At 40.5% G+C, this 72089-nt stretch overlaps 2 protein-coding genes across 2 annotated transcripts; one reads left to right on the forward strand and one right to left on the reverse strand.

Annotated features, from left to right (window-relative positions):
- Positions 1-9751: 9751 nt before the first annotated feature.
- On the forward strand, positions 9752-43342 carry LOC148018018 (fanconi anemia group E protein FANCE protein). The gene is made up of 3 exons (XM_087662245.1): positions 9752-10151; positions 41546-41748; positions 41856-43342. The coding sequence occupies exons 1-3, from the start codon at positions 9856-9858 to the stop codon at positions 43082-43084; spliced, it is 1728 nt and encodes a 575-aa protein (XP_087518371.1). The 5' UTR covers positions 9752-9855; the 3' UTR covers positions 43085-43342.
- Positions 43343-44727: 1385 nt separating this feature from the next.
- On the reverse strand, positions 44728-46450 carry LOC148018019 (uncharacterized). The gene is made up of 3 exons (XM_087661538.1): positions 45907-46450; positions 45103-45140; positions 44728-45015 (listed from the first exon to the last, which is right to left on the reverse strand). The coding sequence occupies exons 1-3, from the start codon at positions 46448-46450 to the stop codon at positions 44728-44730; spliced, it is 870 nt and encodes a 289-aa protein (XP_087517664.1).
- Positions 46451-72089: the final 25639 nt, after the last annotated feature.

Raw genomic sequence — 72089 nt, forward strand, 5'->3', positions numbered from 1 at the left:
ATATAGGTGACATTTTTGAACATATCCAAAAATATTGGTGGCCACGTGCTGGATCTTCAAACGATCAAGAAGAGAAGTTGAAAGATTTTCTTAATAGTGTAGGTCATATAGAGGATGGAGTATGTGAGTTGATTGCTTACAAGAATGAGAGCTTGGTTGCACCGGAGAACATTGCTCTTGATGTACAACTTACTTCTTTGAAAGTTTATCTTAATAGATTTTCATCAATGTTAACGTAGATGAATCGCCATGCAGGCTCATCTTCTAGCACTAGAGAACATTGCCCTTGATATGAACTAGAGAACATTGCTTCTTTGAAGAGTGGTTCACAATAGGTTTTTAGCTATGTTAACCAATGCTTCTTTGCCGTGGTTTGCTTGGTATATGTAATCCCTACAAGACTTCTTAAATGAATTGTTTAATGAAAATCTCTATTTTGAAACACATTGTCAATGTCTTACAAATTATAAAACTACATTGAAACCATTTTAATAGTTTCTCTTTCTCTCTATTTCTCTCTCGATTACTATACGATTTTGCTAATGTGCTTTTGTAACTTAGATTGGACTAGATACATAGAATGATTGAAGCTTTCATATGTTGGGACATTTTGTATAGTTTGGTTTTGCAATTAGGATATATGTATACATATACATATATATATATATATATATATATATATGTATATGTATATACATGTATATACATATACATATATATATATATACATATACATATATATATGTATATATACATATACATATATATATGTATATATACATATACATATATATATATATACATATACATATATATATGTATATGTATATATATATATATATATATACATATATATATATATATATATATATATACATATGTATATATATATATATATATATATATACATGTATATATATATATATGTATATGTATATACATGTATATATATACATATATATACATGTATATATATATACATATATATACATATACATATATATATGTATATGTATATATATATATATACATATGTATATACATATATATATGTATATGTATATACATATGTATATACATATATATATATGTATATGTATATATATATATATATATATATATATATATATATATATATATATATATATATATATATGTATATACATATATATATATATATGTATATATATATATATATATATATAGGTAGCTTATGTGTGGCTTCCTCATTGTTTCTCACTCTCTCTCTCATTCTTCTCTCACACACATACATATACACTCTCTCCTCTCATTATTCTTCGTGTTTTTCGTCCTCCTCTTCTTTGTCATGTTGGGACGCTTTGTATAGTTTGGTTTCAGCAGTCAGGGTACATATGCCTCTCTCTCTCTCTTCGTTATTGTGAATTGGTAAGTTATTGTAAGCCATCTCAAAATATATTCCTATGGGATTGGCACCAATAAGTATTTCGAGACTTGGGACACCTTCCTCTGTGTCAAACATGTTGTTTTCTCTCAAGATTGTGTAGATGTACATGAATGAACATCCATTGGCAGGACCTTTAGGCAATGCGTGGCTAGTGCTTTGTGAGTGCCATGTGTGCATGATGGCACTCATATGTAGCGTACATATATTATTTCATGCATTTAGGGTTTGTGGTTGTGAATGTGCCTATTGCTTATGTTTTGAATAGCTTTGAGATTTATTTGTTGTGTGACTCTTATGTTCTCTTTAAAGTTTGGTGTAGCCATGGAACAAAGCGAAGCCATGGGAGATATTCCCAATGTAGTGCTTTCGACTCCATTGAATGTAGTGGATTCAGTTGAATTAAACAAAACGGCAACAACATCAACTCTTTGATGCTTGCCAGCTTGGAGCCATTCGCATGGGTATGGAAGATAATTGCTTTAATTGTGCTTGCATCAAAGTACTACTATATATATTTTTGGAGATGATTGTTTATATATTTCATTGCAACCAACATATTGGCTCTAATAGAATGAATGTGCGAAAAATGAAAGAGGTGGCAAGGGGACAAGAGATTCATGTTGCTAAATGTACAAGAGCTACAAAGATTCAGAGAAACACGAGGGCTACTTCAAGTGCTTCATACTTTAAAAAACTTGAGGCCAGGATGAACGAGTTGATGGAAATGCAGATGAGTTTATGTGCGGGTGTTGTTCGTACACTTGCCATGTACTCAATGGAGTTATATGAACAAGGTAAAGGTTTGTATGGTGTTGTGTGTGAGACAAAGCACACGCAGGGTGTTCTCCAGCAGTTGTCGACTGATCTGGGTGGTGAAGTAAGGGCACTTTCAACAATTATTTCTAAGACAAGTAGATTAATGAATCTAATGGTGAATGATATGTGGGCTTCAGTCTGCGGGCTTGGCAATGACCACGAACTTGTGATTTACCAGAGGGGTTGTCGATTGCCATTCTTGCAGTTTCAAATGAATGTTAATAGGTTTAATGCTTTGCTGCAACAGTCGAACCATCAGATGAATGGTTACATCTACGGAGAAAGAAATGCTTGGGATGGGACTTATAGGTTCGGATTGTCTTGCATATTTTAAAGTGCTTGGGCTAGTACTTTTTATGATAATATATGCTTCATTTTTGTAAAGCCTACGTGGAATGTGCTAAGATGTGTAACACTTTTAATATAACAAAGCGTAGTTAAGTAAAATGTATTGAGTGTGTATAACGTGATGCCTCTTTCTTGAGGTTTACCTGGAGCAGTTTTGGTAGTCCATTGATGGTTAGTTTAGATTTACATTCGATGTATTGCATACATCAAATGTACACAATACATTTAGTTTTGAAATCAAATCATGCCTTTGATAAAGTGTGTTGATAACCGTTTCTGTGGTTGCATGTTTACTTTATTTTATTAGTTAATTGAAATAGATCAATTATACATGTGTTTATATCTAAATTCTCTATCTTAGCAACAAGGCTCTCTCTCTCTCTCTCTCTCTCTCTCTCTCTCTCTCTCTCTCTCTCTCTCTCTCTCTCTCTCATGGGCGGGTGCAACGTCTTTGTAGACAGATACATTGATAGGGTTGCTGGCATTGACTCAAATAAATTGACTTGGTATCGTGTCTTGATATTTAACCTTAATATTTAAACATTTAAATAATAAATGCATATGTACGTATATACTAATCCACGTTTTCGATGGAATTAGTTGATAACAGATTTTGTGGCCATCCAATCAATATGGGGTGTTTGCATCGAGCAACTGGTAGAGACTATGTGTTTCGTGTTCGTAGGGATGTGCTTACATCCACAAGGCATGAGTGATGACAAATTGCTATGATTAAGGCTCGGAAAGGGATTTTAGATCATGCTGATGGCAAACCATTAGGGGACTTCAAGTCCAATTTGGTGTGGATTTGATAAATGCTTTGCCATCGGTGGGTGGTTGCAATGGTCTTAATCATGTGATTATTGAGTCACACGTTAATGATGTTTCAATGTCTAAGTGCCAGAATGGGAGAGATCTTAATGGAGTGGTTTGTGAGAGTGTGCCTCACCATGTTGAAATTGTAAATGGGGATAATGACCCAATTGAACAGCATGTTGGTATAGATTTGGCAATGATGCATGTTGATTGAGCAGTGCCTGATATTGTTACGTCAACAAATGGTTGTGATTTTGGGAATCACCACAATGTAGAAAATTCCGTGGTTAATGAGTCACATGTTCATAATATTGTTGTTTTTTATCCCCATAGTGGTGGATTATGCTCCATTTTACATGCTTTTCATGCAATGGATGTTCACCCAGCAACAACAGTACTGCTATTTCAAGAGCCGGATGTGCATTCCATGGGAGGTCTTTCTGAAATGTGTGAGAGGTGTTTAGCCAAGTTGTGGAGATGCGAGACTCGAGTGCAAGGGTCAATTTTGTTTGGAAGGCACTACTGTCGAAATGGAAAAGTAATGTTGTACCATTGCAACGTCCACCATAGCCATTGCATGATTTGTTGCATGGTATACACCCTCAGAGTGGGATATTTAAGAATAACATATGAGCATACAACAATGCTCTTGCATTTGTATCACTCGGAGCTAATGTTGACGAGCTACCTGTTATCGAGAATGGTTACACCTTTAGAGTGCATGGCTCTGTTTATCACTGTATAGGCACTTTGCTTTCTAATGTGCAACGTTAAGAAAGGTCAAGATTTGCACAACTCTATGTTTATGATACCGAGCATGAGTTGCTTAATAGGCTGGGGGTTATGCATGATTTATTACCAAATTTGCTAGGGGAGCTTTAATGTATGATGCATCGACACAACATATATGCACAGGCTTTTAGGTCTGTGGGCTTGCAACTGTAAAATAATCTCGTGCAAGAACTAAAGATGAGTATTTTTTGCATTCAAAGAACCAGTAAACAATACTCTACTCTTGTAGCAACTGAGGTTGTAGTTATCATGCCAGGGCAGGGTGATAAGGATACTCATGATCGTCGTGATATTTATGTTTACACTCCGGGTGGTCGATGTGTTGCTATTTCAAACTTGCATAGAGCATATATACCAATGCTATATGTCCTCCTTTTTTCTATGGGAGATTATGGTTGGTATGTAAAGATTCCTTATAGTAATATTAGTGTTCTTGTTAACATACATGAATTGTCCAATAAAAATTGTGTTACCCAGATGCAATTTTATACATTCCATCTTCAAGTGCGTGAAGATATTGAGGTGTGCATGTTGAGTGGTGGTCAACTATTGCAATAATTTATTGTTGATGCTTATTGTAGTATAGAGCAGTTTAGTTAACTTGGTGTCATCAGAATCAATCAGTGTTGCGATTGGAGGCCTACAAAGGCCTGGTAGATATGGTGAGGGCAAATGATAATGGACCAATGCAGATTGTTGGTGCCTCTGTTGGCAAGAGGATAGATTTATCGTCATCATTTACAGGTGGGCCAAGGCACATGTATCAATTATATCAGGATGCCATGGCTATAGTGCAATGCAAGGAAAAAGCTTACCTTTTTATAACAATGGCATGCAATCCAAAGTGGTTGGAGATAACTAATGCATTATTGCTTGGGCAAAGTGCTTATGACCGTCCAGATTTGACTGCTCACGTGTTTCATAAAAATCATGCTGATTTAATGTACACATTGTTGCGAAAGGATCTCTTTGGAAAGGTTGTAGGCTATGATACTATGATTGAATTCCAAAAGAGGGGGCCACCACATTCTCATACTTTTCTAATTTTAGAGTCGTCTTTCAAACCTTCTGAAGCATGTCACTACAATAGACTAGTTTGTGCTAAGTTTCCCAATAGAGTTAAGTTTCCAGCCTTATTTGAGATAATTTCAAAGTGCAACATTCATGGCCCTTGTAGAGGATTGAACCCCAAGAGTCCCTATATGGATAAGGGTAGATGTACTAAAGACTATCCACAAAAATTAGTGGGTATGACAATGGTTGATAGTTTTGGCTATTCCATTTATCGAAGACGAGAAGATGGAAACTCTGTGATCATAAATGGTAATGTTATTGATAATCAATGGGTTGTTTCCTATAATCCTTTCTTGAGTAAGAAATGCAATGCACACATAAATGTGGAGGTGTGCTCGACAGTTGCAGCTATTAAGTATTTGTATAAGTATGTGTACAAGGAGCATGACCGTGCAATCGTCAAATTTTCTATCGAGGTTGATTCAACACAAAATGGTGGCGATGTTCACGAGGTGGACGAGATACAAAGTTATTTGGATGCACGATATGTTTTTGCCTCTGAGGCATGTTGGCGGATCTATGATTATGCATTACATGATGAAAAACCTAATATACAATGTTTGTAGGTTCACTTACCTAGTGAGAACTATGTGGTGTTTTGAGATACAGATAGTATACCAAATGTTGTGCAGAATGAAGACCCCCAGAAAACTACTCTTACTGAATGGTTTGTGTGCAACCGCATTCATCTAGAGGCTAGGACTATTTGCTATCAGGACTTTCCAGTGTATTGGGTGTGGAATGCATGATATAAGTTGTGGACTAGGAGGAAGCATGGGAATACATGTGGTCGGATGTATTTTGTAGCGTTTACCTATGGTGAGCTCTACTATTTGCAGATGCTTTTAACAGAGTATCGGGGATGTACCTCTTTTGAAGATTTGCGTGCTGTTGATAATGTAATCTATGATACTTTTAGGGATGCTTGCATTGCAAGGGGCATGTTAGAGAGTGATGATGAATATGTTGTGTGCTTAGAAGAAGCTGCCTCTGTGCAAACTGGTGCTCAACTCCGTACTTTGTTTGTTGCAATTTTGGTCTTTTGTGAGCCAGCTCGGCCTAGCCATCTATGGGAAAGATTTTTAGTGCCAATGGTAGAGGATATCATGTATAGATTGCAGCTACAGCACATGCATGCCTCTCTTGATGTTCTGCATCATGAGGCATCTAACATGGCTTTGTTACATCTACAAGACCTTTTGCGCCATGTAGGACAAAGGCTCTATAATTTTGATGGGTTGCCTGAACCTCATCAACCAAACTCACAACTACATGCTAACCCTCTCTTGCAAGATGAATATGCATACAACACATCAAAACAACGCATGGTTTTTGAATCCATGGAGAGAATGTTGAATGAGGGACAAAGAATTGTATTTAGTGCAATTATGGATGTTGTTGACACAGATACTGGGGATGTATTCTTTTTGGATGGTCCTGGTGGGTATGGGAAGACTTTCATGTATAAATATTTACTTGCGAAGGTGCGCAATGGCAGCCGTATAGCACTGGCAACAGCATCATGTGGCATTGCTACCTTGCTTTTACTAGGTGGTCGTATGACTCACTCACATTTTAAAATCCCAGTAGAATTAAATAATCGATCCACTTGCAATATTCCTATTCAAAGTGACCTTGCTCGGTTATTGAGACAGTCGAGCCTTATTTTGTGGAATGAGACTCCTATGACCCATCGATATGCCTTTGAAGCGGTTGATAGAACTCTAAGAGATGTTATGAGTTGTGATAAGCCATTTGGTGGAAAAGTTGTTTTGTTTGGAGGGGATTTTAGGCAGGTCTTACTGGTTGTGGTAAAGGGAATGCGTGAGGATATTGTTAATGTTGCATTGTGTTATTCTGATTTGTGGGGTTATCTAGGAATATGTGAGTGTCAACAATTGGTAGTGTAGTGGATAATGGGTTCATCTGTTGGATTCAAGGAATAGGGGATGGAGCGGGTATTACCAAAAGTTGTGATAAGCTTTGTGTTCCACCTAGCATGGTATTAAAAGGGCAGTCTATCGAAACGTTGATTGATAGTGTGTACAGTGATGTGTCCAATGTGGGTGACTACACATTATATTTTAGTGAGCAAGCTATACTTGCCTCGCAAAATACAGAGGTGGCTACTTTGAATGATCATGCATTGCAACTGATGTTAGGGGAGGTCAAACAGTATTATAGTGCAGATTCGATTGCAGAGACGAACAACTCATTTTTGTACTCTGTTGAGTATTTAAATACATTGGACCTTGGAGGTGGATTTTCTCCTCATTTATTGTTGCATCTATTATTCTTCTTAGAAACCTAAATCCAGGAAGGGGCATGTGTAATGGTACATGGTTTGGAGCTCCCTCTCTGACGTCATCAAGGATATCTCTTTGTCTCGTTGAATAGAATCTCCTCCTTCTCGATTAATATCTTGTCCTTATTAAGATTGCTCTTGTTCCTCCTTCCTAGTCATCCCCAAGCACTCAATTTATAGTTTTGCAGGGGGGTAAAAGAGAGGACGCTTGCTTTTTAGTGTTTTTCGATGACATCATTGATGACAAAGAGAGAACACTTTCTTTTAGCGCTTTTGATGACATCATTGATGACGTTAGAGAGGGAGCTCCATTTTTGTAAGACGAAGATAAAAATTTACGAATATATGGGTGAGTTCCACATACTTATATTGTGATTTTTATTCCAATGCAGATGGTAAAGAGAGAGGTAGAACTATTGCATCGCCCATGCGATTACCAATGGAAACTGTGGGATCATTCCCTACTTCACCTTCGCATGTTTTACTCAAGGAGAAAGATTTTTGTTCATGATTCCTCAAAGAAGAGGAAGCTTTCTTTCTATTAGGCATCTTGGAGACATTGTCTCTTTTTGTTGGCATCGGCCATTTGCCTATGGTGCTTGAAAACACTTGGGTGCCTTATACTTGGCGTTTGTGGCTTCATTTTGACTAGGTCTCTTATAGAAATTCTTTTTGTGGTGCATGGTCTTTTTCTCGATTATGACCCGTTTTAGTATAACGTTATTGTTTCATGTACTTATATTGTGATTTTTGTTCTAATGCAGGTGGTAAAGAGAGAGGTAGGACTATTGCATCATCCATGAGATAACCAATGGAAACTATGGGATCATTCCCTGCTTTGCCTTCGCATGTTTTGCTCAAGGAAGGAGATTTTGTTAATGATTACTCAAAGAAGAGGAAGCCTTGTGGGTTTATTGCACAGCCCATAAAACGGCTATAGGCCACACGCCTTTTAGGTCCTATGGAACTGAAGCAATTCTACCTATAGAGTTTTTCATTCCTAGCTTGAGAATTACACTTCACGAACAATGGGAAGGGAAGGAGGTATGGACAAAATGTCTAGTTGAACTCGAACGTCTCTCGAAAACTCGACTTCTAGCTACCCATGCACTCATATGTGAGAAAGCACGATGCAAAAGCTGGTTTGATAAACATGTCAAGCAGCATGACTTTGAACAGGGAGACCTAGTGCTCTTGTACTCTATTAGGGGGCATAAACTAAAAATGAAGTTTAAAGGTCTAGGGCCTTTCAAGGTTTGTGCAATCAGTTGAATTGGTAATGTTAAACTTGAGACTCTAGAAGGTGAGGGTATAGGCGTCTTCAATGGTAGTCATATCAAGAAGTACTATCCTCCCATGCATCCTTTGCATGAACCACCAATGTTAGAACCCCCTGTCAAGGTATGAGTAGCCACAATCACGGAGATTGACGATGAAAATGAGGAAGCCGTAGAACCTGCTTACCTCTGCATCATGGTCACTACCAAGTAGACATGCACTTTCAATGCCTTGATCGATGAGGGAGCAAACTTCAATGTCTTAACCCACGATCATTGGATCTATTAGGCATCTTGGAGACATTGTCTTTTTTTGTTGGCATCGGCCATTTGCCTATGATGGTTGGAAACACTCGTGTGCCTTATACTTGGCCTTTATGGCTTCATTTTGACTAGGTCTCTAATAGAAATTCTTTTCGTGGTACTTGGTCTTTGTGTCGATTATGACCCATTTTGGTATAACGTTATTGTTTCCTTTTTTTCACACAAAGCAATCATGTGATTCCTTACATTGATGTCGAGAGAAGAAAGTTTGTAAGTATGGTACATGGAAGAGATTGTTTCTATATTTGGCATTCTATGTTACAAATTTTATAAACTACTTTTAGTTTTAAGTTTAGTGTATGTGTGTGTGTGAGACACAAAGAGAGAGGGTGCTTAGAGAGAATTGGAGAGAGAGAGAGAGAGAGAGAGAGAGAGGAAGAAAGAGGAGAAATGGATTATTGAACGAAGTTGTCGTGCGATTCGCATGCCTCCACGAAACGGCCTAGCGTTCTGTGCGCGCACTGAATGCTAATATTAACTATCTTGATTTGTTGTATTCAACATCTAATATTTGTTGTGTTAATTATAACTTGACGAATGAATGGGTGTGTTAGTTGATTAATTTGTATCTTAATTTAGAAGCAGTTGGAAGTATCTTAATTATAACTGTATCTGGGCAGTTTGTAGACAACAGTCGACATACATACACCTGAGGCTGAGTTTTGAATGAAACGGCTATGGACTCTCGAGCGCAAATTGGGAGTGGTGCTGCATTCAGTGGTGCATTGAGTGAATGGCAGCCTCTTCTTCAGGCCCTTGCCAGCGATCCTTCCCCGGTCGGAGCTGCAATTTACTGGGTGCGCTCGCAGGGCTTCTCTGCTCCCCTCGGTCGAAGGAACGACAAACACCTGGGTAGCCTGCCTAGTCGACTGTGGAGGTTCGTGCCGGACCTCCTCGCTTTTAAGGTTCCTGTACTCCGTGACGCTTCTGATGCTCAACATCAGGAGAAACGCCAAAGATCAGTTATCAGCAGGTATACTCTCTCTCTCTCTCTCTCTCTCTCTCTCTATGTGTGTGTGTGTGCGTGCGCGCGCGCTCCGTTTTCTGTGAATTTAAATAATAATCCTTTTGTGCTCATGATGTAATATCCATTTGAGAGAGAGAGAGAGAGAGAGGTTATATAGAACATAAGCAACCCATTTCTGATGAAACAAGTCAAGCAAATGCACGGAAGTCATGCAAATCATAATGCAACCGTGTGCCGTTGTATGATTGTTGTCTACTGCTTGAGCTAATCTGTACAGCAAAAACACAGCATGCCGAGTCCTCACAATGCTTCCATGATGCCAGACAATGTTGTCTTGCCGCTTTTAGAGACAAGTTTCTATGCTGGTTGTTGATGTCTGTTTAACCTAAGCATGTGGACGAACGTCTCAGTGCTGCCAACATGAAACTTGTGCAGCTTATCCTCGCTTGATCTTCTGCATGTTATCTGGTCTCACAAGTCTTTTGGTCCTTTTGTAGATGTTGCTATCACCTAGGCCCATTGTATTTCGTTTTTCATTTTGGCACTGCATGACGATGTCTAATGAATGAGTTATCAGTTGTATGGATGTTCTCAAGCAAGGATAGAGAAGACTTGATAGGAAAGGCAAAGAGAAGATGGGTGCTTCAAGGATGGTTGTAGTTCACAATCCTAATGAGCTATTATCTATCTTTGAAGAAATCACTTTAATGTGAGAACTTGGGCAACTGAAGGGCACTGGTCGATAATAGGGCATGAAAGTATCTCCTTTTCTCTAGCCAAGTGTGAAAATAGTTTGGTAAATTTTAGGGTGAATTCCAGATGTAGGTGTTAAGCTAATAGAGATTTAGCTTAAGCTTGGAAATTTTAGGAAGATACAATGCAGGGGCTAAATGAATGCATTTGATAGGGATTTTTGTTTTGGGCTGCAATTTGCTGCTGGTTTATGACTGTCTATTCTTAGGATTTGCTGGCTGATCATCAAGTTTGACCATTTGTACTTAGTCAAGTCCAATCTCTTCAATAATTTAAAGAAATACCACAAGGGGTGACATGTTTGGAAGTTGGGTAGTTAGGTGTCATTGTGCACGAGTAGTAGCAGTCTAGCTTCCATTTGTGAGTTATTTTGATTGCTGATTTGTTATCATCATTAAGTGTGTTCAAATTCATGGTTTCTAGTGGCCTTTGGGATTACCAAATGTCATTTCATTGCCCCTGCCACATTATTGGTTACATCTTCCACTCTTTGACATATGAGAATTTCTGCGTTTTGCAGTTCACATTGCTCTCCTTAGTCTCTTGCCACTGTTTTGTGCTGTCATTGCAGCTATTGGGCCCCATACATCAGCTATCGCCATTGAGTTTGGTGGTTGGTTGTGTTTGGGACCCATTAGAGTAGGACATCCTTCAGTTCGCTCCCTTAAGCAGCAATGGCTGTTGGACAGTCCTTTGCTTCTTGAGCATTCTTTGTATCACATACCTTTGCATACTCAGTTTGTTCATTGAGTGTTCATTCACTCTCTTCTTCTTCACTTGTGTTTTTTGAGTTCATTTGTTATGCTTGCTTGTAGACCCTATGTTTTCTCTGCAAACATTAATACATTCTCACAATCTATTTGGTTTATTTTGTGGAAGAAACAAGGTAATAGATGTTGTTAAGGGTGGGCTTCTTGGGATTGTATCACGATATCACCGCTCCCAAGCATCTAGGTGGGGTTGTTTGGCTAGATGTCTGATTGCTTAGGATAGCTTTGTGCTGCACGATGCTTCAACTTTAAGGATCTATAAACTATTCGTAATCCATGGGTATTGATAACCAAGGAGCTGAATTATCAAGCTAGATTATCTAATAGAAACTCTAGGTTGCTAGCATCATGGTGGGATATGGTTAATGGCAATTGGAGAGTTTTTATTTTCTCACTAGCTTAATTTAGTTATTTGAACACTTTGGAGTACTTGACTCAAAAAGAGTATCCAATTGTAATATTTCCGCAACGAAATATTAAAGGACCTAGATCTCCCGCAAAAGCGATTCAAAGTAATCTCCTACAACAAAAAAACTTTGGGCTAAGTGCTCCACCCGCGGGCATTAACAAACACCAGCCCCGCGTCGTGTATAGGAAGCTGTGGCTCAAAATCCGTAGTTCACCGCGGAAACACCCCTCCAAGGGAAAAAGGATAAAGGATTATTTGCAATTTTTTTTAAAACTCCCTCTCCTTCAGCCGTTGCATGGCAGGGAGAGGGAGTATGAGTTGGAGTTGTGGAGGGGCATGGGGAGGAGGGCATGCACCCTACCACTTGTGTGGCTACCCCCCCCTTCAACCCATATAAACCCCCCCTCCCAAGCTTGGGAGGGGCATCATCATCGTGGAGCTGCTCTTCGACGTCCTGCTGCTGCCGCCCCACTGAAATGCATCGCAAAATTTACGTACTCGTTCGATTTACAAAGCTTAGTTGCATGATGAGTACTTGCATTTGCTTGCACTTTCATGGTCAAGGGTAGTTGCATTTTTAAACGTGGGATGCATAACTTAAAAGATGATATCTTGGTAAGACTGCGTCCTTGTCGCATCGCATAGGGCATATAATACATAATGCACTTATGTAATAAATTCCTGGTTGTGACTCGTGTATAAGATAATCGTGGGCAGCCATTAAATGATATCCGAATAGTTGCAATGCATGGAAAGGATTTATGAACTTTGCAAATCGTATGCGATGATAGTTACATTTTAGGTTGGGTTAAGTGATAAAGGAAGGATTAAATCAATGATGGACTCATGGCATTCGCTCACGCATAGAGTTTTTTTATTAAAGTTCGAAATTGGGAAAATGATGCATCTTCATTAAAAATACTAAAGCTTTGAACTCGATGCATAAAACGTAGGGATTATAAGAATAACTTTGAATGTCAATCAATATCGCATAGGGCAAGGAAAAGAAAAATCACTATAGATCCTATAGTTGCATAAAGGCAAAAGGTCTATGGTCTTGAAATTGCATATTCGCAGGGAAGGATATATCTCATACATCTTGCAGTTATTCACATCTTTTAGGAAAAATACTTGCATTTTTAAGAGGAAGATCATCTTTAGTCGTGGGTTGGTTAGATTAACTAAGTAATTCGCGTATATTTGAGTAGCTTACATGAAAATCATAAAGGTACGATTAGTTAGCATGGACGATCACCTCAATGTGCTAGGTAGGGTTAAGCTATGTTAAAATTCTGCCTAGTATCGCACTTAGGATGCCGATCTAATATTTCCGACCTCAAATGTCCTACCCACATTCTCGAAATGTTACGATCTAGGGTTATCACCCTAAGAATCAGTTGACCAAATGCTAGACGTTCGCAAGGAATTTAGAACCCTAGGGCCAAAACGTTTTGGATTGGGTCAATAGGACTCCCAAATCCTACATCTTGATCAAAGGTATTCTTGACCAAGGAATACCGTGTGATGAGAAAAATAATCCCACAAGTTAGGTGCAGACAGCTATCTCGTGCAACAAGCTGCAACGTCGTATGGTCTTGTGTCTAAATCACAAAATAGTATTGCCACTCCTTAAACTAAGTTTGGTGAGTTCTAAGTACAAGTCTAATTTTCTAGAGGATGAATAGTCATCCTGCCACATCACTTTTCCTTAGGACTGATTTGCCAAGCTAGGGGAGTTACGAATTGCCAAGAAAGCAATTGACCAACCAAGTTAGGGCGACGAGGTTGCCTAGGATTTAGTATCTATAATTTAAGAAAACCTAAGGTAGAAACAATTTGGGTCAATAGGGTAAAAACCCTAACCTAAGGAGAAAAGGGTAAACAAGCAACTTAGCTTATGAAACCGTTGGGATCTTGCCAAGTCGCGATTGATTCAAGATTGAATGCTGGAAGTTTTCGAGGAGAAGGAATCATACCTTAGCAGTTGGCCGTACAAACGACCACTGGAATGTTCGTGATTGTACACTTAGGTGCACTGTTTGTACTTCTTTGCTCAAGGAACTAATTCGGGAAAAACAACTAATACTTCAGGGTAAAAGCCTGGAGGGAGAGGCAGTACTGGTTACCTCCGACTATCTGCCTGACCCTATCCAAGGGGGTTGTTAGCCGCGTCGGGTACGTGGACCGAACCCGCCACGAGAGGTCTCTCCGTGGATGCTACTTGAAGTAGGAGGATGCTTGAGTGCTAGGGGAGGCTCTGGCCGTAAATTCCTTGCCTCCGGATCCTGCATAAGAGGCCAATGTGACTCGAGATGGAATCTCGAGGCCCGCATACTAGTCAACGGGATAGCCTTCGGGCAGGTTTATTTGATGTATTCCAAAGACTGATAAATAAAGATCAAATGTTAAAAAAGGAACTTGCTTGACATTGTTTTTCTGTGTCAGTGCTTAAGTTATGTGAAGGAACCAGTGATTAATTTGGTTAATTAAGGAAGCTATTTTTGCTTGTCAAACTAAATGTGGTAGGTATTTAGATAACTAAAGCAACCCGAGGAAAGTGCGGTGGATGTGACTTTGGGTCCGTCCTACGGAAGGGTGGTCCCGGTTGGCTGGGAACTTTTCTCAAAGGAATTGACAACGAGGTAACAACGTCCTAGAATCTATTGAGCTAGAGTCTCGATTTATGTTGTTTTAGGGGAACGGAATGGGACTATGCCTTATGGGCAGAGAGGTCGAGCTTCGCATCTTTCTCGTTTTCCATTCTCCTTGAACCAAGTGCAGTATAAATCTGCTTCAACCTTGATGTTTCTGCGCAAAGTAGTTTGTCTGGGGCTCGACGCTAGCTACCTCCTAGGAACTTGACCATAAGGAAAATCCTGATTCAGGTCGGTCCTAAGTGGGAACGGTTGGAATGCTTCCGCCTGTGTGGCAGACTCGGGAAGACCTAGATCACAAACCCCGTGACATTCCTTGCGAGTGTCGGGCGGCGCTTTTTAGACTCTCTTCCCGATGGGCTGCTGAGACGTGTCCTACAAGTGGACAGGGGGACACGTTATACTAATCTAGGATTGATCTCATCACTTGATGTGTGGAATCCGAGAGAGAGAGAGAGAGAGAGAGAGAGAGAGAGAGAGAGAGAGAGAGAACATATGTTTAGGCATTTTTGGCTATTTTTAGATTGCTACATTGGGCAGATATATCTTCTATTTAGAAAGAAGTTGAATAGGATGTCATGATTAGGTCTTAGGATAGTGGGAGATTTTGCTACGTGTCACCAGTCAAGACTTTATTATTTTCACTATTTGAGACAATACTTCAAACATACCTAGAGATTGTAGGTGGATGTGGTCTAGGTTGGAAGAGATAATTGGTTAGCATATTCCTTTTCCTGATGTTGAGGGCTCTGATTCTTGGCAAGATTGGAGTTTCATGTGCTTTGATGATTTTTTGCAGTTTTCAACAAATGCAATGTATCATAAGATGATATTGGATGAATGATGGGTTATTCAAGGGGCTAATATGGTGTGGTCATGTAGAGATGATCGTGGATGAAAGATGGGTTATTCAAGGGGCTAATAAGGTGTGGTCATGTAGAGATGAATGCACATAATAATGCGATAGATTGCTATAGTACCTATTGGTGATATAGTATAGTGACACAAGATTGCTAGTGGCCATTATGTGTTTTGTACTACATATATGTAAACTACATCTAATTTTTTTGTTTTTTAATTGGTTGCCAGACTAATTTGGGGTTTTATTTTCAAAGTGTGGACTTTAGTGATAATCCCCCATGAATTACGAATTGTGCATGAGTGTTGGGAAGATTACCTAGATTGACACATTGCAACCACAACATTCTTGTTTGTTTCATCTCTATGACTCCCATGCCAAAGATCTCTCTCATGGGTCTATCTAGCATAGAGAGGCTGAAGTAAGGAGGTATGATTCCCCAATGATGATGTAGTATCCTCTATATCTACAAACGATGCCTCCTGTGGGGGCATGGATCTGCTGGGCATGGTTAATTGGCTTTGCATCTCTCGGTGGTTGTCTAGGGTGATTCCTTGGGGTTGGGCTACTAGTTGGTTCGATGGAGACTTTGTGGTAGAGGGAGTGGTTGATGCTCTATAGAACTCTTGAGTGTATGTTGGTGTGTGTCCATGTGCTCTCTTGAGTCTGTAAGAGGTCCTCTCTATGTCGATGTAGCTCCAGTAAGAACAGCTCGAGACATCTTTGATCCGAGAAATCCATCACCCAGGATAATGGTTCAAATCCCTCTAAACAGGCAATGGAAGCGTTCTTTGATCTCATAATACATTGGGCATTTGTATATGTAGTGTTTCTCTGTCTTTGGGTGTTCGAGCTAACAAAGTTGGCAACACTAGTCCTCTAGGGGGAGGGAGTTTGTGCCGTATCTACATGTCTTGATCCATAGTTGGTGTGAGGATGTATGTTGTCCAATGGTGCATCATACACCATGAGACAAGTGTGCATCCATGTATCTCAGATGGATAATAAAGCATTTGGAAGATATGTGTAGAAGATACTTTCAGCAAAAAGCCATCTTTGTCCCTAGATCCAGCAGGTGCCACCCATGTCATGGCTATGTGTAGTTGAATAATGTCCATCTTGATGATGATGATGATGATGATGATGATGATGAGAGAGAGAGAGAGAGAGAGAGAGAGAGAGAGAGAGAGAGAGATATGTTAGAGTTTTATTGCCAGGCTACAATTGTATAGTTAGTTCTCTAGGGCATAGTTACACATTTCTTGTCAGTTTGGGCATTTTCCAGCAGTCTTTAGGTGCAAGCACTTTATTTTGGGCAGCCCGAACATTCAGTGGGCAGGTGGCAATGCCACACAACACATCTGGGGCAGATTGCAGATTTTCTGCAGTTTTAATGTGTATTCCGCCACTTTCAGCAGCTGGTCAATTGGATTTAGCTGATCGACCTGGTCATTTTAGTGGCCTATTTTTAGCTATTTATTGGCAGCCTTCAGCCGGCCCACTTCACTTGTTTGTTTTCAAGTGGACAGAGATCAGCTTGAGGAGATACTTCGACAGTCCGTTTGTACATATACCTTCTTCATTTCAGCATTCATTTACTGCAGCTTTTGCCACATAGCACATTTGGGGCAATTGTAGATTTTCTGTAAATTTTTATGTGTATTCTGCTACTTTCAGCAGCTGGTCAACTAGATCTAGTTGATTGACCTGGTCATTTTAGTGGCCTATTTTTAGCTATTTATTGGCAGCCTTCAGCTGGCCCACTTCACTTGTCAGGTGGAGAGAGAGATCAGCTTGAGGAGACCATGTAGCATCTGTACATAGCATCCATAGACATCAAGGACATCCAAATTGTAACTCTGACAAGCCAAGAAATAGACAAAATAAGCTCCAAGCAATCAATTTCAAGCCAAAGAAAGACTCAGTAGCATCCAACTCCAAACAATGTAATGAGCAAGTAGAAGTGGCATAGGCCAAGCATGTCAGGACCCTAGTCAAGACATAAGCAAAGTGCATGCTATAAGTACATTAGAGATGAAGATCTCGATGCTATAAAAAGTGAGCTCAAGCCAACCAATGATTTGAGAGCAAATCCAAGCTCTATGTCGATCCCCAAGAGTCACTACATCAATGTATACATCTAGGACATAGCCCGAATGAAATAGTCATATCCAAACATAAGTAAAAGAGCTTCAGCCCTGAATATTCAAGCAGCAAATAAATGTCCAAAACTGAGCAGATAGGGTATACCTCTTTTTGGTTTTTGAGATAGATATATGAAAGTACAAGTGCTAAGGGTGTGTTCACACCCGTGTACATATAAAAGGCACGATGGTCCTTTATTCCCAACAACCTCCCACCTAAAGGCAGTATGTCTTAAGGTTGAGGAAAAGAATCAGCTAAGTCTAAGTATGTACAAAGCTGAAATACATATACTATCCAACTCCCATCATCTGTTAGCAATGAGCAAACCGCTTTGTTGGAAGACCCTTCCATGAGAAGATTTGCTTGGTTATTATCTGTATGTACCTTGACAAGGTCAATGCTTTTGCTATCAAGTACATCTGTGATAAAGTGATACTTTACTTGTATGTGTTTTGTCTTTGCATAAAAGACGAGGTTCTATGCTAGCATGATAGCACTTTGACTATCACAATGGAGGATAGGAATCTTGGTAATGCCAAGCTCTCCCACTAGACGTGAAAGCCATAAAGCCTCCTTGCATGCCTTAGTGGCAGCCATATACTTTGCCTTTGTAGTAGACAATGCAATACACTTCTGTAGCTTGGAGATCTAGGAAATTGCTCCACTTGTGAAGGTGAATATATACCCTGAAGTAGACTTTTTGGAGTCAGCATGACCAGCATAGTTTGCATCCGTAAAGCCAATGACAGATGCTTTCTACTTTCCAAACCAGATACACAAATTCTTTGTGCCCTTAAGATATCTCATGATACCTTTCATTGCTTTCCAATGCTTTTTGCCAGGATGTGCCATGTATCTACTAACCACTTCCACTACAAATGCTATGTCAGGACATGTAGCAACCATAGGATACATCAAGCTACCCACAGCTGAAGCATACGAAATCTTGGCCATTTCAGCCTTTTCATCATTAGATGTAGGGTTGTCCTTTGCATTGAGTTTCACATATGTAGGCAATGGTACGCCAATTGCTTTTCCCCCTTCCATATTGAAACGTTGCAAAATCTTGGATACATACTTCTGCTGTGATAGATAAAGACCTTTTGATTTGTCCCTAAGTATACGCATGCCAAGAATGTGATTTGGCTCACCAAGGTCCATATCAAAACTGTTGTGTAGGTTCTGCTTCAATGTGTCCAAAGCATGAACATCCTGTTAGAAGTGGTGCAGCAATGGAAGCATAAACACGTGCTGAAATAAACTGCTGAACACAAGACAAAAGAAAAGAAAAAGATAACACAATACAGATGAGAACTTAGATGTATACTCGGGAAATGGAATCCATATACCAAGACATGAGACAGTAGAGATATAATGTGAGTCACTGGCTGTGGAGGCACTAGCACCTGCTCCCTCTCTCCAAGGACTGTCCAGTGATGAATGAATGAATGAATGAGGAGGGAGCCTGACAATAAATATGGCAAATAAATGCCTAAAATATGACTGGTCGGCCAGCATTAAATGCTTGCCAACTGGCTGCAAATAATGCCTAAAACTCAATAAATAATGACAAATAAAATGTCTAAATAATCTATGTGCCCAGCTTGCTGAACCACAAGTCCAGACTCAACCATGAGTTGACTAATTTGCTAATACCCTCTCTCAGATCATGGGTGATTTGATACAATACAATATACAATAATAATGTCACATCATAGTACATACAAAAATGTCCACCAGAGTAGAACCATGGATACCCAAGTCGTGGGTGCACAAGCCACCAAGGTGCCTCGGAGAGAACCTGATGTTGATGTCGATCGTACCAGCTCCTGAAGATAGAGAAGATCATTGCAGCTCTCAATGTTTGTCAACAATGCCCCTGATGTAGCATACATGACCATCTTGTGACCAATGCCGCAGTGCATAAATGACCATGGATTCCCCGTCTTTGGCTAGACCGCCAAAGTGTCCTCTCATGTGAGCTCTAGACGAAAGCCACCCGCTCTCTGTCAAGTAACCAGCCCATCATGAACCTGGATGTCAATCCCAGCTCTAGGATTTGTATCTGCTAGAGTTCAGTTGATGCGTCACGGATGTCCCTCTTTGGATCCTGTGCATTTGTATAGAAATATAGATGAGGCGCGGCTGCCCCATTTCACCATCCTCTCACACTCCCTCTCTAGTACTGGAGAGTCGTGAGGGATGACCTCATCACCACCACTAGAAAGCAGCTGAGAAAGGGGCCACTAAGCCCTTTCCATTATCCGAAGAAGAGGATCCCGTCCGCGCCTTGGCTAGAGGATCCGAATCGAAATTTGAGGCTCATGATGACTCATCGGAGGAGTCTACATCCCGCTTGGTCGTCTGCTCCTTTTTCTTCCTGGAAGCTGCTAACTCATTGCAGTCCTTCCTTAAATGACTTTTCTTGCCACAGTGGTAACACTGGGCCTTCGACTTCTTCGTCTCCAAACCCCTTTTGGAAGCTGCAAGGGCCTCACTTGAACCTCCATATAGCATATCATCAGTGGGTGTGCATGGAGCAGCCATCTGTAGAGGATTTAGAAGAGAAGTAGAGAAGAGAAGGTATTTGGAGAGGGAACACAGCCAAACTACGAGCACAGACTGCAAAAAAACAAGAGTTCACATATAGTATAACCCAAAATCTGATCAAAAGAGGCCAAAATCTGTTGCACAAAGTCAAAAAATCAGTTCAAATCTGCCAGAAACAGCAAAAACGGCCTGTTTTGCCAGTCGCCCAGCCCAAAATAGTACTGAAAACAACAAAACACAGGTTGCTGCACACTGCATAAACAAGTGTAGGGAACTGTCGCCAGTGGCCTAATGATGAAAACACAGGCAGCACGAGGTGTTGGACAGCAGGCGATGACAAATCTGCAGAAAACGTAGGTCAAACAGGTCGCCTTTATGGAGCAGCAGCCGCCTGATCAGCAAGGGTGAAAACAGTCTTGAAATCAACAAGAAAACACAGCAGGAGCACAAATCCTGAGCTCTGATACCATGTCAGAATTGGTGCAGCAATGGAAGCATAAACATGTGCTGAAATAAATTGCAACACAAGACAAAAGAAAAGAAAAAGATAACACAATATAGATGAGAACTCAGATGTATACTCGGGAAATGGAATCCATATACCAAGACATGAGACAATATAGATACAATGTGAGTCACCGGTTGTGGAGGCACTGGCACTTGCTCCCTGGACTGTTCAGTGATGAATGAATGAATGAATGAGGAGGGAGCCTGACAATAAATAGGGCAAATAAATGCCTAAAATATCGGCCAACATTAAATGCTGGCCGACTGGCTGCAAATAATGCCCAAACCTCAATAAATAATGACAAATAAAAGGCCTAAATAATCTATGTGCTCAGCTTGCTGAGCCACAAGTCAAGACTCAACCATGAGCTGACTAATCTGCTAACACATCCCTACTAGCAATCAACACGTCATCCATATCTAAAATCAATGTAACAAGTTTCACATCTGCTGTCTTCTTGGTATATAAGCAGTGATTCACTTGACTCCTTTTGAATTCTTGAGATTGCATGAATGTATCAAACTTATGATACCATTTATGAGGTGCCTATTTCAGCCCATACAAGCTTTTGTTGAGTTTACATACCATCTTTTCCTTCCCCTTTGCCACAATCTTCTGACTGTTGCATATATATGTCCTCATGTAGATCACCATGCATGAAAGCAGTCTTCACATCCATTTGTATGAGCTCCATACCCTCACATGCAATATGGTCTGCAAAGTAGTCATCTTGACTATAGGAGAGAAGATCTCATCAAAATCAGTCCCATGTTTTTGCTTGTACCCCTTTGCAACAAGACGTGCTTTGTACTTTGGCGAGGAACCAGAAGTGACCTTCATCTTGTAAACTCATTTGCATGGTAGGACTTTCTGCCCCTTGGACAAATGCACCAAATCCCAAGTGCCATTCTTCTTTAGAGATTCCATCTCTGACAGCATAGTTTTATGCCATTTCTTGCTATCCTCTTTGTCCATTGCTTCCTTAAAGTATGATGGCTCACCATAGTTTGTCAACATGGCATAATCAACAACATAATTTGCACCAGGAACAAACCTATCCGGCTGTTTTGTATTTCTAGTCGATCTACAAACCCAGTGATAAATGTTTGCTGGCTGTTCAATCAGTAAATGTGCATTAATAGCTTGCTGTTCAAATGGTTTAGCATGCTTTCCTGCTTGTTCCAGTTGTTCTAATGGCATATTTTCTTGCTAAAACTATGGTATATCATGGGCAACTTCTTGTTGATCAATTTCAGTAGCATTCCTTGCATTTATAGGGTCATTTACAATAGGTATTTATTGCTGTATAGTGGGCATTTTTTGTTGTCCTACAAGTATCTCTTCTTGGAACATAACCTTTGTAACTTTCTCAGTCTTTTCGGGCTGTTTATGCATGCGATCTTCCTAGAAGATAACGTCATTGTTGCGTACAATTTTCATTTTCTCAGGATTCCATAATCTATATTCTGTTTCACCCTCGTCACTATATCTTAGGAAAATGCATTTATAGGACTTTGGCTCCAATTTGCTGCACTGTTTCTTGCGCATGTGCACAAATGTGTCGTAGCCTAACACTCCAAGTGTGCATACGAAGGTGGCTTGCTTGACCACACTTCTCGAGGGACTCTCCTTCCTAAAGACCTGTTCCGTGACCGATTTATCAAGTGTATGGCTGTCATAACAGCCTTTGCCCAAAATCCATGGGGTAATGTAGTATGAGACAGTATGGTACGGACCTTCTCTTGAATAGTCCTATTCATATACTTTGCAACACCGTTTTGAGGCGGATTGAGGGGCAGTGAGCTTCCTCTTTATCCCTTTGTTATCACAAAAGGCCTGGAAGGCATTTGACACATATTTCCCACTAGCTCTTCTTGAGTTGGGGTACATGCCTCACATTATGCGGTGAACACCGAACCATGCTGAAATGCCAACTGCACATTGCCAATCCTTGCAATGTCATATGCATAGTTGTTCCCCAAGTGGACAATACCATGTCTACCACCATTGTAGTCAAAAAGCCACTTACAGTGTGGTGTCACATGGAATGGAGCACCTAAATCAAGAATCCAAGTGTGAATGTCATCATCAAAATCTGCAATTAATGATTGTGCGCTAAAAGAAGAAGCAAGGAGTACAACATGCCATTGTCACTCTCATGATTGACTACATTGACTTCTTGTATCTTCACACTACTCTTCTTTGCTTGTTGGCTATTCTTTTTCTTATCTTTGCTATCATTGGTGCTTTTGCCCTTGCCCTTCTTTTTCTTCCACTTAAAGCAATCCCACTTGAAGTGCCCTTTCTTGTCACAATGTTGGCACTCTACATCTTTTCCACGAGACTTGCCATGTGCTTTGTTTTCAAACTCGCTTTTCTGCTAGGATCTGCCTCTAGTATGCAGTGCATTGGAAGACTTGCTTGCTGAATTATTTTGCTATTTAGCTCTTCCATGAGTAAAGAGCTCTCTACATGTGAATATAACACAAAGTGCATAGCAAAAATGTTGCCTTGAATTCTTCATCAATGTTGAACTGCAAAGCAACTAGCTGGCTGAAAATAGAGTTAGACTCATTCAAATGTACTGACATGGTTGTACCTTCCTTCATACAAAGGTCCATCAATTTCTTCAACCAGTAAACCTTGCTTGCTGCACTTTTTTGAGCATATAACTTCTCAAGTCTTTGCCACATATCATAAGTAGAATTCAATTTCTCTATGTTAAATAGTGTAGTGTCAGACATTGAAAGCTCTATGGTAGAGTTTGCAAGCTCATCTAACTCATCCTACTCGTCTTGTTCCACAATTGGTGTTTTTACCCCTTCTTTCTTTATGGGCTTCACCTGTTTCTTCTTCACCCACACAGCAAAGTTGTGTGCACCCTCTACTTTCTTGATGTGCAAAAGATTGCTACTATCACTGCTACGAGCCATGATTTACAGCCCAAAAGTGACTCAAAAGTCAACAAATACAATCCCAACTGTCACACAAATGACCAAGGTACAAAATAAGTATCAATCAACAATGAAAAAACCAAGTGATTGCAGAAATTTCAGATCAGCAAATCAATTTGGAGAGTCACAAAATGTGTGCCACAGCACACCACAAGTAATTGCAGCTGTTCCATAGGCTAATACATCAAATTGTATGAGAAAGCCCCAAATTTTAGTTTTCGCAAATTTTACTCAGCCAAGTAAAATCTCCAAGCATACATTAGAAGCCCTAAATTTCGGGAGTGCACAATCTCTAAGATTCTTCAATTTGTGCTTGGCAGTGTGTGAGAGTCTGCAAAATTTACCAAAAGGATGAACCTTTGAAAAAAAGAAAAATGCGATTTTCACTAGGGGGAAAAAGTGTGAATTGCCGAGCTGTTGCATGTGACCTGACTTGGAAACTGTTGCCTAACCACCGAACTGTTGTGTGTGACCTGCACTGACCTGGAAGGTGTCACATGATTGCCGAACTGACCGAAATGTGACCTGGAAGCTGTCGCCTAACCTGAACTAATAGAAAATGCATGTCACCTGCTGGAAACAGGTCACGCTTGACCTGCGGACTGCTTGAGACAACTGCACGTGAGCTGTGTGTGTTGCCTTTGACCTGAAATGAAGACAACCTGCTGTTTTCTTTGCGTGGGATGAGTTGACATAGCTTGAACAGACTTTGGGAAGCGTGCTTAGGATAACCGATGCCTTGATACGAGTTTGAAATAAGCGATACATAATTGAGATGCAATGGTTGGTGATGGTGATGGCAAATAGAGAGAAAAACGTGAGCAGCATTAGAGAGTAGTAGAGTGAGAGAGATGTACGATGTGTGGGTATAATAGAGTGTATCTCTTTTAGGTTTTTGAGATAGATATATAAAAGTACAAGTGCTAAGGGTGCGATCATACCCATGCACATAAGAAAGGCACGGTGGCTCTTTATTCCCAACAGATTTCTGCGTTCTAGTCTCTTTTCTCTCTCCTTCTTCTCTTGTGTTTATTGTCTTTTAGTCTTGTCCATATGCTTTTGCATTCGCTGCACTTTGACATGACATGACATCGAAGCAACATTGAAGGGTTGATTGATCGTGGGCAGACGTGAATGGGAGATTTCAGCACGACCAAAGTTTGCATTTTCAACATACAGAGTTTGAGGTGAACATGGAAGTGCTAGAAAGGAGTGAAGTTGCTGTTTTTTGCAGATTGTTCATGAAGGAGAAAAGGCTATGTTTTTAGCCTTTTGGAGTAGATTTTGAGTTTTCATCGCCTCCGGTGTTTGAAACACGTTTGGACGAGTGGAGGAAGCCCTAGCAGACATTGTTCATGAGTCAGAGGGGGCTGCCCTTGTTTTTGTGTAGGTTATTCAATTGACAATGCCTTCCGAGATTGACACGGAGTTTCAGGCTATTATGGACCATAAGGCCCACGTGTTATTGGCTCTTCCTTTAGATCAGAAGGTCAATGGGGAGAAATACCGCATCTGGTGGATAATGATGCTTGCCATTGTGGAGTCCTATGATTTGGCGGAGCTTGTGACCAAAGTTATAGACCATCCTATAGCTCATGATGCCTCCTTGCTTTCTACCAATGATAAAGTTGAGTTGCTCAAGGTATATGTACATTGGGATAAACTGAATGCCCGTATCCGCTCTTTTCTCTTTCTCTCTTCCACTCGAGTCATCATTGCTCATATCGAGCATTTGACTATGGCTTGGGAGATATGGCATGAGTTGGATCAAATGTATAATTGGATGATTGTTATGAAGTGGGTGTATTTGGAGGTTCAGATGTGGACTTTGAGTTGCAACAAGTCTTCTTCTATGTGGGAGCATGTCAATAAGCTTTGGTAATTGCAGATGTAGGTCTAGAATGCAGGGAAGGCGATTACCTCGGAGGACACAACAATAACTCTTCTTTTATACTTGCTGCCTTGATTTAGTGAATTTTATTTTTCCTTGATTGCTTCAGGGTGGATAGATACACTTAAGTGGAAAGAGTTGGTTCCGATGGTCTTGGACCAAGAGGAACAACTCAAAGGTCATAATGCTCCTAAGTCGGAGGTGTTGACAAGTTAATTTTCCCAATAGAAGAAGAAGAAGAAGAAGAAGAAGAAGGAGGAGGAGGAGGAGGAGGACAAGGAGACCAAGCAAGATAAAGCCAAGGAGTTGACTTGTCACATTTATGGCAAGATATGCCATTGGAAGAAGGTTGCTTCAACAAGGACAAGGACACCAAGAAGGAGAAAACTACAATGGACTCAAGAGCGGTGGTTGGCTCCTTCATGGGCAGCCTTCCTCCATTTGGAGGTGATTCAGGATGCTCCTCTAATGGCCATTGATGTAGTGATGTTGGCCTCTCAGTCTTGTGAGTTGATTGTGGAATCTAGATAGTGGCGCTTTCCGCTACATGACTCCTTCAAATGATATTGCCCATATGCATCTGATGGATGGGCAAATTCTCAGAGGTGATAGCTCTTCAGTCCCGACCAAAGGAAAATGTGATATTGCAAAACTAATTCCAAGAATCTTATGTGAATCAATGAGGATAGAGTTCCTTAAGGGAAGTTTATATCTTATGTTAATTCTTGATGATTTTAGTAGGATGACTTGGGCGTATTTCTTGGAGTTGAAGTGTGAAGCTTTCTCACACTTTTAGGACTGGTTGATCTCCGTGGAGAATAGGTATGGCAGTAAACTCAAGATTATGTGTTTTGACAAGGGAGGGGAGTTTGTCTTCCATGAGCTAGCTCGGTATTCTATAGATCATGGCATACACCAGGAGTTTGCCAACACAAACACACCTCAGGAGAATGGCATCTTGGAGCACAAGGATCACAATGTGATCGAGATGGCGTAGACTATGATGGAGCATTGGTAGACATCTTAGTGTCTATGGGTCGAAGTAGTGGCCACTGCTGTCCACATCCATAATCAATTCCCTATATTGGCCATGGTTGGTATGAAACCTTTTGAGGCTTATTTTGGTCAAAAGCTGGATGTATCTTATGTTAGGGTGTTCAAGTGTGATGCTTATTTTTGCATCCTAAAGAAAAATTGGGATAAGTTTGAGCTGGCTTTCAAAAGACGTGTGTTTGTAGGTTATAGCTTGTAGTCCCAAGGATATAGGCTTTGTGATCACGCAAACTAAAGTAATTAACATACTATTGTCATTTCATTGTAGGTATACACGAGTTGAGATGTTCAGTTCGTGGGGTTTTTAGTTGCAAAGAGGGATGTAGAGCATTCCTTCTTGGGAGATCTAGGTGATAGTTGGACATATGATCCAGTGCCTTTGGAGCCTTTGCCTATTGAGGGTCCACCATTAGTGGAGGAGGAGATTGCTTCACCACTAGATTCACCCATTGCGCCAGCCCCGATGGACATTCCAGAGACTTCGGTAGAGGGAGAGCGGCGAGGGGAGTATTAGCCTTCTCCTCATTGGACACGTGATACACTGTGATTCTGGGATTGAGGGAGTTCTTGAGGAGTGTAGCCGTAGGATGGCTTGTGATGGTCTCGGAGGAACCAAGCACACTCCACCAAGCTTGTTTGTACTAACTATTGTTTGATGTATGGTGCCATGCAGGATAGAGAGTCCACCTTCGTGAAGAAGGCTTTATAGTCTAAGCATTGAAAGAAGGCTAAGGAGCAAGAGCTGGATGTGATTGAGTAGAATGACACTTGGGATCTTGTGCCTTGGCTCGCTCATAAGAAGGTGATTGGTATCAAATGGTCTTTAAGATCAAGTATCATAGTGATAGCACTTTGGATAAGCACAAGGTGCGGCTCATTGCAAAGGGCTTCAAACAACAGCCAGGGTTGATTTCCATGACACCTTTGCACCTACATCTTGGATGGCTACCATTAGAGCTGCCATAGGAGATGGTTGTTTTATCAACTTCATATGAAGTCTGCTTTCCTTAATGGAGATTTGAAGGAGATCTTTTGAGTGCACAACGGAGAAGGAACTCGAACAACACAGAGGAAGAGAGAGAGACAATCTGCAAGTGAAGAAAAAGAGAAACCTGCACTAAACAAGGAACAAATGCTGAATACAGGAGGAGGATTGACTAGTCCCTCCATGCATCCCACAGCGTCAATGAGGGCACCAAATGAGGCTGATGATGGTGGTAGTACTGGAGATGGAGGAAGATGACGGAGTTGGAGTGTGCACTTACTGGAGAGGAAGAAAATTGAATGAGATGATCTGCGAAGTGTGGGATGGGTAGGCTATAAATACCCATAAATACCCTAAACTAGCCGACTTGCATTAATAAATGCCATAAATACTAGCCAACCAACATTTACTGCTGGTCGCACTAGAAAAATGCCAAAAAAAAAAGACAACGGACCACAGAAAAATCCTGATGGTAAGGACAATGTTTGACAGGTGTGGATAGCTTGGGAAATGCAGAAACTGCCCATGGAAAACACACTGGAATTGATAAACAAAAGAAATGCACCCAGATTGTCACTCTAGAACGAGTAGTCTTCCCCATCAAAACACATGACAGACTTGACAAACATGATTGCTAACACCCCTTCTTAGATCCTGGATGTGGCGGAAGGCCAAGGGAGAATCGGATCCTGGGGTGGCAAGAGGAATCCAATGTCGATGAAGTTTGTCGATGAAGATTGCTGATGAAGAAGCTCCTCATGATCCTAGGAAACCCCTTTGAAAGACTAGGGGCTAGGGAATCCATAGGGAATCCACAACCGCATCTCCAAGATCACCCCCCTCTGGAAGGGATGGGTGTACGAGGGAACCATTGGAGGAGAGGGTGGGGGATTTGAAGGAATCTATGGAAAAGATGGTGCACAAGCGGGAATGGGTGTAGCAATAAACAATTGCCTTGGAGGACCCTGCATAAGAGAAGGGGAATGGAGCATGTAAAGCCCACTCTCCTGCCAACTTGTTGCAATAACAGCCCCTATATAAGAATCCTCAATACAAATGGCTTGCTCAGTGAAGATAACTCGAGTACCAAGCCTAGTAAAGCCATAAATTGAGAGAAGTGGAAATCCCAAGTCCAGAACATAAAGAGCTTGTAAAAGGGAGCTTAAGGCACAATCAAGAAATAAAGGCAAAGTGCCAATACCACAAATAGTCACCGATACAATGTCACCAACATTGATAGAACCCTTAGAAGGGCATAGATTCTACAACAAATCACCTCGTGGAGTCGTATGATTGGAAGCTCCATATCAATCAGCCAAGGCCTCTCAGAAGATGAGGCAACCATTGAAGAAGGCTCCTCCAAGTCAACATAATGAAGGAACAGTAACTCATGGTTAACCGTTGGAGTAGAGATAGAGGCTTGGATGTTTTAGTTCCATTCTTCGCTCCCGGACGAAGGTGAGGGTACTTCTTCCAATATTTCTCCTTTGGATGTGTCTCCTTCCCACAGTATGGGCATTTAGGCTTCTCAGAATTGGAGTCATACTTTGAAGAAATCTCCTGGCTTTTAGCCTTGGACGTCCCTTTCTTTTTCCCTCCCCCTCTCGAACCTCCAACAAAAGCTTTGGTGAAGGTGGATCCACTGGCAACCTCACGTGCTCTTCATGCTCCAAAACAAGTGGGGCAAGCTCCTCCCATAGAAGCTTCTCATGGGTCCTTGATGTAAGAAGGCTGTTGTAGAAGACATCAGACTGGGGAGATGGCAACTAAGCCAAAAGAATCATAGCCATATCCTTTGATGAGATCATCCTACCAAGGGATGCAAGTTCAACCCTCGTGTCCTCCAACTTGTTGATATGATCCTTCATGGAAGGAGAATCATCAACAGTAAGTCAAAAGAATCATAGCCATATCCTCTGAAGAGATCATCCTACCAAGGGATGCAAGTTCAACCCTCATGTCCTCCAACCTGTTGATATGATCCTTCATGGAAGGAGAATCATCAACAACGAGCATTTGTAATTTCTTCTCAAGAGTAATCCAATGGGCAGCTGTCTTCTAATGGTACAAAGAAGCAAGCTTTGTCCACACTTGCATTGCTTTCTGGCCGCAACCTGTGCACATGCACTGTTGGGATAAAGGCTCGGTTTAACCTCCATGTATAGTACACGCACATTGTACATGTGAATGCACCATTATGTGCCTTAAGTATAAATACATTTTATTCTTTGTGTACCAACACATTGTTGACACACTCTTACGCTAACTCCTCCTCGAACTTCCATCTCTCTCAGTTAAGCTCACCCAACAATTGGTATCAAAGCGTCCGGTTTTGCACGCTTTCCAAGATCTGACGGGATCAGCTGACTCATTGATGAACAGTAGCAGACAGTTTTTGGCGTCTAGTGTGTCGGATAGCTGACGCGGCGGGTAGACACAATGGTCGCATGATGAACGATGATTGACAGGCGACGACAAGTTGATGACGGGCAAGCGCAATTGGTGGATGGCGTGAGATAGGCGCGGATAATCAGACAGGCGCCGCGTGAGGCTACAATACGTATGTCGAGACTGGCAATGGAAGACGGGGCGGACGCCAGGTGCACGGTTGTGACCCAGGCCGGCGGGTCAACGGACCCCCCTCCTCGTCATATTTTTTTTTTCTAAAAATCAGGTTTTTCTTTAAAAAATCCCTTTTATCCTCTTTCCTTTGACAACGTTCATGCATGGAAGCACAATTTCCAGATTTGTGCAAATCTGGCCTGGAAAAATTGAGGCTTCTCCCAGATTTGACATTGCTTATGCACGTCAATGATTTTGAAGTTAGGAATTGCCGACATTGCCTCAATTAATTTGGGGATTTTGCCAAATTAGTCATAATTTTGCTCATTTGAGCAAAATTTCTTGACATTGGATCCCAGAAATTTGGGGCTTTTCATGTATTGGCAAAGTTTTGATCAGCTGGGTTAGATTGGCTGACACTTACGCAATTTTGGACTTGAAATTTTGGGGATTTGCGCAAAATTTGGTAAGTTTCTGCATTTTTTACGTGTGGTGGCTGGTTCAGCTTTTTTACGTACAAACAACAGAGATTTATTTCTGGCTGAGAAAGAACAGCAGCGTACTTTGGTAAGTTTCTGCATTTTTTACGTACAAACAACAGAGATTTATTTCTGGCTGAGAAAGAACAGCAGCGTACTTTGCTGGTTCAGCTTGTGCTTCTGCAGTTTAGTGCATTTACTCTTGCGTTAGTGATAAAAAGGCTGCAACTTCTTCCAGTTCAGACATCAAGAGTTTGATGGAAATCAAACGGTTTGATGGTCATGGCTTTGACCTTTGGAAGGGCCGTATGCAAGGCATTTTGTTTCTAAAAGATTGCGAGTATGCTTTGTAGGAAGATAAACCCGCACTAATGTCTGATGCAGATTGGGCCAGAGTAAATAAAAAGGATGTGGCTTACATAAAGATGGGTGTCACTGATGACATTTTGATAGACATTAAGGGCTTAGATACATGTTATGCAATATGGGAAAGCTGGAAACTACCTATGAGATCACTACACCTGTTAATCAGGTGCATTTAATGCACAAGTTGGTGAATATACGACTGGATGAGTCAAAGCCTACAGTTGAGCACTTGAGTGCATTTACAGGGATTCTAAATCAGCTCAAATATGCAAATTTGGACTTTGATGATAAGTTGAGGGTGATCTTTTTGATCATGACATTGCCCGACTCTTGGGAGACCTTGGTGGTTTCACTCAGCAATAACCCCAATCTCTCATATGAGAATGAAGAAATTAGAAATATGTCTAGTGGAGAAGGCAACAACTTAGCTTATAATGTAAGAGGCAGGGTTGAAAAGAAAAATGCAAATGCAGGACAAAGAAGCATGAGCAAGAGCAAAGGAAAGGAAAAGAGTGACATTACTTGCTATCACTGTGGTCGGAAGAGCCACAAGAAATGTGATTGCAGGTATTATAAAAAGGATTAAGAGAGAAAGAAGAATGTAGGAGATAAAAAGAAGAAGGAAGATAAGACAGATGCATTTGAGGCAACCAAAGGCAAAGAAAAGGCCAATGTGGCCTCTAGTGTGGTCATAGAAGAGCTTTCAGATATAGAGGCTAATGTATTATGTGTAGTTGATTATGATGCCCTTGTATGTCACATGCAAGATATGCAGATTACCAAGGCTGATGTGATTGATGCACTTTTGTCAGTGGATGATGGTGTCACTCAGACTTAGATTGTAGACTTTGGTGCCTCTTTCCATGTAACTCCTTACTTGGAGTGTTTTGCTATGTTCAATGCAGGCAGTTATGGAAAGGTGTATCTTGGAAATAACCATGCTTGCAACATTGATGAGATTGGCATTGTACACTTGTCTTTAGACAATGGTTAAGTGTTTGTGTTGAAAGATGTCAGATATGTGCTTGGCATTAAAAAGAGTTTACTATTTGTTGGTCAGCTTGACTTGCATGGCTACACCACATTGTTTGGTGGTGGCTTGTGAAAGTAAAAAATGGTTCCATGCTGATTGCAAAAGGAACCAAGAAGGGCACTTTGTATTGTTTGCACTATAAAGCCTTGAATGGCAAGTTTCTCGCAGTTGCTGAAATTTGCAGCCACTTGGAGTTATGGCATACGAGATTAGGCCATATGAGCCAAAAAGGACTTGATGTCCTTACCTCTCTGAAGAGGGTTGATGGAAAAGGGTCTAAACTTGACTTTTGTAAGGAGTGTCAATTTGGAAAGCAAATAAAAAATTCCTTTTACTATGGTGTCTCTCGTAAGTCCAATGTCTTGGACTTAGTCCATTCTGATGTATGTAGTATGCTCGTGAAATCATTGGGTGGTGTTGCATATTTTATCTCCTTTATTGATGACTGTTCCATGAAGATTTGGATATACTCCTTGAAAAAGAAAAGTGAAGTGTTTGCTGTTTTTAAAACTTTTCATGCATTTGTGACCACTCAGGCAGCTAGAAAGCTGAAATGCTTGAGAACTGATAATGGGGTTGAGTTCACATCAACTGAATTCAAGTTCTTTTGTTACTTGCATGGTATTAAGAGGGAGCTTACAACCCCTTACAACCCTTCTTCAAATGGGGTGGCTGAAAGATATAATAGGACTTTATGTGAAAGAGTGCGGTGCATGCTATCCACTGCTAATCTCCCTCATGAATTTTGGGGGGAGGTACTCAAAACCGCGGTTCACATTTGCAACTGCTCTCCAAACAGGTCCTTAAATAATGGCATCCCTGAGGAGGTTTTGTCTGGCAAATCGGCCTCATATGACCATTTACGCATATTTGGCTATGATGCTTTTGCGCATGTTAGGGATGAGCTGAGGAACAAACTTGACCCAAAATCCACCAAAGGCATTTTCATGGGCTATGGTGATGAGGGTGAATTTGGCTACAGAGTGTGGTTACCTCAGTCCAAGAAAATTATTTGTAGCCGTAATGTTGTGTTTAATGAGGCAAAATTGTTGAAAGGTACTTTAGTCTCTAATGAAGATATGAAAAAGGTGAAATTTCAGTGTGTGCAGCCACCTATTACTTCAGAAAATGACCCTCATGGTGCTGTACCACAGGCTGAAACTAATGATCAGCCGGTTATATTTGAGCCACATGATGATGGACAGCAAATAGCATCATAAGGAGGTCACAGACAGCACAATAGGCTTGCTGATTATGAAAATGCAGGTGCTGGTAATGAAAATGAAGGTGCTGTATAGCATGAACAGCATGCTGAAAATGGCTTACAATAGCCAATAAATGTTGAAAATAATATACCTCCAGATGTAGACCCAATTCTTGAAAATGTTAAACATAGGGTACGCCGGTCTACATGCGTAAGAAGGCAACCACATAGGTTTGACCCCTCCTTGCATTATGTGTTGCTTACAGATGAGGGTGTGTCAGAGTGCAGCGATACGGAAACGTAGGACAAAGACTGAGAGAGAGTAAACACAGAGAGAAGAGAGAGAGAGAAGAGAGAGAGAGAAAAGGAGACAGTGTAAACACAGAAAATTTGCGGTGTAGTATGCTGTATAAGAGTGCAGAAATAAACAAGGGGGCAGAGGAAATATCTGCGTATGTCTCCGACTTGATGACCTCGATCTCCCTCAGCTCGAGCACAGTCTGTCTCAGCCAACATATCTCAAGATCAGAATCTGAATAATCAATAATGTTGAAGTGTGCCACGAAACCGGCTATAAATAGCGGAAAAATAGGAAATGACTGCAGCAGGTTGGCTACATTTGATGCAACCGATTGCAGTAAAAACTGTCTGATTGTAGTAACCTGTCCGACTGCAGGTGTTGACGTGGCACTGACGTCCCCATTGTCCAGGAAATGACTGGCTAACACCCCCTCTCAGATCCTGGACGGGTCAAAAGACTGAGGGATCTGGAATGTTGCTGAAGAAGAGCCTGGGGAAGCACCTTCGTTAACAAATCTGCAAGATTATCCTCTGTCTTGCAGTACTCCACATCAATGGTCCCATCCAGAAGCTTCTCTCGAATGAAGACAATCCTTCTTCTAGTGACCGGTCTTTCCACAAATATGGCAAGTCGATTCCTTCTCCTTGTCATTCTTGGATTTGTTGTCCTCCTCCTTCTTTTCGTTCTTCCCCTTCTTCTGAGAGGCTTGACCAACCAATATCTTTGATTTGGAAGCATTCTGTCCCTTCAATTGTTCCTCCTGGTCCAAGACCATAGGAACCAACTCTTCCCACTGAAGAGTCGACTCCCGCCTTGATGCAATAAGAGCGGAACAAAAAGTACCGAATTGTGGCGGCAACTGGAATAGTAAAGTGATCGCCATGTCTTTGAAGGAAATAGGCTTCCCCGCATTTTGAACCTGCATCTGAAGCTGTCGAAGCTTGTTGATGTGTTCTCGAAGCGAAGAAGACTTATTCATGGACAAAGTTCGCATCTGCACCTCCAAAGAAACCCTCTTCATCAGGGTCATCTGGTTGTACATCTGGTCAGATCTCACAAGCCATTGCCAAGTGCTTGATGTGAGCTATTACGGCTGTGGTGCAAGACAGAAACAAAAAAGATCGAATCCTGGCATTTAGTTTGTCCCAATGAGATTGGGCCTTGGTCAACTCCGCACGAGCATTGGAAGAGAGTTTGGACTCATCCCTCACCGAGGGCTTGTTAATCTCCTTCATCACTAGTTCCGCCAAATCATAAGGCTCTAAAATGGCCATCATCATCACCCGCTACATGCGATAATTGTCACCATCAAGCTTTTGATCCGATGGAAGAGCCAGTAGGATAGGCATCTTCTTGTCCATGATCGCCTGGAACTCCAAATCAGTCTCTGTAGACATGTTAACCTGCAATACCTGCACAAACGCTAAAGCAGTCCCCTCTGACTGTGAAAACGCAGCCTTCTAGGGCTGATTCCTCCGCTGCCCAAACCTTCTTCACCCGCCGGAGGCGATGAAAAGGTAATATCTGCAATGGAAGGCCTCAAATGCAGCCTTCCTCCCCTTCGAATAGCAATAACCTGCAACAAATTCACCGATTAGACTCCTTTTCGGCACGCCCATGCTCGCTTCAGCCTTGATCTGATGCGCAGCCCTCCTGCTCGCCCTTGAATCCTGGAAACGCAGCCTTGTGTCGCGCTGAAATCTCCTCTTCAAATAGGTTCAACCCTTAGTTCATCTTCACCGCTCTGATACCATGTCAGAGTGCAACGATGCGGAAGCGTAGGACAAAGACTGAGAGAGAGTGAACACAGAGAGAAGAGAGAGAGAGAGAAAAGGAGACAGTGTAAATGTAGAAAATCTGTGGTGTAGTTTGCTGTATAAGAGTGTAGAAATACAAAAGGGGACAGAGGAAATATCTGCATATGCCTCCGACTTGATGACCTCCATCTTCGTCAGCTTGAGCACAGTCTGTCTCAGCCAACAAATCTCAAGATCAGAATCTGAATAATGAATGATGTTGAAGTGTGCCACAAAACCGGCTATAAATAGCCGAAAAATAGGAAATAACTACAACAGGTTGGTTGCATTAAATGCAGCCGACTGCAGTAAAAACTGTCCGATTGCAGAAACCTGTCCGACTGTAGGTACTGACGTGGCACCTGCTGACGTGGCATTGATGTCCGCATTGTCCAGGAAATGACTGGCTAATAGGGTGAGCCTCTTATATACAAAAAGGCTAAGTCATGTGAATTTAGCAGTAAGTGGGAGCTAGCTATGTAGGAAGAGATTAAATCTCTATATGCAAATGATACTTGGGAATTTGTGTCTCTGCCCAAGGGAAGGAAGCCACTTCCAAATAAATGGGTGTACAAAGTAAAGACAGTTGATGGGAAACCCAAGTACAAAGCAAGGCTGGTTGCCAAAGGGTATGATCAAAAGGAATGGATTGACTTCCAAGAGGTCTTTTCACCTATTGTGAAGATGACCACTATACGTGTGCTTTTTGCTCTCATTGCTGTTTTAGATTTAGAGCTGTATCAAAGGAAGGGATTGACTTCCAAGAGGTCTTTTCAGCTGTTGTGAAGATGACCACTATACGTGTGCTTTTCGCTGTCATTGCTGTTTTAGATTTAGAGTTGATGTAAAAACAACTTTCTTGCATGGTGACATTGATGAGGAAATCTACATGAAATAGCCCAAGGGCTTTGTAGTTCCTAGAAAAGAGCAGATGGTGTGTAAGCTAAAACACAGCTTGTATGGGCTGAAGCAAGCACCACGGTAGTGGCACAAAAAGTTTGACACTTTTATGCTATCTCATGAGTTTACATGCAGCCATGCAGATCATTGCTTGTACATGAAAAAGGATACAAATGGCAGCCCCATCATACTTGTTTTGTGTGTGGATGATATGTTGCTAGCTGGGAAAAGAAAGACTAGCTTGGATGCTCTCTAAAATCAGCTGAAATCAGCCTTCTCCATGAAAGATTTGGGGAATGCAGAGCATATTTTGGGCATGAGGATTCGTGGAGATAGAATGCAGAAATTTCTGCTTTTATCTCAAGAAAAGTACATTGAAAAGGTATAGACAGATTTAACACGGCTGAAGCTAAGCCTTGTGGGGTACCCTTACCTCCTTACCTTAAGCTTAGCAAAGCCAACAGCCCAAAAGATGACGTGGAAGCAAATGCTATGAAAGGAGTCCCTTATGCATCAGCTTGTGGCTCTCTTATGTATACTATGGTTGCTACTCATCCACACATTGCTCATGCAGTGGGAGTTGTTAGTAGGTTTATGTCAAATCCTAGCAAAACACATTGGAAGGCTATCAAGTATATTCTTCGATACCTAAAAGGTACACAAAGAAAATGTATTTGCTATGGGCAGGGTACACATAGTTTGCAGGGTTATTGTGATGCAGACATGGCAGGTGACTTGGACACTCGTAGGTCCACCAGCGGGTATGTCTTCATAGTTGCTGGTGGGGCTGTGTCTTGGTGCTCCAGGTTACAGAACATCGTTGCACTCAGTACCACTGAAGCTGAATACATATCAGCTACTGAAGCTTCTAAGGAAGCTATATGGTTGAGCAGACTTGCAAAGGATCTCGGCATGTCTATGGGTGCTGTAGTTTTAGGATATGATAGCCAAAGTGCTATGTATCTGGCTAAGAATGCCATGTATCATTCATGCACAAAGCATATAGATGTGCGATATCACTTCATCGGAAAAATTCTGGAAGATGGTCAAATCACATTGACCAAGATCAAAATACAAGACAACCCTGTAGATGTTCTCACTAAAAGTCTAAGTAAAGCTTAGTATGAGCATTGCATACAACTAGTGGGAGTTGGTTAGAGGTTCACATCGGACCTTTAAGTGGGAGGTTGTTGGGATAAAGGCCCGGTTTAACCTCCGTGTATAGTACATGCACATTGTACACGTGAATGCACCCTTATGTGCCCTAAGTATAAATACATTTTATTCTTTGTGTACCGACACATTGTTGACACACTCTCACGCTCACTCCTCCTCGAACTTCCATCTCTCTTAGCTAAGCTCACCCAACATGCACTAGGATAGAATTATGTAAGCTCATCAAGAGGAAAGATTGGGCTCTAGAGTTGAGCCGATCCCATAAGGCTGCATGATCCATTGATGATCCGACTGTGAGATCCTCCACTGGACGAGGAATAAGGTGGATAACAAACTCCCAAAGATCAAAGGTATCAAGGATACACTCCACGTTACGGAGTAGTTGGAACCATCAAGTTGGTCTTCTTTGGGCAAAGAAGGGAGTATATGCACTTATATTGAGGGTGCCATGCATGGCATATGAAGGCTAGTAGAATGGGCCTTCTGTGAAATATGGAGAGAACGGGGAGGAAAGGGATCCCATGCAAATGGGCTAGGTGATCATCGTTTGTCGTATGAACTAGCACGGAAATCTGTGTCTCTCAGAGGAAGGGATAGAGATCTCATCCTTTGAGTTAGCAAAGAATTGGTGATAAGATATCTTTGTATATACATGCAAACGCCTACAAAAAGTTGCATTTGGCTATGGATAGCCCCGAAACAAGAGGAATCGGCCACAGGATGCTGAGATCTCAATGTAGAAGGTTCATCCGAGGGAAGTAAACTGTTGTTTGCCAAGAAATAGCTGCAAAAACACAAAACGCTGTAGAAGATCTTATCGCTTGACGGTAGAAGCAGTCATCTGGCCAAGGGAACTGTCACCTGCAGGTACAAGCCTGTGTTTTCAGCAAAACATTGATCAGACATTGTTGCTTGGCATTGTAGAAGGTCGCCTCTACACTAGGATAGTCGATTGGTGGTAGAAGGTGGACGCTTGGCACAGAAAGTTGACGCCTAAATGCCAGATGATGTCTCCTCTGCACAGATACTCCACAAAAGGTTGCGTTTGCAGCAAACAAAGATGTGGCCTCCATTCAAAGAATTAGGTACTCAGTGTCTCTCTTAGACAATGATACCATGCTCTGATACCATGTGAGTGCGCAATGGAAGAAGGAACTCGAACATAGAGAAAGAGAGAGAGATAATGTGCAAGAGAAGAAAAAGAGAAACCTGCATTGAACAAGGAACAAATGTTGAATATAGGAGGATTGATCAGTCCCTCCATGCAGCCCACAACATCAGTGAGGGTATCAGATCAGGCTGATGATGATGGCGGTACCAGAGATGGAGGAAGATGACGTAGTCGAAGTGTGCACCTAGTGGACAGGAAGAAATCTGAATGAGATGATTTGCTAAGTGTGGGATGGGCAGGCTATAAATAGCCATAAATGCCCTAAATTGGCCGACCTGCAGCAATAAATGTCATAAATATTGGCTGATTAATATTTAATGCTAGTCACATAGGGAAAATGCTAGAAAAAAAAAGACAGGTGGCCACAAAAAAATTTGATTGACAAGGACAATGTTCGGTAGATGTGGACAGCTTGGGAAATACAAAAACTGCCCATGGAAAACACACTGGAACTTAATAAACAAAAGAAATGCACCTAGGTAGCCACTCTAGAATGAGTAGCCTCCCCCATTAAAACACATGACGGACTTGTTAGAGCTCCAAAAGTCATCGTCTGACTCAGACTGAGGCTTATAGGTAGGAGATGACAAGGCATGACAAACATGATTGCTAACTGGGAATGAGAAGATAGACTCATTCCTCCAAGGGAAGTTAGGGTATCAGCGTTTCACTTCGATGCCGAGTTGTATGTCTATACCTTTGTTGGAGGGCACGCGTTGTTTGTGCTTTATGTGGATGATCTCATCTTGACAGATGACCATTCTTAGAAGGTCAAGCAAACAAAGGAGGCACTACATGAGGCACTACATGAGGTGTTTGAGATGACGGATATTATATATAGGCCTTCTCTATTTCTTTCTAGGTCACGAGATTTGTCAGATATCAAGGGAGATTTTCATCTCCACATATCAGAGTGTACGAGCTTTTGAATATGTTGAGATTGAGGGATGTAAGGCTATTTCTACTCCTATAGATCTGAATTGGAAGGCTACAACCCATGCAAATTCACCAGCGACGGATGCTACTCGCTACAAGTAGTTGATTGGGTCATTGATATGGCTCCTTAACACTCGGATTGATTTGTGTTTTCTTGTAGGTTTGGTTGTAGGGTTCTTGTATGAACCCTAGTTGGTTCATTGGGAGGCTGTTGAGGATTCTGTGGTTCTTGAGGGGGACTCCCGATCTTGGGCTTCATTATCCATCAAATATTGGCGATTTGGCTTTGGTTCTTAGCAGTTGAACGAATTTAGATTGGGCTGGAGTTGTTGACCACAAGCGGTCAATGATAGGATATTGCTTTACTTTGGGTGCAGGTGTCATCTGGTGGAGTAGCAAGCAGCAGCTCATAGTTTCCCTTTCTTCTACAAAGGCGGAGTATAGAGCGGCATCTTCTACCACATGTGGGACCGTATGGCTTTAAAGGTAACGCAAAGAGCTTGATTGTCCACCTTCACTGCGACAATGACAGTTGCATTGCTTTGGTATGGAACCTTGTGTTTCATGCTAGGTCAAAGCTCATTGAGATACAATACCATTTTATTTAGGAGAAGATCTTGGATGAGACCATTAATGTGGTATATTGTAGGACAAAGGAAAATTTGGCAGAGTTGTTTATGAAGGCGCTTTCTTAGGTCGTCCTTCGATAGCACTCCAAATCCTTGAGCCTTATGACTCGTCTAGGATTTGAGAGGGGGTGTTAGAGATTTATTCATCCCCTAGATTGGCATTGCCAGGCTACAGTTCTACAGCTAGTTCCCTTGCGCATAGTTATGCATTTCTTGTTAGTTTGGGCATTCTTCAATAGTCACTAGGTGAAGGATGACATGCACAAATTGAAAAATGGTCCAAATTTATTTCGTCTCTTGCCCTATTGCTTGACGTATTTGGAGTTTTGTTTCCTGTTTGTGGTCCTCAGCAACTCAGCAGCGGACATTAGCTCGTTTGTGGATTATGGAAAGGATGCCTTCTATGTCTGCCTTGCAATCAGATTATTCTTGCCTTTTCCATTTCCTTCAATGGACAGCTTGGTGGCATATTTGGCGTACTCCGAATGCCTTCATTTTTGATTTTGCCTCAGGCATCCATGGTCATGTGGCCCATGTTCGTGGTTTAGTGTTATGCCAGATCTCCTCTATGGTTTCAGCTGACCTGGTTCTTCTTGACATTGCTGCCCCTTGGCTGGATATTGTTCGCTCCACTCTTGATTGGTATCTGTTCTGTTTTTCTTAGCTAACCTGATGGTTTGATGTAAATATTGCTACTTAATTCAAATATCTTAACAAAAAACAAAAGAGAGAGTTTACATTAGTGATACATTAGCGTATAATCATCTGTTCTTGGGTTTTGGACAAGATGTTGTCTACGGCCACTTTAAAGTCACAACATCCTTGTCTTTTTCACTTTTTGTGTTGGATTGGTCTTTGGCACATCTGGCGGACGTGCAATACATTAATTTTTGATTCGGCCTTAGTTATCTAGGGTCATGTGAGTCGTGTTCAAGGATTGCCATTATGGCAAATTACTTCCATGGTTTCAGCTGGTGTAATCCTTCGAGAGGCAGCCACTTCATGGATGGATATCATTTGCACCGCCCGGGTTGTACCCACTTCATGATCCCCTTCTGTCCCTGTAGCCTTGGTGTTGTTTCTACCTGTCTTTCAGTGTGCTTGGTTGGCCAGAAGGCCCTTTTTAAATATTTAAATTTATTAATTCAAATTTCTTCATGTGAGAGTGAGAGAGAGAGAGAGAGAGAGAGAGAGAGAGAGAGAGAGATGAAATGTTTGCATGACCTTAGCATGTTGGTCAGAACACCAATTGCGCATCTAATTATCTCTCAATAGGACAACTTTTACGGAAACAAGAGAGCTGAAAAGTTTTACAGCTGTATGTGGATGCAGACTTTGCCTACTGTCATCCAAATCAACATTTTGTCCTTTTTGTCAGCTGAGCATTGTCTTTTCCGCTCCAAAGATTTGGAGCTGTTGAGTCAGAACCTGCTCTCAGATCCTGAGCAGGACTTCTGGGTTGGCCGTGCTGTCCAGGATCTTCTTTCAAGAGTTTCAGTTTGCAGTCCATCTATCCAAGGTGATCGTTATTCATTTGTTCTGTTTGTTTCTTCATACTATCAGTGATCTACAATGTAGTGCTGCTATATCCTGAATATGACTTTTGTTGCTCTGTCCTTAATTTAGAGGAGAATGTTCTCTTCTATGAGAAACATTATAGTCGTCCAGATTGGCTTCAGGAGTATCAAGGACACCGTCGTGTGTTGCCATGGCTATGTAAGAAAACATCTGGATCAGAGCCTGGGACTTCAGATCAGGCATGTAATCCTTCAGGAGCACGCTTGGGCAGAAACAATATAACAGTAAGAAAGGACCTCGAGGAAGACAGCATGGACACTACTAAAAGTCATGCAGACAATGAAGAATGCCTTGAAGATGATGTTCCTGGCTTGCAAACACCATGCCCCACTGAAGGACGTGAGCGAATCGCTACTACTCCTGTGGCAAGTCCCTTGCAGGGCGAAAACAAGGAGCCTTCAGAGTCTCAAGAATTAAGAGTAACTCCGTCCAAATCAGCCTTAAAATCCAACAATGCTTCAGTAGGTATGGTAGGTTCTGCATTGGATGAACTACAAGCTGGTGCTCTCCTGTTGAAAAAGAATTGGCAGGAAGCACAGCCAACTACAGCAGACATCTCTCTTCTGCGGGACTCATCAGATCCAGTCACACTCTTAAAGCTTGTTGAGCCATGGGAGATGCCAGATGATCTGGTGCTAAGCCTGATTGAAATCGGGATTCAAAAGGAGGATGGATTTTTATGGTCTGCCCAGATGATAAGCTACTGCCTCCTCCCAAAATTGATTTCTCTTCAGCAGCCTGCTTCCAGATTCCTAATTACTGCAGTGCTGCAGGCTGCAAGGGTGCATGCAAGGGCAGTGGTTGATGCTCTCCTTGTTCCTTTGGTTCTTTCCTCTGAAGGACCTAATGCAGGTCAATGTGATGCTATCAATCGCGGAATAAAAGAATGTGTGCCCACTGATTATGTTTTATCTTTTTGTGCCAAGATACTGCTTCATAGTAGACGGCAGCTATTGCCTTTCGAACTCCCCATGGCAGTTCCCTGTGATTATATTAGTAGGCCATTATTATGGTCAGAGTCTCTGTGTACAGTACTACAGACCATATTATCTAGGTCTCTGCCTTTAGATAAAGAGCTAGTAGATGGTCTGGTAGATGCATGTGAAGAGGCAGTCAACACACTGTCGAAGTCCTTAAAGTTCAGCAACTTGCTTTTGTGCTTCATATCCAACTATGGGTCGCATCTAAAGCTTCAGAAAAGTGTCCTCCAGAGAATAGTGGAGAAGACTGACACTTTCATCACTAAGTCACTGGGGTTGAAAACATTGGCTCTATGATAAAAGGCTAATCCTCGACAATGAGTGTGTGGACCTAGTCCTGGATTATGGTACATGCTTTTTGTTGAGAATGTTTTGGACTTTTTGACTTAAATGCTTGTTTTGAGCTCATGCTGTCTGTTCTTTTGTAGTAGCCCTGCACAAAATTCTGTGATGAAGATAAGAGTGCGCACTACAAGAAAACGTAAATGCTTGTTATTTGCATGCCCTGAAGTGGGCATGATTATATTTCATGTCGACTTCATATGAGGAGGTGTATTGTGATGTTTGCAAAATGCACTAGTAAACCTTTGAACAGTTATATATATATATATATGGGGGGGGGGGGTCAAAGGCAATCACCAATACTATACAGTTGCTTACTCGTTGCTATTAGATTTACCAATCAAGCCTGTTCTTGACTTGAGAACAAGAAATCGGTTGTTCGAATGGAAGTTCCAAGTTTGCAACAGTCAATAATGGAAAATATCAAGGACAAATATTTCACATCAAGAAAGTTGGGAGACTCTTTTAACAAGAGACATTTTATCCCAAATCCTTGATGTTAAGGATAGATTGGAATACATGAAACCTTAGTTGCGTTACCGAGAGAATCTTTGAAGAAGGAACCAGACAACACTCGAAATTGGGAGAAACTTTTGACAAGTAACATCTCACATCTCTGAAGTTTGTATTAATCTTTTTAGAGCAATTGGGAGAATCTTTAGATAAGTAACATCTCACATCCCAGAAGTAATGCTGAGATTAGTTTACTTGGAGACAGCATTTCGAGGCCATGTTGCAATATCTTCTAAAATGAGCCGAGTTGCTTCTGCAATTAAAAATGCATCGGGGCTTTAACTATTTCGCATTGCTTGTTTGATTTATAGCTCGAGGGATTAGTTCGCAGACCTCAGAATTCGTTTCTGTTATTAGAGGCAACAGGAAAATGGATTAGACCAGGTTACAAGTCCCCACGTTTGAGTTAAAAATTTTAGTACGGCATAAATGATCTATTTTGAGTTGTAAGTCATAAGGGTTTGGAAAGTTGAGAAAGATTTACCCACAGTCAATCTTTAGTGAACAACTTTTAACGTGTAGTGGGCTTCGAAGTATTCCTTTCCTATTGCGTACTGAGCCTCCCAAAAGACTCGTCTATGTCTATTTCATCCATACCGTACATTAAAGATATGAACTGTAGCAGATATTAAGAGGGCTTATCAGTTTACACAGAGAGACAGAGACAGAGAGAGAGAGAGAGAGAGAGAGAGAGAGAGAGAGAGAGAGACGCTACGGATTTTTTGACGACCTAACAAGTGAAAACACATGATATTCACGACGATCTGAAAAGTGACAAGAGGTTTAACGCACTAACCAGTTCTGGTGTTTAATGTGAGCTGAACGTACGACCCAACTCATAATAAGGTATTTAAACTTCTAAGCAGCTCTAGTGACATGACTCCGTAAGGCAAGACGTGACTGAATACCCGAAAATAAGGTTCAACAAATTGTTCATAATGTCGAAAAGAGCAGAAAAGGGAGCTCAAGGAGTATCGTGGGGTAGTTCAAGGAGTATCATGGTGTGGAGGGAGGAGATAAAGCCAGACCCTGCAAGAGCTAATCATGTGTGCCTTGCAAGCAATAAGGTGTATGAATGGATTGTGTTATGTATATGGGGGTGGGGGGAGGAGAGGCAGGAAGGGGTAACGGAGGATGACATAAGCCTTGTATCCTGCTGGGCCAGCTGCAGCAGCTTCACTAGTATTGAATTGATTGTAGTGGCCGGTGATGTTCTGGATGAGGTTGGAGGGGTTGAACAGCCAGTCATTACTGTTCCTGACAGGGCGCTCCTGGCCTCTCTGCTTGTACGGGTATACGTGTGCGTAGATGTCGTCGCTTAATGCATCCTCAAAGTACAGTTGTGTTGTGTCGTCAAAAACCGGGACTCGAATCTTATCATCACCATCACCATCATCCTTTGCTTGCTTACCTGCTCCTGCTTCCACTCCAGCAGCACTCACATTGTGGAATAGGCGCACCCGCACGTGGATATGCACTGTCCGGTAGGCATACCATCCTGTTCACAGCTCGAACATTAAACAACTGTAAATATAAGGAGTCTTAGCTCTGCTCCCAAGTGCACCTAGCTGGGTATAGGGAAGAACGAGGGAAAACAATCCCTTTTCCCACATGATGGGAAAATGTCAAAAACTTCTCGTGAAAGCAATAAAGCTAGTATATCTGATGATCACCCAGTCCAATAAGAGATGTAATAGTTACATGATCAACAATCAGCTGGTATAGATGAACACTGATCAGTTATAAGATGATGATAGAATACTCATAATATCTATCTATGACCTAGTATAGCATATTTGAAGATTTACTGGTTACAGCATAGCTGAAGAACAACCAATTGTGGACTCAGGATAGACTAGCAATAGCAGCTATGCGCAACAGTTATCAATGACCTAAACTTATATAGCTAGAATAAATATTGGGCTCATTATATGCAGTCATGATGCAATAACAATAACAAACTAACAAGCATTGATATTTAAATGAGCTAATATAGATGAAGGTTTAGCAATGTACCTAGTACAATTAAACATTGACCAATTGAATATGCTTGTAGCTAATGCATCGAATTGGGGCAATGCTGAGTAGATGTATGGAAGATGATTTTTGAAACATTTCCATAGAGACCAAAGGGTGACAGCCCAATTGGTTGGGAGTGTGTGAGTTGCAATGGTGCTTTGAAGTGGCCTAACGTGCCTCGCACTCTTCACCAGTATGACACTATTGAAAAAGAAAATATAATGCATGGATTTGAGCAGCAATACCTGGGTAAATGGTGTGGAAGATGAGACGACCGTGCATGTCAGTCTTTTGGTACCCACGGAGCCAGTGGAGGCCAAGGGTGGAGTCGAGGGCGGCGTCGCTGTAGGTGCCATTGGAGCTGCAGTGCCAGATGTCCACCTGGGCGTTCACCAAGGGCCGGAGAGGGGGAGGGGGATGGGGCGGACAGCGAAGAGAGATCATGCTGCCATCATCATCTGCACCACTCACATTGCTATTTATGTGCGTGCGTAGAGAAGAAGCCATGGCATCATTTTTGGCCCCCCTAGTATTGTTCTGAATCATGTTGGGAGCTGGAGTGTGTGGTGGAAGGGGAGGGACAGGCGCCATAAGCTGCATGGTGAGCTCCAATGGCAGCCCCATCAGCCCCTCCGTCACGTCCGACCTCTCTAGCCCCCTTTCATCCACCCAGTAAGGCCCTTCTACCTGCCTCACCACCGGCCCTTCTGGCTGGCCTGCAACACCACCACCAGCTATTATCATCAATGAAGATGCAGCTACCCACAGTAGCAATGTGCAGACATGCATCGATGTTCCAAGCAAGAGAGCCATCTCTCTCTCTGTCTCTCTCTCTCGCGTGCTGCCTCGCCTTATATAAGCTGCCAATATAATATTATCTGCATGCATCCACCGTAATGCCAACTTAAGCCAACCGCAAATCCACCTATAAATATAAATGAATAAATAAAATATGGAAAATATTTTACTTACATAAATTTATAAAGACCTATTTTATATAATATAATGCAAAAATATTTTACTGACATAAATTTATAATATCATCTGCATGCGTTATGCCAACCTCAAATTCACCTATAAATATATATAAATATAAATAGATGGATATAAGAAAAACATTTTACTTGCCTAAATTTATAATGTTTTCCCAATCTCAAATCGACCTATATATATATATATATATATATATATATATATCACAATTTTACTTACTCAAGCTCAAACTGTAATCCTCAAATCACACTTCTACTCTAATTAGTCGATCACCCCAAATCTTTTTATCAGATCACAATTCCTACCTGCAGCCTAATCGTCTCTCGCTCTCAATATTAAGTCTCCAACAATAGCTCTCAACTCTCACCTAGTCTTAGGAGCATGCTATTTGGTGTGCTGATGCGTTTGGTAAGAGCCTCGTGCCCGTATTATAGGCTTACATATGTTCGAGAGTCTCATGGAAACTTCCCCATGGCAAAAGCATCAAGGGCTACCAAGGAATATTAATCTTCTTTGTGCGATTCATTACGTTTTAAAAAATAGTTATTATGTATTATTATACAATTTCAAGCTGCCCTTCAAATCAGAAAAAGAAAATAATTACTATAAAATTTCAAGCTACCCTTCAAAATTTGAGAATTATTACCGATGAATGTATGAGACTTTTGGCATTATGAGCTTTGTAATGTGTTCAATTCTTCTCATTGGGTTTCATTCTAATGCTTCAAGATGCCTGAAATGCGATCTTGGAGTTCGATTTTAGCGCCGTGCAAATTTAGAGTACTTAGCTTTTTGATCCAATCGAAATTGTGCAATTTAGTTCTCTTGATTGTTGAATCTCAAAGCTCCTAAATTATTCTCAATTCTCTCCATTTTAAAGTCTCAAGACCATTATTATTCTAAGTTTTATATTTGAGACTAGACTCAGTATTATTTTACTCTTGCGATCTCAAGGCAATGCATTTCAATTTTATGGGGCCTTCTCGTGAAAAATTTCAAGAATTTGGAGTTAAATCACTCAAGCATCTTGTATGTGGAATCCGTGCATTGCATCCTTCCTCCCCCTTAGAAAACTCAAGATATCATTGTCTTAGTAGAAACTAGGTGTATTGATTTGCAAGGGTGACTTTCTCTATCTAGGTGGCATCTTCTTATGGATAGCCCTTTCATTGTATAGGGTGTTCAAGGCAAATGCAATATTTAAGGGGATTCCCTCTAATATCTAAGGTTTTCTTTTTGGTTGCATTTTGAATAGGGATACCATTCCAATATGTTCACTATCCATAACATTTTTAGGGTTGAGAACATAATGTTTAAATACACTAATACGGAATATATTTTGGAACTTTAGATGCTAGGGTAACTTGGGCTTATACACTTGCTTGCCTAGAGATTGTGATTATTCCACATGGCTCATGATACCTTGGACTCAGCTTCTTATATTTTCCAAACGACAAGGAAATATTTTTTGGTTTTACCCTTAGGAAAAACCATGTCACATTCTTTGAGTACTCTCTTAGTTCCTTCTATGTGCCTTGCATGCCTTGATATTTTAGCAAATATCTTTAACTTGTTCGTCCTTCTCTTTTAGCATTGCTTTTGAGGCTTCTACATTAAGAGCTGCATATAAATAAAGTTCAAGGTTGATAACCATTCTAAGACGGATTGCAATGTATCTAGCTCGTGTATCAATACATTTTTGAAAAGGTTCCAAATTGTCTCGAGTTGAAATAGCTTGCTTTTCTTAAGTGCAATTTGTGCTTTCAATTTTTCATTCACGTTGCAACCTTGAAGTACATTCCTTTATTGCTCAACGTTCACAAGCCTTGTAATTAGTCAATCATGTGAGAATGAGAGCTCAAGCAAAAGTCTTGGATTTGAGATGGGTAAGCTCCACTTAAATGAAAAAAACCCTAAAGTACATTAATGTATTGCTCAAAGTTGTCACCCTAATAACTTGCATAGACCCTATAAATAGTCAACCACGTAAGAATGATGGCTTAGGAAAATGTCTTCAATTTGAGACGGGTTAGGTCCACTTAAATGAAAAAAACTCCAAAGTACATTCTTGTATTGCTCAAGGTTGTCACCCTAATAACTTGCACAGACATTGTCCCTAATAACTTGCACAGACATTGTAATTAGTCAATCAAGGTTGTCACCCTAATAACTTGCACAGACATTGTAATTAGTCAATCAAGGTTGTCACCCTAATAACTTGCACAGACATTGTAATTAGTCAATCATGTAAGAATGATGGCTTACGAAAATGTCTTCGATTTGAGAGGGGTAAGTATCATTCCCAATGACATGCACCCCCAATCCATGAGTCATGCTCCTTAGGGGAGCTACATTTAAAAGCCTTTTTATAAAGGATAAATGAAAACATACTATTATTTTTATTATTAAACAAAGGGTTAGTTAGTGGCGCCCTTGATTTATACATGGGGGTGCACATTAGAAACCATCCCTTGATTACCTTACATGAAAACTAGTAAGAAATGTGGCACATGCATGAGTAACCCTCTATCACTCATTTGAAGAGATTAGTACTCACCTTGGATGCCCCTTCCACCTTGCAATAGCACTCAACAATAGCATTGGCAACACCCTCATTAGCTATGTGTTTTGCCCATGTACAATGTTGATAGAGAGGGAGAGAAAGAGGAGAGTAGAGGATATATTCTAGAGAGGGAGAGAAAGAGGAGAGTTGAGGGGGTGTCCAAGTCGCCACATGACTTGGGCACCCCTTGGCATCACTAGTGGGATGATGTTAGCCTCCCCCTCAATAGTCCATCATGTTGCCACCCTAGTCATGCACCTTCAATGTCACCATTTGCATTATTATCCCCCTTCCCAACTTCCTATTAGGTGCTCATGCATCAATAGTCATAGTTATCATCTCTTCATGACCCCTATCATCCATCTTGCCTCGTTATATCTAATCATTAGCATTTGATCATTCTTTAGTGTCACTTCAGCCTTCCTATTATTAACGCTAGACTTATCCCTTAGACATGATCCTCTTTCTATCATGAATTTTCTCACTAAGTTCATTCAACAAGGTGATGTATTCCAACGGGTCTACTACCAAGACAAGTGTAGAGGCTACGTAGAAATATTTACTTAAAGGTAAAGACTAATCTAAGTTAGGCTTAAGTACTTGACGTGAAGCATTTAAGGTGAAGGAATAGTATGATCATGAATAAAATGTAGTGACTGCCAAAAATTATAAGATAGCAATGCATTATGTCTAAGAGATTTAGTGTTAAGTCAAAGAGGTGATTGATTAAGATTCACATAACAGCTAGTCTTTCCCTCTAATGAGAAGCTAATATTCAAAGAAACAACCCAATAATTAAATTCAATAGATAGTTGATGGTGATATTAAATGTAAGTAGAAAGGCTTACATAAGTAAAGACGAATTCAAGTTAACCTCAAATACTTAATGCAAAGGAACAATGACCATAGATAAAAAGATAGTGAATGGAAAAGATATAACATAGCAATGATTATGTCCAAGAGATTTAGTGTTAAGTTGAAAGATGCGATTGATTGAGATTCATCTATCAACTAATCTTCCTCTCCAATGAGAAGCTAAAATTTAAAGAAACAACCCAATGATTAAATTCAATACATAGTCAATTATGATATGATTAGTAGGTAGAAAGACCTACGTAAAGGTGAAGACTAATCTAAGTTAAGTTCAAATGCTTAATGTGAAGGAATGACATGATCTAGGTAAAAGGTGGTGAATGACAAAGATATAACAAAGTGATGCATTATATCTAAACATTTGGTATGTATTGGCTAGAGGTGATTGATCAATATTCATTAGCTAGTCTTTCCCTCCAACTAGAAGCTAAAATTAAAAGAAGCAACCTAATAAATAAACAACTATGCAAGTAGTCACTGATGATATAAAAAATGCGTACACTATCTCATGCAAAATAATTAATTGAAAAAACCTGCGTACACAGACTAAGAAAATGCTTATAATTAGTTGTATGCCTAGTAAAGATATTTAATTCTTTATATAATGCAATAGAACATTGTGCAACTTTGTATTTGTAAAGTGTTGAGCCAATGTTTGATCAAGTTAAATAGAAATGAATTAAGCTTTGTTAGAAAAAATTTCAGTGTGAAATATTAATTTAAGCATAACACCATAAGAGATGAAGGGAATTTCAAAAAATTCAGTGTGAAAGTTTAATTTAAGCATAGCACCACAAAAGATGAAGGGAATTCCGATGCCGTATCTCCTCGTGTTTCTTACGAATTTCAAGGTATCGGTACATGCAATTGCAATCTTTTTTAAGAGTGGTAAATTTTTCTTTTGGTATATACTAGTCATACTATCAACATTAGAAAGTTTTTTAAAGGGCAGACTAACCCACTTATTGATGGCTATTTTAGCACTAGTAAAAAATACCTATAACTAAGAGTCTCCCTTCTTTGTTCATTTTAGTACCCTACTATTTTTTGATGTTTCTTTATATTTTCAGATTTTCTTATTTGATTTAGGGTAGTTTATTCATCTTGATGTAGTGTAGTGGTAGAGAGTAGAGATTTCATTGTTTTTTAAAGATCACACATACACACACACACACACACACGCACGCACGTACGCACGCACACATGCGCACACGCATGCGCACGCACACACGCACATGCACACACACATGCACATATGCACACGTAGTGGTAGAGAGTAGAGAGTTCATTGTTTTTCAAAGATCACGCACACACACACACACACACACACACACACACACACACACACACACACACACACACACACACACACACACACACACACACACACACACACACACACACACACACACACACACACACACACACACACACACACACACACACACACACACACACACACACACACACACACACACACACACACACACACACACCCACACCCACACCCACACCCACACACACACACACACACACACACACCCCGACACCCACACGCACACATCGACATGCACACACACACGCACATGCACATGCACACGCACATGCACATGCACGCACACGCACACACACACACGCACACACACACACACAAAATAATGTAGTAGTACACAGAGTATATCCATATGTAAGTGAAGATAATGAACAATAAGAATAACATGAGTACCCACAAAACTTCTTGTTCTCTTCTCTTCTCTCTCTCTTTCTCTCATACTCCATTGACTTCACATTGCACTATTACTTCACTAGTAAAAAGCAACATCCATGGGAGCTTGTGGTTGAAGTGAGGGGCATAAGAAGTCAGACTTTATCACAAGTTCGAGGAGTTAAGCTTCATTGTGACATTGATGCTTGTTGTTTGGATTGGAAAGAGGTATAACATCTATCATTGAGCTATCTAATCTAAGTAGATAGGTGCTTCAATTAAGAGAGCAGGGATGAAGTTTAGTTGGGGACTACAAAATTTTGAGTGTTTGGATAGCCAATAGTGGTTGCATTCAAGGTAGCTCAATTTGTTTTTGGATTGCTCGACAAAAGATTTGGGTCATGTATTTGATGTATGCAAGCAAGTGGGTTAAGCATATGGGAAGCTTGTTATCACATGTATGAGATTAGCTTAATTACAAAAGCATGGGGCTTGCTTATTGTTTTGAAGCTCAAGGCTTGCTTGTGACGAAGAATAATGGAGATAGAGTTGATGTTTTGCTAGGATTATGATGTTTATGGGATCTTGTATTTATTTGAGTATTGAAGGAGGTTTTTCTTGACGATACTAACCCACTTTGGCGCATTTACAAGAAAAGACATGCTATTCTTTTGATTAAAAACTCTCTCTTTTTTCTTAAACCTTTGCATAAAGGTAAAGCAAGACAAAACCACTTTCATCATTTGTAGAAAGAATATACATGTGTTTTGAAGGGCCCTTTGCTTAAAACAGATAGCTGGAAAAGTGTAAGAAAAATTTGCAAAAATTTGGGAGTGTGAGTGCTTGGGCTATTTTGGTATTTCTTTTGCCATATTGGTTGGCCATTGCAGTCATCACTTGGTTTTGGAGTTTGTTAGTCTTCTTGCTTGTGCAATTGATATAAACTTGGTTGCTTGTTGGTTCCTACATATTATGTTAGTTATGGTTTTGTCTTCTACTTCAGAAAATGCATTGTTTAATATTGAAAATTGGGGTTGCACAAACTTTTCATATTGCAAAGAACAACAATCTATTGGAGTGAAAGAGGCATTTTAAACCTATCAAAATTTTTCATATCAGAAAGAAGAATAATGTCTTGGTGCGAAAGAGGCATATGAAATCTATCAAATACAAAGAGGAAAAGCTTGAGGACATGGATAAAGATGCATGAGATGAGATGGATGGGCTTACATACTCTACCATTATGTTGACTATCTGAAGATCAATTTATTTCAGTGTAGAGGATACGAATAGTGGTGCATATGAAGTTTGTAAGAAGTTATGCAACCTTTATGGAGAAGCAAAGTGTTGCATCATAGATATACTAGTTAAAGAAATTAAGTGACCTTTGTATGAAGGAGGGGATGTCCATGTCTAACCGTTTGAATGAGTTCAACACTATGTTTAGCCAATTGTGTGCACAAAAGATTGCCCTTTGAGCATTTGGTCAAGGCTATGTTCTTGCTTTTGACTTTGCTTGAAAGTTGGGATACTTTTAGGATTGTAATTAGTAGCCTAAAACCTATTGCTAGATTGAATAGTGCTAATGCAAAAAATAACTTGCTTATGGAATTGGTATTGAGGGCTTAAGTGTACTTACAACTAGAGAGAGGTCAAATGCTAGAGGAATATCCTCTTATGATAGAGAAACAAGTTTCACACAAGGAAAGATGTGGAATGCTTTTATTCCAACAAGAAGGGTCACATAGAGAAAGATTGCTTTAAGTGGAAGAGTAAAAACAAAGGGAAGAAAAAGGGTGATGAAGATGACAAAAAGGAAAAATGAAAGGACAATCTTGAAGAAGGAAACATCATACTCAGTAACAATGTTGATGGTAATATACTATATATCTCTAGACTTGGGGATGTTTTATTTATTGCAATGCATATCGGTATGTCTCAAAATTAGATCTTTGATTTTGGGACATAATTTCATGTGACTCCTAATAGGGAGTGGTTTGCTATTTATGATGCAACTAGAAGGGGATGTATTTGATTGGGAAATGACTTTGCATGTAGCATTGTTGGAGTGGGAGATGTGCACTCACTACTTGCTACTAGTTCCTCTTTTGTGCTTAAGGATGTGTGTCATGTAATAGACTTAAAGAAGAGTTTGAGGAGCACTAGAAAACTAGATGATTGTGGTTATCACATTATAGGGTAGTCATGCTTTGAAGATATGCAAAGGGTCACTAGTTATTGGTAGAGGACCAAAGTTTGGTGCTTTGTACTCTTTGCATGTATCTACTGTGAAGGATCACATAGAAGCTATCATTGAATAAAGTTTTGCATCTCTTTTGCATCATCCTTTGGACCATATGTTAGTGATTGGAATTAAAATTATTATTATTGGTAATATCTTCTATATTTCTATTTCTTTGACTTTGAAATATGTGAGTATTACATGCATAGAAAATAAACTAAATTGTCACATAAGAAGCGTTTTGGCATGAGAAAACCATTGGATTTAGTGCATAGTCATATGTGTGGGTCTATGCTTAGAGTTTCATTGGGAGAAGCATCTTGTTTTTTAATATTCATAGATGATGTTACTAGAAAAGTATGGGATTATCATGTTCTCAAGAAAAGTGATGCATTTTATGCATTCCAAAAGTTCTTGGCTTACACAAAAAATCAGCCAAGAAAGAAGCTCAAATGCTTGAGGAATAGAAACAATGGAGAGTATATTTCTCATATATTCCATAAGTTGTGTGAGATATGTGGTATCAAAAGGGAATTGACTACTCTTGAAAACCTGGCTCAAAATGGGATGGCCAAAAGAATGAATGGGACCATATAGGAAAGGGTTTGGAGTATACTATCAAATACAAGTCGTACTTATGGTTTTTGGATTGAAGTTGTTAAGATAGCTATTCACTTGATTAATCAGTCATCTAGCACGTCAATGGATGACAAGATTCCTAAAGAGCTGTAGTCTAGCAAGAAACCTACTTGCGGGTGTCCAATTATATGAGAACTATATGCATATTTCAATTGACAAGCATAAAATCTTGATCCTAAATCTAGGAAATGCATTTATCTTGGGTATGGAGATTTAGATGAGTTGGAATACCATCTTTGGATAGTGAAGTTAAGAATATGTTTCATAGCCGTGATGCTATTGTCAATGAGAAGAAGATGCATAAACAACCCATCAAGGAAGTTGAGATATGTAGGGTAGTATTCTAGGAGGATGGACAATAGTCACCATTTGAGCAATATGTATGCTTTATCACATATGATGGGTGGATAGAAAATATAAGAAATGTTGAGGTGGGAGTGCATGGATAGGTTGAAACCCTCACATATAGTAGGATATATAGTTGGCACAAGTGGATGCTTTGGTTGAGCTAGTGTTGAGACAATCTACAAGAGCCCTAGACCACCAGAGAGGTACACTTCTGTCTATTGATTATGACATGGTGAAAAATTATGGAGAGCCTTTAAATTATGCTAATGTTATGACCATGGATAATAGTTATAAGTGGACGAAGGCTATGCAATCAGAGGTGGAATTTTTGGTTAAAAATACCCCTTGGGAGTTGGTTCCTTTTCCTAATGGCGAGCATACATTACCATGCAAATGGATTTATAAGCTAAAAAGTGTCCCTACCTAAGTACGAGGAAAGATTGGTAGCCAATCGATTCAAGCAAGAGAAGGGGATATATTTTGATGAGATTTTCTCACCGATAATCAAGATTTTTACTCTTCATTACAATGCTTACATTGGTTTCTAGGGAGGATATGGAGGTTGCCCAAATGGATGTTAAGATACATTTCTTGCATAGAGATTTTCAAAAGGATATTTATGTGCAACAACCAAAGGGCATTATTGTTGTGAAAAGCAAGGAATAGTTGGTATGTAAGCTCCACAATACGATTAGTATCACATGTAGCACTTAAGTATAACAAGTTATGATTATGTACCAAATAGACAATGAACATCCAAAATGAATAAATATAAAACAGTCTTATTCTCATAGAAATTTCCATAACAAAGTCACTCACAAATGTGGATGCATTGAAGAAAAGTTGCACAAAACCTTTGATATGAAAGAATTGGGAAATGCAAGTCACATTCTTGGAATGCAAATTATGAGGGATAGAAACAAGAACGTTTTCTATGTGCTAAAAAAAGAATACATTGGGAAGGCTATTAGGGTCCCATTGCCTCCATATTTGAAACTTATGCAAGAGGATATCCCTATATTAGATAAGTGAAAGGCTTAAACAACCAAGATACCTTATGCATATGCTATTATTAGTGTGGTGTATATGATGGTAGCTACATTGTCTAGAAATCATGTTCATAGTGGGAGTGATTAGCAAGTTTATTGCATACCATTGGGAAGCAATGCATAGTATCATGATATACTTGAATTGCATTAGAGCTATGAACATTTTCTTTGGAAGGAAGGATACATCTATGTTTGGGTATCATTAAGTTGATTTTATAGGGAATGTGGACTCTAGAAAGTCTACCACATGTTTTGTCTTCATGTTCATAGGAGGTGTAGTGTCATGAGTCTCTCCATTGTAGCCATGCATGACCTTATCTGCCATTGAGGCCAAATCTGTTGTAGCCATTGAGGTAATAATATGGACTCTAGAAAGTCTATCACATGTTTTGTCTTCATGTTTATAGGAGGTGTAGTGTCATGAGTCTCTCTATTGTAGCCATGCATGACCTTATTTGCCGTTGAGGCTGAGTATGTTGTAGCCATTGAGGCAAGAAGGAATCCATATGGCTTACTCATTTAATGAGAGATCTAGCCATTGCTCAAGAGATGTCCGCATGTAGAAGGAAAATGAAGCTCTCTATTGATAGGCTTCAAAATTAAAAATAATTGTCATATAGGAGATGTAGGACCTTTGCACATACAAGGCCAACAAGGCCTTTACACATTTAATGCTTTGTTATCAATGTCTTCATATGTATAAACTATGCCCTTCTTCTTTAACTTTTTGGCTTTGATCAAAGTAGAGATGTAATGCTCCATTTCTAGATTCTAGGAAAATTAACTAACTATATCACATGGGAAACCCCTCATAGACAAAGTCGAATTGGAGGAAAGTGTAAACTATAGAGAGTCAGCTACACATTCTCACCGATACATTAGCTAACTAATTTTGAAAGAAAAATCTCATTATATCATTATTAATTAATTTTAAGATCACTATCTTATTAAAACTTAGTTGTTTAAGTAAAATTGATTAATTAATTATGAAATTAAATAAATTTAATCATGAAATTAGTTGATTAAGAGATTAATATTATGAGAGAGAGAAAGAGCACAAACATGTGTGTGTGTGTGTGCATATTTGTGTATGTGTGCCTCTGTCTCCATATATATATGATGGGACCTAAAATGGGCCGGCACTGGCTATAGCACTAGTCGGACCTATGACATGCACAAGACAACCCCATGGCCTTGCAGTCAGGAGCGTGTATAGGACACATTGCCCTGCCATCGTACGTACATTTTGTGTTTGTATCGTGTTTGTAGCCCAACCCTTAACCTTCTTAGACTCCTCAGAGGGAAACCCTACACATTTTGGTGTAATTCACCATGTAGAACAATATAGCAGGCACCCCTCGGTTGATTTCCGTGGCCCCACTACAATCCTCCTACACCTTGGGGATTGGCCCCTCGATACATCACTAACACATATAACACATACAAAACAAACTCCGCTCTTGGTACCAATATTATATCGTTCCAGGAATGTGCCAGTCCTCACTTACTTGTCCCCCTTGGACCCACTGTCTAGACCTATAGCTTGGGTACCTTACTCTCTCCAGCATGGGTAATTTATAATCCAACCAATTGCTATGCATGCCAGGAATAGATACCATGTATATGATTCATGCAATAGTGGATGCCTTATTGTGCACAAACAGTTATGGTTTGAAATTAGCCTATGTGTCGTGCAAAAACAACCCTTTTAATGAATTTTCGCTAATACGCAATGCTTCATTGTAGGAACCTAGCACCAAGGCGGACCTTGTGCTGCTAGATCCATTATTTCCAAATAAAGCGCATCCTAAATGTTATGCATAAAGAGATCAATCAGACTTTGCATTATTTTAGTGCTTAAACTATTATATAACATCATCCTCCCCCTCACTGTTTAAATTGTGCTGCGTTGCATAGGTGTAGAGGTTCTTTTCTGTCATTTTTAATATGTAAAAGCAATAAATATGCACTTTAACACAAAGAACAAGGGCCAAACTGAGGCTTAACCATTTTCCCCAAATTTTCTCTATTTTTTCTATTTATTTTTAATAGAAAATAGGCATTTTTTGGTTTTTTTTAAATGATTGATCATTGGAACTAAAACTCGGCATTTTTCCTTATTTTAACCCATGTCCACTCATTTCTCCCACTCAAAATCAAAGAAACTATCAATTTTCATTAAATTTATATTTTTTTCAGATTTAGAAATTTATAATTGCTGTAAATCACTACGGGTCCTGCATAAGAGTGACTGCAGCCCTCAAATATAATGCAAGGAACGTTCAAATAAAATTTCAACTCATGTGCACACCATTTAGACCATGAACGATAAAAAATAAGCAAAATTCTTTCATAAAATAGAGCATACCGCCTTTTTGCCTGTTTCGGGTTTTCTGAATATTTAATTGGGACTGTGTATTGACCAACCAACCATGGATTTCAGTATAGATCTTTAGCCTTCAGCCTCTTCATCCTCTTGGAACAATCCGGTGTCTCCCGGACAAGCATCCATCTCCCGATTCTCTTCTTGATTCTTGCCACATGAAGTGTCTCTATGCAGGAGAGAGAAAGAGGAGAGAGAAATACTGAATTCTAATTGGGCCATCTAGGCAGCCATTCCACGTGTGAAGACATGCAATGAGGAGCGAAGATAGGATGTAGATCAGCCCCATCAAATCTGTTGGGAGGGTTGTTTTTAACCACCATAGCTCCCTCTCCATAAATCGTGGGATGATGGCACCTCCATCTCTACTGCTGCTGAAAAAACAACACCCCCCTCCCCACGAATTCGTTTTTAGTTAGGCTCCCAAAGAGAGCCCCCAAAAGGCATAACCTTTGGGCTCTCTAAAGTCTATTCCCACTTGCCCTTTTGGGTCTTGGCCTCCCGGGCACTCCCTCTTCCTCGTTCGGTATTTGATTTGCGATCCAAAAAATCATGGGCATCCGTCTTGAAGTCCTTCACTATCGGGCATCTCTCGGGGTCTCGTCTGACACGCCCAAAAATGATAAAAATTCACCAACTATCGTCTATTGGGTCTTTGAAGCACTTTTGGGCATTGCTGCCTAAAATCGTATTGATTGCAATCTTCGCCTTTGAGGAAGTCTATTTTTCCCCTGAAATTCGAAATTTTTGGCTATTTTTAAGTACTTCTCAGCATAAAAAATCATCCGTCATTGGAGACCACAGGATAGGGCGACTTGGCCCGTTGAATCCCATGAACAAATCTACACATAAACACAATCACAAAGAGCATCAAGCTGATACAAAATAGATACACAACAAAACACATCACAGCTCTCACCCTACCCCTTGTCAAAACCAAGGCATGATTCCACGAGGAGTAGGTTTAGCATATTCTGACAGAAAGTCTAAAGCTAGTCACTAACCAAATGCTGCAACACAGCCAAGCTAAAAAGAACTATCAAAGAGGTCATCCTAAGTGGTGGTTTGAACTACCTACTTAACTAAGGACAACTCAACTAGGAGCTTCTACTAGGCGAGAAATCCTATAGCCTAATCAAGAAATAGTTTCTTTTAGCACATTACTTTTTTAGCCTCTTATTTTCCATACTCGGGCGTGTTAAAAAGGAGGGAGCTGAGCGTAGTGACCCAAGGAGAACAAGGCATCGGTCTCAAGTCCTGTCTTGGTACCCAAGAACCTATAAAGCCCTTGCAAGGCGACACTGAATCCTTTTCTAATGCTCACTTTTATTTTCGCTCCAACCTTTTTGTATTCTTTGTTGTTCAGCTAGATGCCACCTCTCGGAAGACAAGGCATCGGGCCTGGGTCTTGTCTCGTTCCCAGGAACCTACCAGCCCTTCGCAAGGTGATAAACAACAACTCAAGGATTTTTCTTTCTTTCCTTTTCTATTTTAATAGGGGTTAGAACCCCTTTTTACACACCTTAGTATATTCATATATTGTCTTTCAAATATTTAGGATTTTGCCTCCTTTCCATCATTATTTTAGTAGGCTTCTCTAATTGCCTCACAACTAATAGGAACTCCTAGAACGGCCGCCTAGCAGGTCAGCAGAACAGGGTCACTAGAATTGCCTTCTAAAACAGGTCTTTCAATGCCTGACAATGCCTTTGTAGGAGGCAATGATTACTCAGACCTCCCCCAGACATACAGAGCCTAAACCTGGAACTTCATGCCTCGAGTGCCGCTCCCCAACAAACAAAAGAAAGTAACCCTTACACATATATATCATTAATTGCTTAAGGAAAAAGACTCGGAAAGGGGATGAAACCACTTGGAATGGCCACAAGAAGCTCCTTCGCAGCAAAGGCTCCCTCCAGCGACTTCGTCAACCTGTATGATGCAATCACCACAACAAAAAACCATTAACTGTACCTACACCAAACATGCATAGGGGCCCTCTTGGCCTAAAGAAATGGCACATTTCATTGTAAACTAGCTAGCCCTCTTGGCCTAAAGAAATCAAGCAAGCCAGCTCATATAGATCTCTCCTTGGAAGAAGGCAGATATACGAAAATATGTTCCATTCCAAGGGGAAAAATAGGGCTCTCAGCCCTAAATTGAATGCATTAAGTTGTGACCCATACCTCCTGCATATATAGCAAGAGGCGTACGCATAACATGTGACTTGATCAACCTATGGGTCCATAATAATAGTGGTAGATGGGTCTCAGCCACTCTCCGCATTACCCATATTAACCATCTCTTGCCATATAATGCATGGTCTGGTAACATTCCCCACAAGTGACCAAGTCCTGTCTCGTTATCAAGAGCGACATCCGGACTAGGACCATAGTTGAAGAAGAGGTTCTCTTCATAAGTAAAATTAGCTAAGGAATCCGTAAATTGATTCCAATAACGTGGAATGAGATGAAGAGATACGCTCTCAAATTCATCAAGTAAGGTTATGGCAGTGCAATGATACATATGAAGGATGGGATTCCGGACTATATATGTCCCATTAAGTTGATTTAAGATCAGTTGGGAATCCCCCTTTACCAACAACCACCGAATACCACCTATCTTGGCAATATTCAGTCCCATAATCAAGGCTTTATACTCTACCATATTGTTAGTGAATCCTACCCCGAGATAAATAGCTAATTTCATTGCAACCCTACATCGGGGATCTTGGATAACTACTCCAACACTCCCTTTTTTATTAGGCCCCTGGGATGCTCCATCAAGGTATAATGTGTATGTCCATAATGGGTTTACATAGCCAGCCATCAAGAACTCCCCTATTCATAATTATGATAGTCAAAATTCAACATATTTAGAGGATGAACTGATGGCTCCATCCCACCTTCTTCATTAAACTCAACGGGGATGCTTGTCAAAATCTACAAATAGTGATGGTAGAAAACTTTGATTTCCCATACAAAGGTACCATCTTCTTGCTCAATCACGTTGTATCCTTTTCTCCACTAGATAAACTCCTCTTGATGATATCATTGCTCGAGATATGGGTGCTCCAAATAAGGGATTAACCACCCCATCAACTAGTTTAAGCTCTCATGCAGGTCTCAAATCAACCTCAGCATAGATCTGTAATGCATTTAGCACGTTAGCATATTCAGAAATAAAAAGGTTTAATCTTATTAAGATTAACCTTATTCTTAAATTCCACTCCCTGTAGATCAGCTAATAAAGCCATGGACTTATTTTTACCTAACCGAACTATCTTGTAAGGGCCATCCCATCTGGGTTCCAGCTTTCTTGGAAATAATTCTGTACGCGCATCGTAATACAAAACTAACTACCCCTTTTAAAGATATATTTCTTCACTTTTAGATCATGCAACCACTTCATCCGATGTTTAGCCACCTCTTGGTGCAATAGACTCTGCAATTTAGGTTCATCCAAGTGGGCTATAGTCGTAAACCGCTCAAAAAGGGCATCTTCATCACCCAAAGAATGATTGATTGCAAATCTTATGGTCGGCAACTCAATTTCTAAGGGCAAGACACACTCCTCCCCATAAAATTATTTGAATGGGGTGTGGGTAGTGGCTTGCTTAAACGTCGTGTTATATGCCCAAACCACCACATATAATTTTGTATCCCAGTCCTGCTTCCTTTCGGAGACTATCTTGGATAGGATACCCACTAGCTTCTTATTGGTACTTTCAATTTGTCCATTGGCTTGCAGATTATAGAGGGTCGTCTTGCTATGCTTAATTTTCCATGCTTCAGTCAGGCTTTTAATCACCTCATTCAAAAAATGGGTTCCACGGTTCGATACTATTTCCTTTGGTGGACCAAATGGGTAGGGATCTGCTCAAGTAGGAAACTAGCAGTCTCTTTTGCATTGTCCTGCCTCGTCGCCCGTGCTTCTGACCACTTTGTAAAGTAATCAATTGCTACTATAATATATATTTTTTGAGTAGTAGATGATGGGGTAATAGGTCCCACAAAATCGATGCTCCACTTCTCAAATGGAAGGGTAGCCAGAATCGGCGTAAGTGGACGTTTCCTATTCTCTTTACTGTCACGTCTTTGACATGTATCACATCTCTTAACATAGTCAAATGAATCCTGGAAGATGGACGGCCACCAATACCAGCTCTTAAAGCCTTCTGTGCCGTTAACTGCCCAACAAAGTGCTCTCCACAAGCGGAGTCATGGCACTCTTCCAGTATAAATGAAACCTCGTCAGGCATTATACATCAGTGATAGATATCATGAACACCCTGCCGATATAGTGTTCCTACGATCAAGGAAAATTTCAATGCATGATGTTTAATTTTCCTCTTCTCTAATTTTGATAAAGTAGCTCCAGTCTCTCCTGTAGAAAGATAGTGCATTGTAGCAGCATACCAGGGGGGAATAGACGTTGCATCAATCTTGAACAAAGTTTCCATATCACTTCCTTCAGCCAAGACCTCTTTTGGCTCTCCGAAATCCACAAGACACTCGACAATGCCCTGTAGGTTCGATGACTTGGTCTTAATCTCATAATCAAATTCCTGCAAAGTGATTAACCACTTTGCTAAACGATTAGGCATCTGTAACTTATTCAACAACAATCAAAGTCCATCTGCCTTCGTATAAAAAAAACCTTCTCATAAAGAATGTAGTGCCTGAACTTTTTGGTTGCAAATACCATCGCAAGGCACAACTTCTCCATATAGGTGTAGTTAATTTTCGATATGCCCAACTTCCGACTAGCAAAAGCTATTTGATGGTACCACTTCTCCTCCCAAATTTGGGATAAGCAGAGCTGATACTATACATGGTTGCTACTGAAAATATATAGAATATTTTGTCCGTTTTAGGTGCTTTTAAAACAGGTGCTTTGGCAAGCTCCTGCTTCACATCGTCAAAAGATACTTTGCAAGTATCACTCCATGCAAATTGACAGTTAAAGGACAATAGGTTCGTTAGTGGCAATGTTCTCTTTTCTAGTAGGGCATTGATAAACCTCCGATAATACCGTACTGATGTTAGAAAGCTATGCACTTCCTTTGGAGTACGCATCGGACTCATAGTGACTATGACTTGATTTTTAAAGGGTCAATCGCAATCCCTACAGAACTGAACACATGGCCTAACAATAGCCCATAAGGCACTCCAAAGACACACTTCTGCGGATTGAGAGCTATGCAAGATTATGTGCAACACTTGAAACACTTTTGCAAAATAATCAACTGCCTTTCTCTTACGGTGGCTGCCCCCAGGTCATCAATGATTACTTTCAACTCCTCTAGGGCGATGTCACAAAAGGTCTTGTCGACGGCTGTTCTTTGCCACGAACTAGGTGCATTACATAACCCAAATGCCATCACATGGTACGCAAAGGTACCGAAAGACAGTGATAAATGTCATTTTCAGCTTGTCTTTCTTAGCAATCGCCATTTGGTTATACCATGTAAAGCAATCCATGAATGAATATATTCCCCTATCTGCCACTTGATCCAAAAATTGGTCAATAAACAAAAACAGGTAGTAATATTTAACAGTTTATTTATTTAGCTCTCTAAAGTCTGCACAAAGATGGATTTGATTATTATTCTTCTTTCTAATCACAATTGGTGAACACCATTCAGTATGCTGAACTAGGAAGATCAAACCCACCTTCTGTAACTTTCGAAGCTCTTCAAACAACCCTATCCTTAGTTCAAGAGGCATACGCCTTACTTTCTAACCTATACAGGGTGGGTACCTTCCTTTACAGGAATGGTATGCACAGCTAGAATGGGAGGAATACCCCTAAGTTTGTCATATCTCCAAGCAAAGATGTCGCGGAACTCCTGAATCAGGGACACATAGTCCTCTCTCTCTTTCGAATTGAGTATGGAACCTAATTTGATTGGCCGCGAATCATTAGGCGTGCCAAGGTCCAACTCAATAACGTCCGCATCTCCTATTCGATCTTGAGGCTTTATTGGCTCATTCAAGGTTATCTGATAAATATCCTCTGTAATGGACCCTTATTTAGATCCATCGCTCGATGACGTCTCACTACCAGATGGATCATCTACTGTTTCTAGTTCAGTGGAGGATAATGGAGTTCTCTCACTCTGAGGAGGTTGAGGGTAAGCATCCACTATTACACGATGGGCACCTCGACCTAGAATCACTCGACCAGCAGGTATATCGACTTGACAGTCTGTTCATAGAATCCATGGCCTGCCTAGCAAAACTCAATAGCTAGGACGTCCTGCAAACCTTATCACCCTAAAGTCCAGATAGCATTCCATGCTCGCAACAGTAACGTGGACTTTAGTGATGCAACCTTCTGGTTGTCTTAGACTATCATTAGCCATCCTAAGAAGTGTGGAGCCATCTTTTTGGATCTTTAGACCTAACCTCTCCATCAAATCTAAACTCATGATATTGACGGAGGATCGAGTGTCCACGATAGCCTGATCCACTAATATTCCATCCATATACATTGGAACCCTAGGGCAATGCTTTTCCACATGATCGAACTAATCTTCTCCCACTCTAGCTATGCCCAAAGGTTCTACAATATACCCTCTACGTAGGATTTTCATGAATTCCTTCCGTAATCCTGGAGAAAGTTTAATCAATTGTAAGAGATTTACATCTGGTTTAACTTCGCAAAGAGAACTTGCTAGGTCAAAGTCGTGGTAGTTAGCGAAAGTTCTCTCCTCACGCCAAACCATTCTCTCCTTTGGTCTTTCAATCAGCTTTGGTGCCTCTTTTTTAGCCTTTACCTTCTTTCTTGGCAATCCTTTATCCTTGTCGGGATCAACTTTACTACCAACAGGTCTTAAAGGTCCACCTTCCATATTAGGATTTAGGATACGCTTTTCCCTAGCATCTTGCTTAGGGATTCCATCGATATGTTTTACAATTCCTTTGTCACCCTCTTTGATATTTTGACCTCTTGTTACGGCTCGTAGATTAGAAGTTTCAGCATCATTGACACGTACGGCCTCAATAAGGCTGACTCCACTGCCATGAGGCAACTCCTCTATAGTAGCCTTTCCTCGTTGCAGTATTTGTCTTGGTCCCTCATCTTGCTGGAGATTATTCCCTTGTGCGCGATGGTTAACTGGACCTGGTTGTTTACTCCCTTGTGGATCCTAGGGAAATGTTGGCCACCACACCACTTATAGCTGAATCTTGAGGGGGCACCCTCCTCAGGACGTCAACTCTCTATCAAATTCTGCTGCTTCTTAAGAAAATTGACATCCTTAGCTATTTGTCTGTATTGTTCAGAAATCATATCGGTATAGTGCTTCATCATGTCCTTAACTTCGCCAAGGACATTAGAGGCAGTCGACTCATAGTTGCGATTATCTGCTTGTTGTCCCATCGGCCTGACCACTTGATTAGGAATTGGCCGCCGACCTACTGGGACAACCTTAGGATTCATTGTTTCGCTTCCACCACTTAGTACCGTCTGACTAGCCATAAGAATAGTCATGCTAGGAGGAGCGGGCAACATAGGCAAATTTGGCATGATACTCCTTCTTCCATTCGCATTTGACGTGGGATCCCCTTGACTCCCATTGGTCAAGGCCAAATTATTACCATTCCAATTTATCCTTGCTGCATAAGCCGCTTGCAAGAGCGACTCCACTCCTTTTGCTTGGGTAATAACAGTGTCAATGTCGGCCAAAGCGACACTACTAAGTTGCACCCGGATATTAAAATCCAATCCATGTAGGAAATATTGAAATTGTGCAGTCACTGGAATGGGGCTATAAGTATTAAGTTTGCAAAAAACTTGCTTTAGTTTCTTGGCATAGGCTTGGACATTCTCATTTGGCTCTTGGCGTGTTACATTCAAGACATGCAACCAATACTGTCCACCCTTCTTAGGAGCAAACTCTCTATGGAAAGCTGTAAAAAATTGGGCACTGCTAGTTATGGTTTTGGCTTCTAGACCGTGATACCACATTGACGCTCTTCCTTTTAACGTCATGTTGAAGAACATCATTAGGTGTCCTTTGTCTTGGATCCGATAGTTGAACATGAGTGCTTGAAACTCCTTAATATGGAGTTCTCCATCTTCTTCTACTAACCCATGGAAAATGGGCAAAGGTGTTCCTAATGTTGGTAAATCTAGTGTCTCTACTGGAATTGCGATGGGTTGTATCATGGCTACAACCGGATTGACAACAAGAGTTTGTGTAGGTGCAACTACACCCCCACTTGTTGTGGGTTGATTAACTGGAAGTAGGGAACTACTAAGACTTCCACTTGCACTCGAAGAGCTACTTGTAACTCTTAGGTTACTAGAACAACTGCCACTTATGCGTAACGGGCTGCTCCTTTGAGAAAAATAACATCTTACAATCTCCAACCGCCGTCTAGCCCTCTCAACACGTTTTGCTTCTTGTATTTTGGCTTGACGGTCCTTGTTAGAGGACGTAAACTAACTATTTGGTCCATAGAAACCCTAGATTCAAGAACCACCACTTGTTGGCGGCTCCCAGTAGATGCACCATTGATGGGACCTAAAATGGGCCCGCACTAGCTATAGCACTAGCCAAACCTCTAACATGCACAAGACAATCCCATGGCCTCATGGCCAGAAGCGTCTACAATACACATTGCCCTACCATCATATGTAGAATTTGCATTTGTATCGTGTTTGTAGTCCAACTCTTAACCTTCTCAGACTCCTCAGAGGGAGACCTTACACATTTTGGTGTAATGTAGAACAACATAGGAGAGGCACCCCTCGGTTGATTGTCGTGGCCCCACTATGACCCTCCTACACCTTGGGGATTGGCCCCTTGATGCATCGCTAACACATATAACACATACGAAACAGACTCCCCTCTTGGTACCAATATTATATCATTCTAGGAATATACCAGTCCTCACTTACTTGTCCCCGTTGGACCCACTGTCTAGACCTATAGCTTGGGTGTCTTACTCTCTCCAATGTGGTTCATTTATAATTCAACTTATTGCTATGCATGCTAGGAATAGATACCATGTATATGATTCATGCAATAGTGGATGCCTTATTGTGCACGAATAGTTATGGTTTGAAATCAGCCTATGTGTCATGCAAAAACAGCCCTTTTAATGAATTTTCACTAATACACAATGCTTCGTTGCAAGAACCTAGCACCAAGGCGAACCTCGTGCTACTAGATCCATTATTTCCAAATAAAGCGCATCCTAAATGTTATGCAGAAAGAGAACAATCAGACTTTGTATTATTTCAGCGCTTCAACTGTTGTATAACATCATCCTCCCCCTCACCATTTAAATTGTGCTGTGTTGCATAGGTGTAGAGGTTCTTTTATGTCATTTTTTGTATTTAAAAGCAATAAATACGCACTTTAACACAAAAGATAAGGGCCAAACTAAGGCTTAACCTCATAATGTAGTCCCATTAGACATTCACATACATAGATCTTATTTTTCCATTTTTTTCGAACGTAAGAAATTTCATTTTGTTCAATTTTTCTATTTATTTTTAATAGAAAATAGGTATTTTCTTATTTTTTTCTGATGACTAATCATTGGAACGGAAACTCATCATCTTCCCTTATTTTACCCCATGTCCACTCATTTCCCCCATTCAAAATCAAATAAACTATCAATTTCCATCAAGATTTGTTTTTGTTTTCGGGTTTTAAAAATTTATAATTATTGTAAATTAATATGGGTCATGTGTAATAGTGATTGCAACCCTCAAACATAATGCAAGGAACATTCAAATAAAATTTCAGCTCATGTGCACACCATTTAGACCATGAACGATAAAAAACAAGCAAAATTCTTTCATAAAATAGAGCATACCGTCCTTTTGCGTATTTTGGGTTTTTTGAATATTTAATTGGGACTGTCTATTGACCAACGAGCCATGGATTTCAACATAGATCTTTAGCCTTCAGCCTCCTCAGCCTCTTGGAACAATCTGATGCCTCCCAGACAAGCATCCATCTCCTGATTCTCTTCTTGATCCTTGCCACATGAAGTGCCTCTATGCAGGAGAGAGAAAGAGGAGAGAGAAATAGTGAATTCTAATCAGGCCATCTGCACAGCCATTCCACGTGCGAAGAAAGGCGATGAGGAGCGAAGATAGGATATAGATCAGCCATCAAATATGTTGGGGGGGTTGTTTTTAACCACCATAGCCTCCTCTCCATAAATCATGGGATGATGGCGCCTCCATTTCTGTTGCGCCAAAAAAAATGGCCCCCCTCCCTCCCCCACAATTTTTTTTAAGTTGGGCTCCCAAAGGGAGTCCCCAAAAGGCATAACCTTTGGGCTATGTAAAGTCTATTCCCACTTGACCTTTTCGGTCTTGGCCTCCCGGGCACTCTCTCTTCCTCATCCGGTATCCGATTCACGGTCTGAAAAATCCTGGGCATCCGTCTTGAAGTCCTTCGCTGTTGGGCATCTCCCAAGGTCTCGTCTGACATGCCAAAAAATTATGAAAATTCACCAACTGTTGTCTAGTGGGTCTTTTAAGCACTTTCGGGCATTGCTGCTTAAAATCGTACTAATTGCAACCACCGACTTCGACGAAGTCTATTTTTCCCTTGAAATTCAAAATTTTTGCTATTTTTAAGCACTTCTCGGCATAAAAAATCATCCCTCAATATATGTATGTGTGTGTGTGTGTGTATACATATACACATATATATGTATGTGTATGCATGCATGCATGCATGCATGTATGTATGTATGTATGTATGTATGTATGTATGTATGTATGTATTTATGCATAGAGTTAGAGTGGCCGGGTCAAATCATACAAAGCTCCTATACTCATGGTCATCACTCCTTAGATTGTTATAGTTTTAGTAGCTATAACAATTGTGGAGTTGATGATGCTATATTACTATCATGAGTGTAGCTTTCATCTCTACAAAGTCCTCTCCTCACTTTGTGGTTGGCTGGATGGCTAGTCATGTTTAGTTTCTCCATTGTTGCAACAACCACTGGGCCATCAAGGCCTTCTTCTAGGCCACCTTTAGTAACTCATATACTAGGGGATAGACACTGAACGCACAAGAGAATGGCTTTGCATGTTTCTATTTTATTGTCTTGTCGCTAGAATTTTCCTCCTATCTTGGATTGACCTCTTACTCTCCATGACCTCTAACTAGACCCTTGCCCTAACACCAATTGGCATCATGACTTATAAGCCATGTAGATATAATGTGATAGAGAGCCCATACAACATGCCTAGAAAATGAATTTCAATGGCATAAATTTTTGATAGTCCACCGAAAAGTAATCAATGTAACTTTCATTCGAAAGTCCCTCAAATTAACCAAACTTTGTAACCTAGAGCTCCTTGAGCCTATCTTCTAGGGAAAGTTTCATATCAAGCCCATAAGGACTTACTTGAAGTTGACCTAAATTATTGCTAGATCTTTTATGAGCAATATCTAGTATTTGTTAGAGGTGATTGTTTTGCTATCATCCCTCAAATTGAAGTAGACCATTGCCGCACTTACTTCAAAGAGAGTGAGAAATGAAGGTGAGTGTTACATGTTGACCCCTCTATTTATAAGGTATAGTCTCAACTTTGGCCCCAAAAATGGCATTGGTTGAGATCTAGTATGACATGCTAGGAAAGTCACCGTTGAACCCTTTCTAACTTATCCTAATCTAGTGTTTTGATTTTTTTGTGAAAGCCTCTCGACTAATCAAGACCACCCTACCCTAAGAAAGATCTGTTAGGGATGTAACCACGTGCTTCTCTTGGGGAGTAGTTTTAAATTTCTAATTAATCTAACATAGTTTGGTTCAATATGTAAAAACCATCGTCATTAATTATCCCATTAAATTGTAATGAATGAAGTTGAGGGGAGAGAGGAGATTGAGCTAAAGAGAGAGAATGAGAGAAGGAAGAAGAGAAAGAAAGACTAGAAGGGAAGAGAGAAAGGAAAGATGGAGGAAGCCATGGAAGGTGAAGAGTATGTTCTTCATAATAATTGGATGTCCTAAACTGGGACTCTTACACCTTATATACCTTGATCAATGTGTTTGGGTGCCTAATCCCTAGTTCCCTTGTATTCCGCTCGTTACAATCCATTTCCACCTTGAAAGTTTTTTCCCTTAAAAAAAAAGATAACTAGAGGAGATTGATAGATGGGCTAAGGAGTGGGGTGTAGAGTAGTACTTTGAGCCACATTACAATGAAAATGGGTGGGTAAAGACTATGGGCAGCATGTTGTCCATTATAGGTTAGCTAAGGTAAAATTGCCATAACTTTTGATAGATTGCTTCAAATGGGACGTGCCACATGTTGAAACAGAGCTTAAGACACGTACTTTCATTCCACATATGAAGCACATTGCTAAGATTTGGGCAAGTACAAAATTTTTCTAAAACAATGTGCAATCTCTCTATAGGAGGGGTGTGGTCAAAAGGAAATATAACTTGCTATTTTTTAGCCCTGTTGGACATCTTGGAGGTGAGGAAATTCGTTGAAAATAGTGGCTAGGTGCCAGGAGAATTCTTTCAAGGGCAGGACTTGCCATTTGATGAGGTAATCCTTGATGGATCAAGATCTTAAGTGTTTATCTCGTTGCCCAATGATTGCCTCAAGGATATATTGAACGATACCTTCTTCAACTATGAGGGGAAGTTCTTCCACATAGTCCACTAAGGTGCCAATGAAGGGTTTCAACTGAGTGGCATGAAACACATTGTGAATCTTGGTGGTAGGGGGAAGCTCTAATTGGTAGGCCAAATCACTAACTCTCTTGAGGATTCGATAAGGGCCATAGAAACGGTGGGCTAGCTTGTTACTGTTGCTTTCTTTAAGAGTAGAGTAATGGAACTTAGGCACTTTCAAGAGGACAAGCTCCCCTTCTTGGAATTCCAAATGCCTTCTTTTCTCATTAGCATAGAGTTTCATGTGAGTTTGCGCCTTTTGAAGATTCACATTGCATTGCTAAAGTAGGGCTTGCATGTGATCCAACTCGGCTTTGCTTTAAGGGTTGATCTTATCATTGAATAAGATTGTAGGAAGGGGAATCTTATACCTATAAAATGCCTCAAATGGGGAAACCCCAATGCTAGAGTGGGTTAGCCAAGTAGAGCAATGCATCCTAATTGTGTCGTACATCATGGCAAAAGTGCCATAAGTACGTCTGTAAAATAGCTAATTCTCACAGTAAGAAAAATAACTAGAAATACACCATATGTGCCAAGAAACCATAGCCAAGGTGACTAGGCATGAAATTATATTGCCATGAAAGATTGAGAATCATAGATGAATGTCGCAACATGAATACTCACCTCATGCCAAGGTGGGACATGGTATGCACCCCATGATCATGGTGGCTAAGAGTATGCACCCTCTTAGATGGGGGGAGGAAGGAAACCTCAAATCTTGTATTATTCAAAATGGCAAAAGATCATAGGCTAGTTACAACTTAGCCTTTTATACTTAACCCTAGTAGGCTAAATATTGGCTAAGGCATTTAGGCACTTTTACTCTATTACAAGCCATCATGGCCTAGAAGAACTTTGTCCTCAAAGCTCAATTTGGGACAAGATACAAGGATGAGTACAAGAATAGCTTGAAATAGATGGAGTCATGCTGAACTAAGACTCCATGCTGGAATAAAAGT

The sequence above is a fragment of the Lygodium microphyllum genome, chromosome 21 (assembly GCF_053477565.2).
Source record: "Lygodium microphyllum isolate KBCC chromosome 21, Lygodium_microphyllum_v1.1.10, whole genome shotgun sequence".
Classification (NCBI taxonomy): Eukaryota; Viridiplantae; Streptophyta; class Polypodiopsida; order Schizaeales; family Lygodiaceae; genus Lygodium; species Lygodium microphyllum.

What these genes read in the sequence shown, in the direction of transcription:
- LOC148018018 (XM_087662245.1), top strand. Translation starts at nt 9,856, where the DNA reads ATGGACTCTCGAGCGCAAATTGGGAGTGGTGCTGCATTCAGTGGTGCA. An exon ending in CAAAGATCAGTTATCAGCAG is followed by an intron (nt 10,152 to 41,545) that starts GTATACTCTCTC and finishes AAAGTTTTACAG; the next exon opens with CTGTATGTGGATGCAGACTT. An exon ending in TTGCAGTCCATCTATCCAAG is followed by an intron (nt 41,749 to 41,855) that starts GTGATCGTTATT and finishes TCCTTAATTTAG; the next exon opens with AGGAGAATGTTCTCTTCTAT.
- LOC148018019 (XM_087661538.1), bottom strand. Translation starts at nt 46,450, where the DNA reads ATGCATGTCTGCACATTGCTACTGTGGGTAGCTGCATCTTCATTGATG. An exon ending in CTTCCACACCATTTACCCAG is followed by an intron (nt 45,141 to 45,906) that starts GTATTGCTGCTC and finishes AGCTGTGAACAG; the next exon opens with GATGGTATGCCTACCGGACA. An exon ending in CAGTGCATATCCACGTGCGG is followed by an intron (nt 45,016 to 45,102) that starts GTGCGCCTATTC and finishes GGTGATGATAAG; the next exon opens with ATTCGAGTCCCGGTTTTTGA.